The following is a 72,089-nucleotide window of genomic DNA, read 5'->3' on the forward strand; positions in this document are numbered from 1 at the left end:
TCTTTTAGTGAGGCACATTTATCGAATTTATGGATTACAATTATTAATGGAGGACACATGGAAGAGGGTTCAATTCCCAGATATACTTCGAGTCTTCTGGCTGAAAAGGGTTACAGCTCAGGCTACAGTGTTAATGTACATTTTAAGGATGGCAAATGAAACTGAGTCCTTTTTAATTTCTTGGGATGATTTCTGGGACCTCATTTGCAATCTTATAATTAGTGGATGTGATTCTACTCTAACTGTCCTGGGCATGAGTGCTGTAATTTCCTCAGTAGCCCATTATTTGGGATTTGGAATATTGGCCTTTATTGGATCAACTGAAGAAGATGACAGGTGGCTTGGCTTTGTAGCACCTGTTTTATTTTTTATTTTTGCTCTTCAGACTGGTTTAACTGGGCTAAGACCAGAAGAGAGACTTATTTGCTTAAGTAGAAACATGTGCCTTTTATTAACCACAGTCCTACATTTCATCCATGGAATGACAGACCCTGTATTCATGTCTCTCAGTGCCTCCCATGTATCATCTTTTTGTAGACATTTTCCTCTTCTGTTTGTCTCTGCTTGCCTGCTTATTCTTCCTCTTTTACTTAGTTATGTTCTTTGGCATCATTATGCTCTAAATACATGGTTGTTTGCAATTACAGCCTTTTCTGTGGAACTCTGCTTAAAAGTAATTGTTTCTCTCACTGTCTATACACTGTTCATGATTGATGGCTATTATAATGTCCTCTGGGAAAAGCTTGATGATTATGTCTACTATGTTCGTTCAACAGGCAATATTATTGAATTTATATTTGGAGTAGTAATTTTTGGAAATGGGGCTTATACTATGATGTTTGAGTCAGGAAGTAAAATTCGAGCTTGTATGATGTGCCTACATGCCTATTTTAACATCTACTTACAAGCAAAGAATGGCTGGAAGACATTTATGAATCGTAGAACTGCTGTGAAGAAAATTAATTCACTTCCTGAAATAAAAGGGAGCCGCTTGCAAGAAATAGATGATGTATGTGCAATTTGCTATCATGAGTTTACAACATTTGCTTGTATTATGCCATGTAATCATTATTTCCATGTACTTTGCCTTCGAAAATGGCTGCACACTCAAGATGCTTGTCCAATGTGCCATCAAAAAGTGTACATCAAAGATGATAGCAAGGATAATGCAAATATCTCTAACAACAATGGCTTTACTGCACCCAATGGAAATGAAAATCCAGAGGAAGCTATAAGGGAAGATGTGCTGAATCTGACAGGGAATTGAACAGACTGTGATGATGATGTTCAAAGAGAAAGAAATGGAGAGATTCAGCACACAGGCACAGCAGCTGAAGAATTTATTAACGAAGACACTGACTGATTAAAATAGCATTTACTAATCATTGAGGTATTTGTTTAAAATTCAGTTCATCCAAAATGGAGTAATATGCTTCACTTCAGTGTGTAACCAAGCACAAAAACAGTATCAATGTTGAATCTGTGAATGGTTTTCCGTTTACTGTGATGTGCTACTGTAAATATACCTCTTTAATTACTTCTGGTCTCTTTGGTGACCTATTTCAATTTGTGTACATTATTGTACATAGAATAAAATGTTTTCACGTTTTTATGAAAAAAAAGAAAAATCATTAATACATATTTTCAATGTACTGAAAAAAATTTTTTGTAAAACAAAATAATTTAGTGTCTAAAATAGGTTTTACTTATGTTCAAAAGTTATTAATATTTCTTTCAATTGGTACTATAAAAAGTCAAAAGATTGGCTAGGTCTCCTGAGAATTTTCTAAATTTATTTTGCAAGGAAGAACGCCTATTATTATGATTTATATCTAAATTCTTTGTATTTAGCAAACCTCAATACTTTATTTCATATTTGTTTTCTCAAAGTAATCATATCATGCTTAGATTCAAAAGAAAAGAGAATTTTGAAAATGCAGTTAGAGGTTTCACATGCAATACCTTGCTATGATAATATTAACCTGTGTTAAATTATATATAATTAAAAATTACATAAAGAACAGAATTCAGGATATGTTTAAAATATCAAGTGACCAGGCATAAGAGATATAAGTATTATGATGGAACTGAATTAATCTTCCTTTCTGTATAGGGGTTATTTAGGGGAAAAAAGAGAGAATTATAACAATGTGCCTGCAAATGCCTTTTAAGAATTTTATCTAAGTAAACTCTTCATCACATGGTGATATTATGATAATCAGACAATATATTCTATAATTTGATAATATACTTTTTCCAATGTAGAAGCTCTCAGCTTTTGTGTTTCTTCTAAATATAATAATGCATCTTTTTAAAATTCTATGTAGAAAAAGTAAAAACTGAAGGATGACCTCATTACCAATAATTCATGCTCAATCACGGTGTGTTGCATTTTATTAGAATATTCTTGTAGACTTATATGCTGTAATTATACCATTAGAATATGAAACTTGGAATTATTAGAATGGAATCAACAGATCATACCCAGATGTATAGTGATTTATTTCAGTGGAACTATTAGGATTGCAAAGCTGTCAAAGGCAATCACTAAAATTCTCAGTCTTTTTCTTTTCCAATGCAAAACATTTTAATAGGTTGTCAAATATACAGTTATTAGAATTATCTAAATATCACTTATAAAAATTGGTATATCACATTAAATGATTCTATAAAACAAAAACACAAATCACACATTGACAATAACCCCTGCAGTCCAAGAATAACCCCAATCAATAGTACAAATTACAAACACACTAAAAAAAAAAGAAAAAAAATAAAACTAAAGACATTACTTAGACATTTAAACCAAAGTTACTGTGACTAAGTACATTCATTCATCAAGTACAAGAAATTTAGCATTGCTGCTTATAGTCACTAATAACACAATTTTAGGTGCAATTTCACATGCTTTCATAAATCTTCCAGTACAGTTCCCATAGTAAAGTGTCTGTGTGCACTCCATTTTCATTTATATGCAGGTGTATCATACATCATACTTAAGATTATTTCACTTTATAATTACACTGTTCATATATATTTTAGGTGAACACCAGGCCAAAATTTAACCCCAATGATGACATTAAAAACAATTCTTGAAAGTTGCCAATTTGTTTAATTGCATGAGTACCTTTTCCTCTTACTAGAATCCATCAAATTAAGCAATAAGAATTTAAAACATTAACAAAAAATTATGATGACTCTAATTTTCCTGAAATATTAACAATTTTCCTGAACTATTTAAAATTTCAATAAAATCACTGAGTCAAAATGTTGATTTCATATTTAAAAATTTTTTTTGTAGTACTGGGGATTGAACTCAGGAGTGCTCTACCACTGAGCTACATATCGCCAGATGTTTTATTTTCTTTTAATTTTTTGAGATAGGGTCTCCCTATATTGCCTGGGGTGGCCTCAAATTCATAATCCACAGCCTCCAAAGTCTCTGGGATCATAGCATGAGCCACCACAAGCCCCTACTGCCAAATTTTAAATACCAGTGATTTAAGATTGAGGCCTAAAATTACTTGTACTAAACTGTAAAATACAATTTTAAAATGTGCAGTTAATGTGCTTATGAATATGTAATGGAATGTTTTCTTCACAGAAATGTTATGTTAAACACTACTCTAAATGGACAGTCTAAGTAAACGTACCTTTACCACCAAGAATATTGAAAAATTAAGGCTTTTTTACACTATCAATAGCTACTACCCAAACTCAAGAGTCAAATGAAGTTTACAAAGCTGCAAAATTATCTAAACTTTGTAATGGTTAGTTGCCTCACCTTAATTCAGTACTTATTAATCTTTACACAAACTCAAATGCTAGTTATCTTTAAATGCATTTTTCTCTATATCTCTATTTAAATTGAGTTCCTAAACCACTTGGCCTAGACAGGATGCTTAAAATAGTTAGGGCCTTGTCTGACTAGTTCAAACTGTATACTAGGGGTAGGGATTACAAATGCTTGGCACACGTTATTCATCTGATACATCCGATATTTTTGAATAAACTAAGAAGCCTGGCCTCCAAAGGAAACTGTACTTGTTTCCCAAAATATTAATGAGTAATTACTACATCTTCAGATAGTCAAACTGTCAATTTTTTAAGAAGAAATTGATGACTCCTGGGCTATTAAAGACATTATAAGATACAATAGAAAGGAAAACTGAAGCTACAAATATACCAAATCAAGGTTAAAGGCATTGGATAAGGAATAAAATTAGAAAGCACTGTAAACAATTTTTAAAGCAAATCAAGTTTAAATGTCAAACTCTAAGATAAAATGGTACTAAAAAGATGACAATGCTTTAAAATAGTGGACATGATTTCTGTAATTTTATAATAAAATTATTTCATTGTTCTAGTTTGTTTATCCTATAATATTCCAATATCCTTAAAAAATAAAATTAAAAATGTGTTTCCAGGTTCCTGAAGCAAGAAAACTACAACTCAAAGAACTATGGAAATTAATTCCTTTTCAAATATTATAATTTGGTAGAGACTTTACAGACATGATAAGAATATCTTGGAAATCATAAATACTAAATTATACTTAATCCAAAATTCATTAAAAGTTCTAATTCAGTATATCAGTTTTGAGGCCCACAGTAGCAAATTGTAGTGTAAAGAGGCATAATAAGTACAATCTTTTCAGACACATAAAACAAAGAATCATGAATACCAATTTGAAATACCACAAGCTCCACGTTAGAGCCATTTAATATACACATTTTCATAATTATTTCTTGAAGAACTCTTTAGATAAAATATGTATCATTTATCGTGGATTTTAATTTACTTGAATCTATGCAACTTCCATCCATATTAAAATATCAATTAATGTAAATACTTTATTATAAAACTATTTTACAATTTAAATTTCATTTGAGAAATGTATTCACATCCACAATTTCTTAAAAGTCGTTCATATGAGTGCATTTCATAAGAAATACACTAACATTATTATTTATGCTTCCTAGGGGAGAAAAAAATTAATAATCCTATTAATCCAAACCATATCATTAATTTTCTTATTTCTTAAACATTTACATGTTCAAACATGTTTGCTGAATAGTGATCACAGTGGCATACTTCCGCATAATCTTAAGACAGGACTAGATAATAGTCACATGTAGATTACAGAAACAGATACTTATTCTGTTACATACAAGCTTACTTATAAAGTAATAACATAAAATGGTCATTGGGTAACAGTGATAAAAAATGTAAACAAAAAGAATTAAATGTTAATCCCTTCCCTGAAAAACAAAGATAAAAGCACTTCTTGTTTTATTAAAACAAAACATGATCTATTTTATCAGAAAGGCAAGACATTGACTTTACAAAACTCTATTTCCAAATACAGATAAAGAAAATCTAGAACAGCTGATTCAGACTTTATTGAACTAAAATGTGCAAATAATCTGATAATACTTAAATTTATTAAATTTAATGTACATAGGCTGACACAATCCCATACAAAAATCCTCTGAAGATTCAACATAGTGTTCATTTATATGAGCTTAACACTATCTAAGTAACAACAACAACAAAAGTCCATATTGAAGAAAAAAAAAGTAAAATTTAAAAAGTTTCTTATTAATTAAGACTTGAATTTCATTCCCACAAAAATGTATGGCCAATACCCACTTGGGAATACAAAAAACCATTACATCCCAAGGAAAAATATTTTACACTAATTCTAAATAAAAATAACAAAATGCATATAAAGTTATGCCAGTTTAAAAGATGTGCTAAGTATAGTATTCGTAGAAATTTATCTGGTGACTTTGTTTGGACTCAGATATTTGCAAAGTACCCTCAGTGAGAGTTGGGAAGCTAAGAAAAAAATTTCTTCCATACCACATAAAAATGGCACTTGGATTTAAAAGTTTAAATTGTGATTCTGAGGTAAAAAGAGAAGGAAAAGCTCTTAAATCATAACTTCAAAATGTGTTCCAGGAATATGATAAAACTGCTCAACTACTTAGATGTATTACTAATGAAACAAAGTGCTTTGAAAACATTAACATCAAATTATTTTCAAATTTAATTTTAAAGTCTTACAAGTTTTCAATGAAAAATACCTAGTTATTTTTTAAAAGGTGGTGTGTGTAAACAAAGGTAATATTTACAAATCTGTTTTTGCCTCTTCCCCCAATAAAATTAGTTTCTCTTTTAATATGATCTAAAGCTGTTATGAATAATAGTAAAACAGAAGCACAGATTTAGATATGCGCCAAACCCTATACAATGTACTAATTTACACACAGTATTTTTAAAAACACTTATATGATCAGATGCTGTTTTTCACTGCTTAACCAAATTCTGAGAAACACTATATTTAGCAACAAATGTTTATACCACTGCTTAACTAAGTAGGACCACAAATACATGAATTTTAAAAGCAAAACACTCTAAAACATTGTTTAGAGGAAAAATAAAATTTCAATCATTCACCTTTTTGAAGCCTCTGTTTGAGAAAAAGTATTATATATATACCTACATATCATGTAATGTCTTCTCACATTGTAGTAAATATAGATTCCATTTTTGTCACAAAAGAACTTGCAATAAAAGAATTTTAAAGAAAAAATTTTGTTTCTTGCAAATAATTTCTCTCTTCTGACCCTGGTAAAAACCATCAGTGCCTTTAATTTCAGGATATTTGTTGTTGTTGTTGTTCTTGTCCATTTCCGCTGTGTATTTCACAAAGTACAATATTTTGTATTACATAGATAAATGGAAATTAAATGGAAAACCTGCTTTTGAAATGCAACAATTCTAAATCATTTCAATAAGAAGCACCTTTTGATATGCTGGTCTGAACTTTTAATATAAAACCTAAATGGTACTAATTTGTGAAGTAGAATTTTCTCCAGTTTTAATAACTTCATACAGAGCAATACTAAGGATATCAACCTGTGCTTTCTAGATTTTGAAGGTGTTCTAATTATGTCATAGGTTAGATTTGGCTCATTTTCAAGGTTGGGTGGACAAATTTCATGATACATTGGCTACAGAAAGCTAAATAAACTCTTACTGAATAATGGTTTGCATTTTGCTTGAGCCAAATAGATGTTTAGGCCATGTACCACCACATTCCCTGCTTAACATTCATGTTTCTTTATTCTTCATAGTTTTCTAATGAACAAATTAGTATTCCTGAGTAAGATTATAAAAAAGTTAACCTTTCTACCAAAAGTATAAAGACAAATAAAATGTTGACTCACAATACAATAATGTTTTTACACAGCATTACAGGTGCAGAGATACTGACTGCTGCTCTTTATGATGATTAGTCCACCCTTTAAAAAGACTGCAGCAAAAGATTCAATTGTCTAAAATACTTCGAAGTACAGTAATTAAATGCTTTAGACCATAAACATATCCCTCATCTATTGTGTTGCTAGGAAACACATGAGCAAAATCTATCATTCGCACTTCTACTTCCGCAATCTCTTGGCAACCAGTGGGAAGATGGTAGAAAACTTTTTCCAGTTGGGAAAGTACATTTCCATTTAAATGTTCCTGTGACATGATTTTCCACCCATTGTCTTGCTCCATATTTTCAACTTTCAATGAAGTGTGACTGTGATGTTTTTTTGAATACATTTTTCTGTGACGAGCATACATCTTGGATTAGCTTTTGCCTACTGAAGCCTCTATTTTTCCATTTGCTGTGGAACTTAACACATGAAAGTTATTGTTGTACTCCAGTAACTCTGTGTCTGACAATTGTACTTTGGACAAAAACTTTTCTGCCAAAGTTCTGTCATTTGATTTTGTAGTGGTTGGCTGAGATGAACCTTCATAAACAAATAGTAATGAACTTGCATAAAAGCTAAGCTGCTTCTGGCTTTCAAACCACTGCAGAATTTACTCAATCTTCTGAATACTGGCAGCAATAGCATCTTTTCTTAGACAGAACCCATTAGGAAAAAACTTGGAGACTCCATCCTTTATAGTTTCTTTTGCTAAGCTTCTTCCATAGTGCTGATTTTGTGTCTCATAGCTATCAGAATGAACCTGATAAACCCTCATGCCAAGCACCAAGAACCCAATCTCTTCCATTAATGGGTACTTACTGACCTGTTGCTGAATCTTCTCAGATGAGGCAAAAGGATCATAGCTTTTTCGCCCAATCTTTACATCCATTGTACAGGGCTTATTAAATTTATGGGTCACATCTTCCAGTTTTAGGTATAAATCATTTGGTGCAGTGGGAGGTGACCAGATGCCATAATATTTTGGCAAATATTTTCGAAGCTCTAGAAGAACACCATCACTACAATCAGAAGCATAAACCATATTATAAAATTCCAGCTCTCTCGGGCCCCTTGGAGGTGGCTGTAACTGTTTCAAAACTGTGCCATCTGGGTGTTGCAGTATACCCACTTTGTCCTTTCCGTACATGTGCCGGCCACCTGATGCGACAGGGGCACGCAGCTGTTGAGGACACGCAGCCTGCCGCCCGCTGGTTGAGGGGCGCCTTCCGGGGCGGCATCGCTCACCGGTGGGGTCCTCATCTCTGGGGCTCCGGGCGCCTCCAGCCGGAGGCGGGATGGCGGCTCTGTTGCTATAACCGTGTGCACAAGCGGTAACGGTGGCGAAAGGAGGAAAAAATAGGGAGTAGGGAGCGAGTGTCTGAGAACCCGGGGGTTGCTCAGGCTTGGCTGCTAGGAGGCCTGGGGGTTCCCGCGGCTGGTGCCTGCTGAGGCCTGGGAAGGGGCCCCATGACGCCGCGGAGGCGCGGGTGCTCCCCTACCCAACTCTGCTGGACCGTGGCTCCCAGCTCCCGTCCCTCCGCCGCCGCGGCGGCTGGTCCCGCCGCTGCCCAGGAGACGCAACCGAGCGGAGCAGCGGCGGCAGCGGCGCCTCGCGCTCCCTAAATTCTCAGTCTTGTGGTAAAAAAAAAAAATAGCTTGCCTTGAAAAGAAAAGTATTTTCAGGAGAACAAAATCATTTAATGTATTTTCTATTTAATTATTCTTTGTTGAACCACATTTACAATGTTGATGATTCTTTTCACTAGCAAGCTTTTGATAGAAGGTGCATGGAGGTTCAGGGGGAAAAATCATAATTTTGACGAAGTCCTTGTTTTTTTAACCTCTTGGCAGATTTAATCAAATTTTACCTGTATTTTAGGGCTACTGGGACATTTAATTTTATAGAACTGGCCACAGATATATTTGCAAGTTTTTTGTTGTTAAGATCTCCTATAATGTATTGATTAATTCCTCCTGTAGCTCTACAAAATTTAGTCATTACCTTTGATGTAAGATTTATAGGATTATACTAGATAAATCAGTCAAAAGAAGGACTCTTTGAATGACAATGGGTACCTATAATTTAAAATTTCTTCTTTTTCCTGTCGCAATCACATTTCTGTTTTTCTTTTCTGACACATGTTACTGCATACTTTATGGCCATATTTTTATTTTGAAAGTGAAATTTAAAGTATTATTTCACTTTTCTTTTTCCTCAAAATTCTTTGATTGAGAGCTTCTTTTATCATAGCAAAATTCTTCTTACATTAGGTTTAGACAGTTTTTCAGCATTATATGCCATTTCAAAACTTCATTAATGTAGAAATTATGGTAGAAATATCACTCTATCCCAGATGAAAGTTCCCCTAAAGGGAAACCTCGAAAATTATTAAATTATTTTATCTATTTGCTGTGGTAAAAGAAAGCAGTGCATGTACATTTTTATCACTTTTGAGTACATTTTAGTTGAGTTTTTAGTGTTCTATCAAAATATTTTGATATTATTTGAATGGAAATTGTGAAATCCCTCAGAGGGACATCATATAGTAATACTCCTCACCTCTCCTGACTCCCACAAAACTTCTTCAAGGGAAAGCATGAGCTTCCTGAGAATGGGTTGGATTAGGGTGCTAAGCATGTTGCAGCTCAGCGTTATGCTTTGGAGACAGCTTGCCTTCAGGAAATAGACATGCCATGTCCTGTTTCCAAGGCATTCTGCCATGTTGAAAGATTGTCTGCAGTTAGTTAGTTACCAGAGACAGAATCAATATTTTTTCTAATTTTAAGATTATAATTAGTAACATTTTACTTAAGAGTCACCTGTAATGCAGATGAAATGTTTATCTGTCTTATTTTATCTCTGCATTGGTTCAGAAGTCAGGTGGAGAATAGTGTGACTTTATATCTTAAGCCTTTCATATTACAATAATATTTCCCAAGCAACCACAAAATAATACATGTGCTGCTTAGTTTTCTTCAGACCTAAGTAACAGATATAAAACAGAACCATGGGGAGGAGAGATAGAAATCATAAAGAAAGTTTATTCATTAAATCATTTGCAAAATATTAATGATGAAAAACATATGTGTTTGCAACCCATAGAGTACAGCATATCATAAATGAACTTTGTGAAAATGTTTCCACTTAAGTGACATTGATTGGTGTATAGAAAATGAATAACTACAAGTTAGAGGTAGCATCAATGGAGAAGCAAATATGTGAGCCATAAGACAGAGGAAACTATAGAATCAATAAAAATCCTGGGATAAGGCTTCAAGTAAGGCATGAAAGACCTTGGGAAAATAATATTTTATGGTGCCTCAACCTATATAAGCAACTTCAATAAAAATATTAAAATGTATGCATCTCTGTGAGAGAGAGTTATTTATCAATGAAGATTAGAATAATAGGTAGAGAAGAGATATTTGTTTTACTCAGATCAATCAAAGTGCACCAACACCATTTTTTTCCTGATCCTGGGCCCAGAAAGCCATTCTTACTGTTAGTTGTAGTTGCATTCACAATTTCTAGCTAATTTCATATCTCTCGTTATAAGAAAAGATGTCAAGCATGTATGATTTCCCAATTCCTGGCTAAGTTCATCTTATTAGAATAATGATTGTAGCACTGTTATTGATCACAAACACACAGTTCTTTGAAACTAGTTTGTATTAAAACAAAGAAGACCTTCTTACCTATGTAAGTATTTTGTGCTGGTTATAGGTCATTACTTTGTCATGATACATCATGATACATTGTCACCAAAACTCCTGGCTAGCAATGACTCTCCCAAATGTCATTACTTGGATTTAGCAGTAAAGACTGCAAGGGCAAATCTTGCCTGCAATATGAAGTAAAATGTGAACAATGGTTTATTTTCTGCAATGCTAAATTAACCATTTGGAATTTTTGAAAAAAAAAAACAGAATAACACATCCTTCAATTCTTTGGGCATTCTAGAATGTGATCTATTTCAATACTGACTATATCACTTCCTTTCACATGCCACTCCTATTTCTGCAGGAAATAACTTCTCTCACCTGGCATGCTAAAGCCAAACTGAGAGAGTGTGATATTTCCCCATAGATCAGAGAAAAGAAAGAACATTAATCTTAAAGGTCTGTATGTAGTAAGAAGAAAAGACTTTATAAGCCATAAGAAGTGATAGGTATGACCTCTTTCAGAGGATTACTTGACATATGGCAGAGGATCTGAAAAATGGATAAATTAACTGTACTGCATGCCAGTGGTGGGGATTCACAAAAAAACTATATATTCATAACCCATTGTGTTATAAAATCCCAATAGACCAGCATCTAAGAACACAGAAAGGCAAGAGGCAGGAAATGTAAGTCCAAGTTAACTGATGGATTCTAAATTATATGATTGTTCTGGCCCCATGCCTAAAAATGGCTAAATGTAACCCCAAATCAGAATGTTCTCGCTAATCCAGCGGTACAATTTCAAGTCATCCTCTGAAATAAATAACATATTGAATAATGAGAAATATCTGCTTTTCAGACTGTAATCTAAAAACTCTAATCCATCAGTTTGCAGATCAGGGCTCTTTGGGTATCTGGTCAACCTCATGTTAGTGTGAATTGAAGGATGGCATTTGAAAGCACCCTAAATGAAAGAAATAATACTAGTGTCCAGATATACCACTACTTTCTCTGATATGTTCCAGGTCCCAAAGTCAGAATCCTTCAAAGAAGGTGCTTCAAAATTGCTGAAAGTAAGAGGGAGACCCAAGGTGCATATTTTTTAGCTTGAATTAAACATACATACACAAAACACTGATTTAGTTTTAATTCTAAATTTACAATTTATGAAACAAGATAACTCAAGCTGATACCTACCATTTCAATGACTTTTTAAAAATCCTTTACTATAGAAATAATAGCCACTTGGCAAAATTGGTGGCATGAAGAAATGAAAAAAATGCATTAAGTGGGTGTCTGATATCATCAACACTCATTAAAATATAATAGGGATTCAAGTTAGCTCAGACAGAAAATAATGCTGAAACAAAAATCATGTTATTTTGATGAACTCTAAAGAAAAAATTAATGAATATTACTGAAAGGAAAAGGATCTTTGAGATGGACTGAAGAACTTCACTCAAGTCTATGATGAAAAAAGCCCACTGACTAGGTAAAACATTTCTTATATATTGAAGTCCAAGAGATCTTTCAGCCTAAGACAACACAGGATACATAAACACGGAGTTACTATAATGGAATTATTTACTTTGTTGTATCTTTTAGTCCAACAAGTTATTTTCCCTGTTTTGGAAAACTATATGATTTCTTGACTCTATTTTTACAAATTTAAGGATTCACATTTTGGTCTTGGGAGAGCATACTAGTTATTTGTAGGAGATGAAATTGTGTCATTGTAAAAGAAATGCTATTTAGTTTCACCAAAATGCAAAGTAAAAGAATAAAAAAGTCACAATAGAATATCATAGTAATTGGGCAATTACATCCTTTAAGCATCTCTATTATGCCCCTGAGAGGCTAACTGCTACTACTATTATAGTGAATGAATGTAGTCATTACACATTTGAAGACTTTGTCTGCTATTTATCTTTCCTTTGTGTGTATAAAATATATGGATAATATATATGTGTGTATAACATATATGTACATATATATATGTATGCCTTTGCATATACACATATGCATCTAAGTGTGTATACATATTTGCTTCTATGTATACATGTAAAGAATTACATGGAAATAGCATTATCACATTATTTATGAACAAAAATAAAAGTGTCATTTACTTGGCCTTATTTTTCATACCCTTAGAGTCAGACAATCTAACTTAAAATGTTGTCTGAATATATTGGAAGAACAGGCTCCCATTGTGTCTTAAATTATATGAAAAAAAATGTTGGCAAATGTGTATAGCTCATTTGTTCATACAGCTAAGGGGGAACTATTTATCCATTAATTTCTCCATTTTGGTTTTGTATGGAATGCACATAAAACTGGCTATAAAATACATCAAAATGAATTAGCTCACTTTGTTATCTTTCCTGGGTGCCTACTACAGGAGGGCATCACAGACTTGATTGCTATGGATATTTAAGAATGCACAAACTATGTTTGCTTAAGGAGGCATAAACTTAGTATCCTTTATCAAAAATGCTTGTACCAAAGTATTTCAGATTTTGGAATATTTTCAGACTTTACTAGTTGAGCATTCCTAGTCTAAAAATATAAAATCCAAAATGATATAAATCCATTTTGGGTTTTAGAGCTTTGCATCAAGAATGCTCAACCTATATAACATAACACTTATATTTTTAATTTTAGAAATGCACATTTCTTTGTGTTTGAAAGTCTGGAAAGACACCTGGTTCTCTAGTATCAAGTGTCAAGTATCAAGACTACACAGACAAAAATGAAGCATACATAATTGTCTTTTGTTACTCTTCATAAAAGAATACATACTCTGGCATGGTCTGGTAATATATATTTTTGGGGGGATAAGGCCCAATGGCCAGAGAGATGACATTCTTTGTATTTCAAGTTATATTGTGAGATATCTGTGTGTATGTGTGTGTGTGTGTGTGTGTGTGTGTGTGTGTGTGTATATATATATATATATATATATATATATATATATATATATATATGTTATAGTATATACTAAACATACATACACCATACACCATATCCCATATTGGGAAGATGCTTGTGATTTAGACCAGCACTTGTCACTGAAAATATTGGCACACATTTATGTTTTAGGGATCTATGAAAGAAAAAACGCAGGAGTAGCTTGTATGGAACAAATGTTAAAACAGAAGTAAAGAGATAGGGAATGTCACTTAAACTGATATGCAGATTAAATAAGATAATTGAGAATATATTTTAAAATGCAAAAAACTATAATCTACTAAAGAAAAACAACGCAATGGATCATTTCATAGGTAAGGGAGTTGTAGTTGTGAAGGATGCCTATTTTCTCCCTAATTTATATGATTATATTGCTAATATTACAATACCATACTACATTATTCATCTACTTGACTGTCTCTTAGTGACTCCATCTTTACATTCATTTTCAATTTCTGTACATCTTATCATCTATCCATCTTATTCTTTCTTCTACCTCTCTTTATTTTACACTTATTTATCTTTCACAGCAATACAATTTATAGAGGCAGTAATTTTTAAACAGGCTCTTCTCATAGGAAGCCTAGCTTTGAAATTAGGATGATCCTAGAGATGGACACTTCAGACAGGTACAGAAACATGCCCAACAAGAAGTATTTACTGGCTCATCCCACCTATAATGTAAAGGTCATCTTATGAAAGAATAATGAATATGGAGGAAAGGTGAGCTGATAATGTGACATAAAAATTTGATCATTTTAAAAGCACAATTCATATGATGTTAATAAAAAGGAAGTCAGTTATTAAAGAATTCCTAATCCTATGTCAATTCTCATCTTCAGATTGTATTATTTCTAAAATTTTAATTCCAAATTATGACAAAATGAAAATGTTTTTATACTTGCATCTTTTCTTTTTGCTTTTGTTATTTATTGGTCTCTAAAAAATTGTGAGAAAATTTTATATTTTCCCTCAATAATTGCTTTGCATAAACAACATGATTTTCAGTGCCTCTACCTAATAAGGATAATGATCAAAAGTAAAATGCAAATGACAAGATCTGATGCAACAGTGAATCATCTAAAATGCCTGATTCCCTTGACTTAAACCTGCTGTTGCCATAAAAGCAACTATTAGCATTCTGACAGACGGTGCCAGAACCCATTGTCTCTTTCAGTCTCTCTTGCCTTCTCCTTCCTTTCCCTCCTCCCCTTCCCACTCCTTCATTTATGACAAAATTATTGTGCTTGGAAGTGCTAATTCCTTTAACAACATCAAAACTCATCACAGTTGGATATTTTATTGGCTTGGGAACAGCCAAAAAAGAATAGATGTGGTTATTGAACACTGACTATTTTTCTTTTGTTGCAATATGCAGCGTTTTCTTTTCTCACCAGTAACTGGGATTTTATCTAATATGGTAACTAAGAATAAATGTACATTTGTATTTCTTTCACAACTGTAATTTCTTAAAAATTCTCTAAAGCCTGAAGGGAAAAGTAAGGAGGGTATATACTACCCACGAAAATATCTGAATTGTTTCCCTTTACTGCAGTGTTCCCATTCCCGTTGAAGATGTTAAACTCCTTTGTTCTAAGTTTTTAGTTTAGTGGAATGGTTATCATGCATTTTGTATTTCTTTATTTACTAACACATTGTCAAAATTTTATTTTCTTCAAGTATATACTTGCATGTAATATAATGGACCATTTTATCTATTTGTGTATTAATTTTCTATAGTTGTATATGAAATAACACAAACTCTTTAAAAAGTGCACATTTATTATTTGGAAATTTAATATGGATCTTACTTGGGTAAGATCAATGTGTTCACAAGGTTGTGTTCCTTCTGGATCTCTAAGAGAGAAGCTTGCGATGGCCTGTTGAATATTTCACATATTGCGTCACTGTGAAACTTATTCTTCTATGTCCCTTTTCCATTTACTGAATCCTTGTTATTATATTTAAACCAATCAGATAATCAACATACCATGTCTATCTCAAAATATAAGAATATGCTAAAGAGAAACCTTAATTTTATTTCTAACCATATTGCCTGCTTGCCTTGTCACATAACATATTTTCAGGTTTTGGAGATTAGGTCATAGAAAAATCTTTGAGGGGTCTTTATTCTGCCTACCACTATGAATAAAAACAACCAAAAAACCCTATAGTCCATACACATATGTTCATATTGTTGCAAACATACAGATATATGATTAGATGATCTGCAATAGAAATTTCTAAATGGTATGTGCAGCTTGAAAACAAAGTCATAAATCCGTTTATCTTCATCTAGCAAAAGTAAAAATACAAATGACAAGAGAATCGTATTCTTAATATATATTACAATATTATTTTTTCACATCCTTTTTCCTTAACAATAATCTTAGAGTTGGCAGGTCAGATTTTACTATATTTTTCTGATTAGCAATCAGATATAAATTACTAAAAGTTTCCAAAATATTACTCATTTGACAATGACTACTCTCAAATTATGTTTCTCCAATTCATAGGGAAACAAATTTCCATCTTAAGGACCTGACTGGTTTTCATTAATGTATTTTTTAAGCTTATTTATCATTCTTTTCATTACACATTAATCTCATGCAGATGACTTATTTAGGTTTGACTTTGAAAAGATTATGGCCTTAAGAAGGCAAATTACATAGGCATTTTCCCCACATAGTTATTAGCCTACCATGTTAATCTCCACACAATTCATGCATTTTAGTAATACACCTGTGTTTAATAAAGACTCTATAGAATATTTTAGAAGGTAAATACAGGTACTTCACTTGCATCTTTTATTTGAAAGCTATTTATACATGATTATTGATTATTCTTCCTTTCACTTTTGAACTAGCTGATGCTAAGCATAAAGGATGGACTAAACCTTTATTTGAACCCATGAGATGTGACCTTTGGTTCTGGATTTTCAATGATGAGGTAGGTGACATGACTATTGCAGTAGGAACATGGGCAAATCAGGAAGACCTGGCAACAAGCCAAATTTGCAACTTTAAGAATAGTTGCCAAATCTCACAATGAAATTTAGTCTTCTTGAAAAATGAAGGTATAGAGTAGCTAACTTGTGTAGTCACTACAAGGATCAAGAAGATGTTTCTTACAAGAAGAATCACCCAGAACATTCTTTCCTCCACTGTGGTGACATTTTTTTTGGCCAATTAATTCTTATTTCTTGCTACTCCCTAATATGCAAAGGGTTGTGAAATCCTCAGGTTTAATTACTCTAACACCATGATGGGTATCAGGCACATGCCCATCATGTTGTGTGTTGAAACGAATAGATGTTCAAAAACATAAATCATGAAATATATTGATATTCATACATGCAACAATTTTGAGGATCAAATAAATTATGATAAGTATGATCACTAAAGAACTATAAAATAGGGTTCTTCTGAGCCAGCAACTTGTTCTGTTCATAAATGTAAATGAAGTTGGAGATCAATTAAATCCCTGTGGAGCCTATGGCTCTGTGGAAACAGTAAGAGCCCAATCCATATGACTCAAAATCTTTTCACTACTTTTATGCTCAGCTTTCTTAAGTTTTTAAAATTGATTTTATTATTTTTTAAATACTCCTAAGTTTTTAATCTAGATATTTTTGCTTCACCCTAAGGAGCCTTGGTATTTAATTGTTGACTGAAAGGAGTGTAACTTGCTTCAGATGCAGAAAGCAGAAAGTTATGGATGCAATTTTCAGGGTTCTGAGTTCCCTTGTGAGATTGGACCAAATATACCCTACATATGACTTAACACTCCACCCTCTATCATTCTCTTTTCTTCTTTCACCACCTGTTTACCCTCATATACTTTCACATGAATACCTTTCTCAGTTATTTTCCATTCTCAGGGAAATTCACCTTAGAGTAATGACTGTCTCATATACTTCTGTGTTTTCATACCACCTACAAAGGACAGCATATATGTCTCTTATTACTTCATATTTTATGCTCTAGGAGTATTGTAACTTAATGCAGTTCTCCCTCCATTCCAAGCTTTATGTCTGTCTTTATTGTGTCAGGTTCTGTTGACCATGACTCCTTGTTAACTTATTTAACACTAAAATCAATGCATTCTTCCAAACTGAAGTTCTAATTCTTTGGAAAGCCTCCTGGCCAATTCCTAAACTTCAAGCTTATACCTTCCTTCCTTAGATGCTTTTCCAGAGTATCTCCATGGTATCTGTGCATAGAATTCATTATAGTGCAATAAGCTACATGTGGCATCTTAGAAGCAATACAATATAGTATTTAAGAGAAAAAGGATCTCAAGTCAGACTATTTAAATTCCAGATCATCTACTTATTTGAAATGCATATTTGGTAAGATGCTTAATTTTTTATATCATAATGCTCCCCTTTTTTAGGAGAGAATCATATACTTCCAACATAGTAAAATTACTGTATTGATTAAATTAAATAACATATGTATCTTGTTTAAGAGAGTGATAGACATGCAATTTATATATTGGAGCATAAATTGCATTATTTGGGGAGATGTTGGGCTTAACTTTTTTTCTTAACCAAGCAAATGGTATAAATTGAGATTTTTATCATATAAGCAGGAAGGACTGTGAGAGGTAAAAATTTTGAAATGAAAATTTGGCTATATTACATGGTAAGAATGGGAGTACAGAGAAAAGTTATCAAAATTGAAAAATGGTAGTATGAAGGGGAATACAGAGGAAAGTTCTACATTAGAGACAAAATTAGAAGGTAGAGACATAGAATAAATTCTTAAAGCATTAAGTCCTACAGTGGAAGGTTGGGGAAAAAGAAGGAACCACTGAAGACGATGAAGTAAGATAAAGACCAGTTACTACAGCCATAGACAAAAGGTCCACAAGTTATTATTCAGTTTCTTAATGTCCTCTACCAGAATAGCAAGGCCTTGATCCAAATTGACAGTGTTTTCTTTCTTAAACCCCACTAATGAAAGAGGAGAAAAATCTATGTTGCATTTTTCTTCTTTTCTAATACTGTGCTCACCATAATGTATAACACAGATGAGAAATTTAAGTATAAGAATGTCATATTGTGTCTGCATAGAACACAGGTGCTGGATTTTGCTCCCATTGCTAAAGAGTCACATTTTGATTTAAAAATTAATAAGAAGTAACTCTATTATTTTGTGTATACATCTTTTGCTTTTAACTAGTTATCAAACCTATTTAATCTACAAATCTATCTCATTACCTACATTATCTACTAGCCAGGAAAGGTCAAACCAGAATATATCACTTAAAGAAGAAACTAAATGTTTTTCACTTCTTTTCAATTTAGACTCATTTCTCTTTGTGCAAAGTTTCCATCTTAAGAAAATATTTCACAGTGAATCTCTCCACAGAGGATATCTACAGGTATTGACAGCAGGGGAAATGCTAGCAAAGGTATCATAAGATCCTTCTGGCCATAAGTATTTTAAAATGCTGATGCTCCAACCATGACAGGGGTCCCATAGTTTCCTATAATAAGTACTTTATTATGAATAGTTTTACTGGCATTAATTAGATATCATGGCTGAAATGAATTTAGAGATTTTGGTTGAAATTACAGTTATAATACAACACTACTTAGGTAACCTTAGTGAGTTACTCAGATTATCTGAACTTCAACTAAGATAAAATGAAAAAAGGTAACACAATGAGCTCTGATTTGAGAGCTGGGTTTGACACCTGAGTCACCTGCTAGATCTCTGGAACACAGTGTTCTCATCTACATAACTATGTACAAATTATTTAACTTCAATTTTCTCTATTTTTCCACCTGTTAAGTAAAGACCTAATAGCAGCTACTTTAAAGGACTACTGGAATATGATCAAGGACCCAGTTCTGTATGGAAATGCTCCTACCTCCATGCTTTTCAGTCCCTAGCTCAGGCAGGATGCTTCCTTATCTGGAGATCCTGGGCCTATGGACAGTCATACCTCACCCCCTAGGAAGAATTAGGGAGCTATATTACCCAAGAGCAGAGGAAAAAAATAAGGGCAGTGTGATTCAGGGAACCACAGCAGATAGCTTAGCTCTGTTCTTGAGCTGCAGTGGCAGAACATAGGGGCCATGATAGTGTTTTAGTTGGTAGAAGTCAAGGGAGGGTGCATAGGTACTCTTGGAGATAGTGTCTCCCATACTCCATCCACTCAGCACTGGGAGACTGTCCCAGGGGCACTTTCATCTTTATTCAGTGTACTGGAGTTCTTCATGGTCCTGGGACTCCTATATCTTTTTTTCCCACAATCCTATTTTATCTGCTATCTCAACTCCTATATGGGATAGAGAGATCCATATAGGACACCAGTGTCCTCATTTCTGTTGCATAAAGCTCACATAAGACATACAGCGCACCCCCCCACACACACACACACTTATAGTATAGATGAGAGGAAAGAACAACATCATCATAGTTATATGAATGAGGATGGAGAAGATCTAAGTGCCACCCAGAAAATGAGGAGGAGGTGGCAGAGTCAAAGGTAGCAGGGAGTCTCAGACCAAAGGAATACCATTGCCAAATGTCAAAATGGACAAGATAGCTGGGTGGGGAGTGTCTCAAGCTCGTAATGAGCAGAAGGCAGGTGGGAAACTGCTGGGCTCAGGTGCTGAGCAGCCTTTGAAGTTCCTTCAGAGGAGGCGATCTCCTCTGATCAAGGCACCTCCAAGTGGATGAGATACCCACCTAGGTAGCCTGCCACCTGCAACCTCAAGTCTCCTAGGCTTATAACAGGAATGTCCAGGAAAGATCCATTGGAAACACCACCATCTGCCATATTTCCATATCTTTGGGCAGAGAAAAGACCTGTGATGATTCTTGGTGGAGGTCTTTCCTTACATTAGACACCATCATCTATTATCTGCATGGTGACACTCTTGAAATGACAACTTTCTGCAGTGCTGCAAGGATCCACAGTTGAGGAGCTGGAGACCTGAAGGTCTAAATCATGAGAAGCCAGTCCATCCAAGTAACAAAAGGCATCAGTACAGCCAGGGCACAGAGTTGGATTCTGCGCACCAGGCATTCCAACCTACCCGGAGAAGCTTTCCAGACACCACTCAGCAGCTTAACCCGCTGCTTTCCTCAGACAGAGCTGGCTTTCCAGGCTGTGCCCCAGCGGGACCCTTCCCGAGCACAGTCTGTTCGCCCAGTCTGCCAGATGTCAGTGGGCTAAAGGAAGACCCTGGCGGTCAGAGTCCCTGCTCCAGACCGCAAGGCCTCAGAGCGTTCCTGGCCACGGAGCCTTTCCCGGATTGCCTAGGCTACGCCCTCAGCGGAGCCTCTTTTCCTCGCCCCTTGCGCCCTATACGCTGACCGGCCATTTCTCTGGCGGCTAGCACCACCTCTCCTAGAAAACCCCGACTTCCTTCGCCTGGTCATGGGCGCGCTCCCGCCTCCCTACCTGGGCCTCCGCCCTCAATCCCCAGCAGCTTATGCCTGGGCTCCCGCCCCTCACTCACTGTCCTGCTGCTGGGTGTCGCTGCCACTGGTGAGTCCAGGCAACTCCAGCAGGCTCCTGTCCGCCTCGCCCACGCTTTTGTCCGCCTGTGCTGCGACCACGTCCCTGGCTTCCTCCAGGTCTAGCAGGTGACTAATGGAGAAGTTCTTTTTCGCCTGCAGGGTGTCAAGGTTGCCCGGGCTGTCCAAGCGGCCGCCCAGCGCGGGTTGCCGCTCCAGAACGTGCTGGTAGCTGGAGGTCATGGTCTCCCCCTCCAATCCCAACCACCCCCCTCTTCCCGCTGGAATCAACACCAAATGCTGTGGGCGAGAGGGGGGGAGAGGAGCCAACTGGGGAAGAAAGAGGAGGGAGTGGAGAGAGAGAGAGAGAGAGAGAGAGAGACAGAGAGAGAGAGAAGAGGAGGGGAGGGGAGGGGAGGGGAGGGGAGGGGAGGGGAGGAGAGGAGAGGAGAGGAGAGGAGAGGAGAGGAGAGGAGAGGAGAGGAAGGCCAAAAGAAAAAAAAAAGGAAAAGAGGGCAGGGGACCCCTTGCAGCAGAGCAGAGCACTCTGCACCCACACCCTCCAGCAGCCTTAGTTGCTTTCTGGAAGCATTCTTTCTATACGCATGGCCAAATGTTTTCCACCCCTGCCCAACTCCATCCAATAGCCATATCACATTATTTTGGATTTTTTTCAATACTGAAAGCAAACAGGAATAATAACATTTCCAAGGAGTGAGTGATAGTTCTATCACAGTATGGAAAGCCCAGCTAATTCAATTGGAACCTAATGCAGTTTCAGTGTACCCATCTGCTCTCTAACCACTGGACACTGGCTTTGCAAACACTATTGTGACAGCTTTAGCTAAAGGCCCCAGTGGCTGCATATTGGCAATGTAGTAAGCATTCCTAAGGCATTATTCCACTAAATACCTCCCCTGTAATAGACAGGGTCGAGCACTCTCTTTTCAAAATTCTCCTCCTATACCTTATGCCCTTGTTTCTTGGACCACTGCCTTTTGGCCGGCCTAGAGTAGATTTTCCATCTTCTCCCCACTCTCCTCCTCATTCTTAGTAGAAAACCAAGGATTTATCCCAAATTTCTCTCTCTTAACACCACCTCCAGCTTATCCAGCTAATCACTGAGGTCTACCTATTTTGTCTAGCTATCACCCTGCCCCTGCAAATGATCGACAAGTGCTTATGAAATTGGAACTGAAGATTAAGTAATATTGGAGCAGGAGAATGAACCATACTACACGTGAGTATAGAGGTATGACATTAGGTATGCTTATGTTATATAAGCACACATCAATTAGTGGTAAAAGGATGTTGCCAAATGCCCTCAGAAGAGGTTTGAGGGTAGGTACCATACCTTCTTTGCCCAGAGGAAAAAGCCTTACTCACCAGGTTAATTAAAATGTACCACAAATGGCTGTTGGGAGGATTAAAAAGGAAAGCAAAGGAAAGTGCTTCATCATAGTCAGTACTCAGCAGCTGTTAGTTCCCTTCCTCTGTTCTTTCCCTCATACTCAGGTGGGCCAGGTTATAGGTTCTTTTGGACTAGAAGAATATGTGGCTCAATTCTTAATAGTTCTGGAAAGGATTTTAGGAAAATCCTTTAAGGATGGGCATATGCAGGTAACTAAGAGGCTTAAAACTGGGAATGGTTCTAGGCAAGCAGCAGCACATAAAGCCACAGGGAAACAATTTCTGATCCCTCAATCTCCTGCAGGAAGAGAGTTTATTCCTGGTGGAATTTTTGTGTCTTACTCTGAGAATTAAAGAATCTGCATGCTGTCTAGATTCTTGGCCCTATAGAAGATATCTTAGTAGAGATCCCAGGCTGGCATGTTAGAGATAAAGAAGGATATTTAGTAAGGACAGTAAAATCAATGTTATAGGGAGATATATTTTAACTTTGTATGTATCTATTAATGAGACTTCCAAAAATAAACCTCAAGATCCCCAAGTTTTGGATCCTGGATCTCTGTTTATAGGCTTGGCAGAAGTAAGACAGAATCTTACAAGACAATTATAAAATGCTTTAGGCATGAGTAGGTTTGGCTAGTTTGAACACTGTGCGGTCTTGGGCTGGCTTTACTGCTTATTTATGACATATCCAGTGGGTGAGCCACTCTGGATAACCTTCCTTGGCTTATTGCTCCCATAAATCTGGAGCCCAACACAGGCTACTTCTCTACCTGCTTTCCTCCCCCAAATCCTGCCACAAATTTTTAATTTTCAAAGCAGACCCCTCCCTTCCTCTCCCTGTTCTCCACTTGTCCTAAAATGCTAGCTCATGAGTAAATAGCCAGGCTGGTTGTAGTTGCTTTTCTAATTAACCTGTTAGGTTAAGTACATATTTTTACCCTCCTTTTTTCCTATTTTTCTTGTTAAAAATACTTCCATCTGTCTTTTATCAAGTGTTTCCACACAATAAATAATGGTAACAAAATTTTGGAGACTTTTTTTTTTTGTCTGCCTCAAAGGGAGGCACTGAGATAGTGCGTATGTAACTAAGTGTAAAAGGCAAGGTTGCCTTCAAGACCCTTTGTACTCTCATTACCTCCAATTATCTTTTCCTACTATTTTTATCTTGCTATTTATCACCTCAAACAAGGATTTAAATAGTAGAGTTGAGAAACTTGATTTAAAAAAAATGAAATAATATATTATTTTAAATACTCTGTAGATCACAAACCTACTACTTCTATGCTCTAAGTCACTATATACCTCTCTTGTGTGACATGTGCCTTTGTATTTTAGGAATCCACTGCCCACTCTGCAGGAAAGCACAGGAACTGCCTCCCCCAGCACACACAAACTCACTGTAAATGAACTCACTGCAAATGAACTCACTGCCCACTTTATAAAAGTAAAATCTGATTATGTACAGTACATGTACTTAATAATTGTTACTATCATACTGGTTTTCATATCTAACATGTCATGTGCTTTTCATTGTTTCTTGGAGTATACACCTACTTATAAACAATATAAAAGCTTACTGTAAGATGGTATGCTGTGCTCAACACACTGCCTCACATAGCTCATCTTGATTCCATCACGAGCCCACATCAAATGATCTACCCATGCCATCTAGATTTGTGTAAGTACGTGCATGGATGTTTGCACAATGATGAATCACCTAATGTTGCACTTCTCAGAAGACACCCCTGTGTTTAAGCAACACAGTACTATATATTAATAATTTTATTAAAAACAAATAGTCTGACTATACCAATACAAAGGCCTTAAGTGCTCTGCCACTGTAGGCTGCTAGGAGAGTCAAAGAGAAGTGAAGAGCAAATAAATGAAAAGAACACTTCATGCAAGCAGTAGCGAAAAGATATTAGCATCCCATAACATAGGCTTAAAAATAAGAAGTATGTTAGAGATGAAGAAGAATATTTAGTAAGGACAGTAAAATCAATGTTATAGGAAAATATATTTTAACTTTATATGTATCTATTAATGAGGCTTCCAAAAATAAACCTCAGAAATTGGATAAACCAAAAGGAAAAATATACAATCATAAAGGATATTTAATATACCTATCTCCATATGAGGCAAGAAAAGAAAAACAGAAATTTGTTAAAAAGATGGATATCTTGGGGCTGGGGTTGTGGCTCAGTGGTAGAGCACTTGCCTAGCATCTATGAGGCACTGGGTTTGATTCTCAGCACCACATACAAATAAATAAAATAAAAGACCATTGACAAATTAAAAAAATTAAAAAAAAATAGATACCTGGAAAACACTTGACCCAACTGACAAACGCAGAACACTGAAGTCAATAGTGGCAGATTGTACGTTCTTCAAAACTCATAGGTGAACTTACCCACAATGTTAATGAGACCATAGGCTGAGTCATAAACAAGTTTCTAAAGTATTGACACTAGTCAATTAAGTCATTAAGCTAGAATTCAAATGGAATTAAGCTAAGCTTCAATAAAAAAAATGAATGCTTGGAAATTAAGCTGTTCAGTTCCATTAACCATTGGTCAAGGAAGAAATTAAGATGTAAATTAGAAACATTGTGAACTACATGACAGTGAAAATTCCTTATATCCAACTTACAGAATGCAGTTAAGTGAGTACTTAATGAGGATTTTATAGTCTTGAGATATAGTAGGAGAAAAGGACTAAAAAACTGTGATCCAAATATCCATTTCAAAAATCTCAAAATTCTGCAGATTGAACACTAAGAAAATGGAAGAAAGAAAACAATAAAGGGAAGAGTTGAAAATTAATATTGTAGGGGAAAAAGATATAATGGAGAACATTTGTGAAGTTAAAAGTAGGTACTTCAATTAGACCAAGAGAAGCAATAAATTCTTAGAGAGTCTGAGAAAGAATAAGAGAAGAATAAATCACTAATATTGGGCAATAAGGGAACATTGATATCAACCTGTAGATTTATCCATATCTCTTTCCTCCTTGCTCACTTCCTCCCTCCCTCCCTCCCTCCTTCCCCTTCTGGCAGGATAAGGAGAACACAGGGCCTTTCTCCTCAAAGGCAAGCACTCTCTCATTGCCCCAGTCCTCAAATAAATCCTTAGAGAGTATCATCAATGATTTTATTCTAATAAATTTGAAAATTCAGAAGAAATGTGCACATAAAAATTATCAAAATTGACACAAATAATTAAAACATATAAGTAATTTTTATATCTTTTCAAGAAATTGAATGTGTAATTTTCCCCACAAAAGACCCTCAAGTTCAGATGGCAGTAAGGGTCAATAATTACAATGATTTAAAAAATAATAGTAACATTATAAAAAATCTGAGGAAGAATAAAGAAAGAAGAAATGCTTCTCAACTTATTTTATGAGACCAATATAATCTTTACAACAGTTTCAAAAGGAGACATTACAAAAAAATGAAATCACACAAAAATTGCAGGCTAATTTTTACAAATAAACACATGAAACTTCTAAACAAAATACTAGCAAATCTAATAAAATTATATACAAAGTCTAATACTTAACACTGTAGTTGAGTTTATTTTAGGAATGCAAGTTCAATTAAATATTCAAAAATCAACCAATGTGATTCACCACTTTGGAATGAAAGGGAAAAATTACATGTTAATCTCAAATAATGAAATAAAAGCATGATAAAATTCTGCATTTATAAATGTATTGGAATTGGTGAGTGCATCATCCTTCACATTGTCTAACATCTCTTTGTTGTATTTTGAATGACTTTCTCAGATCTATTTTCCAATTTATTTGCAATTTCTTTAGCAGGATCTGGTCTGCTGTTCCACCCTTCTATGTAATCATTTTATTTTAATGACTATCAACATTAAATGACTTGTTCATACTCTTCTGTTTTTCCCTAATGTCTTCTATTATTTCTTTTATTTTTAATACTTTGAATATATTTACTCTCTTTAAGATTAATTTATTATCATTTTGAATGTAAAAAAATTTCCATTTGTGTATTCAATGACTTTTTCTTCAAGGTAGCTTATTCATTTGTGATGTTTGTAATTTTTTATAAGGAATTATAAAAACAGTTGCTAAAATGGCTTATTTAAAAATCAAATTTGACCAAAATCTAGACAAAATAACATGGAAAATAAAAGCATGGAGTGAAATAATTCTAAGGCCTTTGTGATGAAGATAAAGAAAATGGTTAATTTTAGACTTTCTTAAATTTGGTTAAATTAAGTTTTAGTTACAAATTTGAGGGTAACCACCAAAAGAATATAAATAGAATATAATTTCAAATCCACCAAGGGAAAATAAAAAATTTAGAAAATACAATAAAATCAATAGAAAGAAGAAAATAAGAAAATGTGAGGGTACATAGTTAATATAAAACATTAAGCTAAGCATATCAGCACCCACAGTAGTACATACAGATAAAGTTCATTATCCATAGTTAGTCAGAAAAGATTTAAAGGAAAAAAATCCAGCATTGTAATACCAATGAATGAGATATTTAAACCAAAATCATAACTAAAGGCAGAAAAACAGGGCAAAAGAACTATTAATAAGTATACAATTAAAATAACTGTCTTAGTCATAAGATAGAATACTATACAGCAGCTAAAAGTAAATGATTGCTGTATGTCAATATGTGTACATCTCTACACTCATTGATCTATAGGTCTATTAGCAGAGTTTTTAAAAATAGCATTGAATAAAATGTGCATGAGTATATATCAGTATGGTAACATTTGTATGGTGGTTTAAAAAACACAAGGCAATACTAAATATTGTTCCTGGGTTTGTGGACTTGTAAAAGTTTAAAAATACAGAATTGCCAGATTAACACCAAATTCATGATAGTGTTTGCCTTTATAGAAGGAAAGAGGAAAGTAACAGGACGGGACAGAAAACAGAACAAAAAACAAAAATATTTCAACTTCAAAATGTTTTGTGTTTGCCAAAAAAGATAAGAGTGAAGAATATAATAATAAATACTTAACAAAGTAGTAATAATAAACAGTACCAAATATACCTATATTGTGCAAGCAAACACGCACACTATCCCACCTTCAAATGTAACCAAAGCTGTTCCCAGACAAATCTGATGCTTTAAATATGGTTTTAAATGCCTTACCAATGAACCAGGAAAAATGACAAATCAACTCTCTATGAGTAGCTGGAAACCAAAGCTGTCTTAGTCAGCTGTTTTCACTGCTCTGACTGAAAGACCTGCTCAGAACAACTGTCAAGAAGGAAGAGTTTATTTAGGGGCTCATGATTTCAGAGATCTGAGTCCATACACAGCTGGCTCCATTCCTTGGGGCTCCAGGTGGGGCTGAACATCATGGTGGAAGACTATGGTACAGGGCAGCAGCTCCCATAAGGATCAGGAAGCAGAGACTCCTCTAACCAGATACAAAATATACACTCCAAAGGCACGCGCCCCAATGCCCACTCCTCCAATCACATCTTCAGGCCTCCAGTTACCACCCAGTTAATCCCGTTGGGATTAGTTCACAGTTTGGGTCAAGCTGTCATAACCCAATCAGTTTTCCTCTGAACCTTCTTGCATTGTCTCACACATGAGCTTTGGGGACACCTCACATACAAACCATCACAAAAGCTAAGGAACACAAAGGAGCAGATGTATAAAAATAGAATTTACAGAATTTAATACTACTACTACTAATAATTTAATAATTTGCAAAGGAGAGAATAAATAACTCTAAGAGTTAGCAACGGTTAAAATTCATTGACTTCTCTTACCTCAGCCAAATGCCATACTGTACTACAGTTGTATGACCCTTTGGAGGGATTTAAATTTTACATGATTTGTAATCTCCAAAATTTTGGTTTGTTTCATTTTTTTAAAAGCCACTGACCTAATCTCTGCTCTCCACCTCTAAGCTGGAGGCACTCTTGGTCTTGATGGGACCAAGCCTTGGAAAACTGGCCTGACTCAGTGGAATTGCAGAACCTTTCTCTGGGATTTGGGAAAGCATCATGCTTTCTTTCTCCACAGCATCACACTCACAGAGTCATGCAAGGACAACCTCTGACACACAGATGAGCACAGAAGAGCCATCACTGCAGGTGCAAGATGCTTTCTTTCTTTTACAGAATAATTTATTGTAGTTGGGCACAATAGCTTTATTTATTTATTTTTATGTGGTGCTGAGGATGGAACCCAGGGCCTCACAGGTTCAAGGCAAGTGCTCTACCACTGAGCCACAGCCCCAGTCCACAAGATGCTTTCTTAATGAACTATTGCCTCTTTGCTGGGAACCCAGAGACCTGCTGTGTTTGCCACTTTTTAGTTGTTAGGCAATGTCTGAGGGCACCCGGGGATTCTATTCCATACTTACCCATCTCTGGAGCAGAAAGCAAGTGCTTTAACAGGTGTGTGTGTGTGTGTGTGTGTGTGTGTGTGTGTGTGTGTGTTTTCTTTGGGGACAGACAGAAGCCAAAGAAACCCCCAAAATTCTAAGTCACAGCTCTTCCTTCACTTATGTAAGGATTACAGAAGCAGGTGCACCGTGTTTGTTTCTTCTGGGTGTGAAATAAGGGCCTCCAAATTTTCATATTAACAATTCATTTATATTTCATTCATAAAACTGCATTGACCAAATCTCTGCTCACCACCCCTGTTTGGAAATGTCCTTCTTTGGCCTTGATGTCAGCCCAGTTAAACTGGGCAAATTAGAACACTTATATAGATTGGGGGCAGTGCGCATATTAGGGAAAATAGTATAGAGGCTCCTGAAAAAATTAAAAGTATAACTATCATGTAACTCCCTCCCAGGTATATATTCCAGTTGTGTGAGATCAGTATATCAAAGAGTTATCTGCATTCTCCTGCTATTTATAGCATTATTCACAATAGCTACAACATGGAATCAAACTAAGTGTCTATCGTTGATGGGTGGATAAAAACATATGGTATATACCTAGTGAAGGGTAACTACTGGAGACTAGGGCAGTGAAAATATCTGGAATTTGTTGGTTGAAGGACACAAGATTTCAGTGAATTAAGTTCATGGTAGCTATCACCATGGTGACTCTAAGAAAAATATAATGGAGATTTGAAAATTGCTGAGAATAGATTTTAAGTTCACACTACTAAAAAAAAAAAGGATGTGAAGTAATTCACATAATTTAACTTACCTTGATTTAGTCATTCCACTTTGTGTGTACACGTGTATGTGTGTGTATATACACATATACTCACATATGTATAACATCTTGCATACCATAAATATATATTCTTTCTTGTCAGTTAAAAATAAATAAAATGAAACTGATAAAATTCACAAGCAATCTCTCATCGTCTTGTGGACAGAATGAAAGCTGTTGTCTTGGCTATGCTATAAAATTACTCTCCAAGGCACCCGTGATGAACGTCTATGCCTGGCTATTTGATTCATATTAGCATGTGGATCTACTAAGTGAAGGGTCACAGCTGCATGGTATAGTTGAAGTCTATGGCAAACTGAAATCCTTGTTGGAAACATTCTGAATTCCTAGGAGTCAAAAAGGTCCAACAGGAGGTGGCGGCCGAGATCGGCAGGCGCAGAGGAGGGGCCCGAGGTTGGGGCGGCCTGCGGCAGCTGCCTTGGTGACAACTGCCGGCAGCGCGGCGCCCCGAGACCGAGCTGCGGGCCTCGCTGTCGCCGCCTCTCCGCTGTCTTCCTTTTCCTCCTCTCGCAGCCCTCGGGACTTCAGGAATGGGGCCCAACTGCCTTGGGCCCCGCATCCCGCGCCATTCGTAGGCCCAGTTGCCGGAGGTCGGCCGGCCGGCTTCTCACTCTCCCTGGCCCCAGTCTAGCTGTTCCCACCCCAGATCCCCGGGAAGGAAGATGAGGGAGACGGGCCCCGCGTTCAGCCAGAGCAGCAGCAGCAGCCGCGGTCGGGGGGAGGGTGTTTCGCGGTTTCCTCTCAGCCGCCAGGACAAGATGGCAGCAGCCGCGGAGAGGGGCTGAGCCCGGGCTGGGTGGTGCCGCTTGCTGAAGCGCCTGGCTCCCTGTTCCCGGCACGCCCCCGCGACCCACCCCGGACATGCTCAGGGCTGCGGCCGCCCAAAGAGGGGAGAGCGCGGGCCTCTAGGAAGGTATGGCCTCACAAGTCTTGGTCTACCCACCATATGTTTATCAAACTCAGTCAAGTGCCTTTTGTAGTGTGAAGAAACTCAAGGTAGAGCCAAGCAGTTGTGTTTCCAGGAAAGAAGCTATCCACGGACCTATGTGAATGGTAGGAACTTTGGAAATTCTCATCCTCCCACAAAGGGTAGTGCTTTTCAGTCAAAGATACCATTTAATAGACCCCGAGGACAGAACTTTTCATTGCAGACTAGTGTTGTTTTAAAAAATACTGCAGGTGCTACAAAGGATATAGCAGCTCAAGCTCAGCAAGCTGGAGCAGAGGCACCTCAGATTGGGGCGTGGCGAAACAGGTTACATTTCCTAGAAGGCCCCCAGCGATGTGGATTGAAGCGCAAGAGTGAGGAGTTGGATAATCACAGCAGCGCAATGCAGATTGTCGATGAATTGTCCATACTTCCTGCAATGTTGCAAACCAACATGGGAAATCCGGTGACAGTTGTGACAACGACCACAGGATCAAAACAAAATTGTACCACTGGAGAAGGTGACTATCAATTAGTACAGCATGAAGTCTTATGCTCCATGAAAAATACGTATGAAGTCCTTGATTTTCTTGGCCGAGGCACTTTTGGCCAGGTAGTTAAATACTGGAAAAGAGGGACAAATGAAATTGTAGCAATTAAAATTTTGAAGAATCACCCTTCTTATGCACGTCAAGGTCAAATAGAAGTGAGCATATTAGCAAGGCTCAGTACTGAAAATGCTGATGAATATAACTTTGTAAGAGCTTATGAATGCTTTCAGCACCGTAACCATACTTGCTTAGTCCTTGAGATGCTGGAACAAAATTTGTATGACTTTCTGAAACAAAATAAATTCAGTCCTCTGCCACTAAAAGTGATTCGGCCCATTCTTCAACAAGTGGCCACTGCACTGAAAAAATTGAAAAGTCTTGGTTTAATTCATGCTGACCTCAAACCAAAGAATATTATGTTGGTGGATCCTGTTCGGCAGCCATACAAGGTTAAAGTAATAGACTTTGGGTCAGCCAGTCATGTTTCAAAGACTGTTTGTTCAACGTATCTACAATCTCAGTACTACAGAGCTCCAGAGATAATATTGGGGTTGCCATTTTGTGAAGCCATAGACATGTGGTCATTGGGATGTGTGATTGCAGAATTATTCCTTGGATGGCCGCTCTATCTGGGAGCCTTGGAGTATGATCAGATTCGATATATTTCTCAGACTCAAGGTTTACCAGGAGAACAGTTATTAAATGTGGATACGAAGTCCACAAGATTTTTTTGCAGAGAAACAGATATGTCTCATTCTGGTTGGAGATTAAAGACACTGGAAGAACATGAAGCTGAGACAGGAATGAAGTCTAAAGAAGCCAGAAAGTACATATTCAACAGTCTAGATGACATAGTGTATGTGAACACAGTGATGGATTTGGAAGGAAGTCATCTTTTGGCTGAGAAAGCGGATAGAAGAGAATTTGTTAGCCTATTGAAGAAAATGTTGCTGATTGATGCAGATTTAAGAATTACTCCAGTTGAGACGCTGAACCATCCTTTTGTTAATATGAAACATCTTTTAGATTTTCCTCATAGCAACCATGTGAAGTCTTGTTTTCATATTATGGATATTTGTAAGTCCCACCCAAATTCATGTGACCCAAATCATCACAACAAAACTTCACTTTTAAGACCAGTTGCTTCAAGTGGCACGGCTACTCTGACAGCAAATTTTACTAAAATTGGAACATTAAGAAGTCAGGCATTAACCACGTCTGCTCACTCTGTTGTACACCACGGGATACCCCTGCAGGCGGGAACTGCACAGTTTGGTCGTGGTGATGCTTTTCAGCAGACACTGATTATCTGTCCCCCAGCTATTCAAGGTATTCCTGCAGCACATGGTAAACCCACCAGTTATTCAATAAGGGTGGACAATACAGTTCCACTTGTAACTCAGGCCCCAGCTGTGCAGCCTCTACAGATCCGACCAGGAGTTCTCTCTCAGACATGGTCTGGTAGAACACAGCAGATGCTGGTACCTGCCTGGCAGCAGGTAACACCCATGGCTCCTGCTACTGCTACACTAACTTCTGAGGGTGTGGCTGCTTCACAAAGGCTTGGAGACTGGGGGAAAATGATTTCACACAGCAATCATTACAACTCAGTGATGCCACAGCCTCTTCTAACAAATCAGATAACTTTATCAGCCCCTCAGCCAATTAGTGTGGGCATTGCACATGTTGTCTGGCCTCAGCCTGCCACTACCAAGAAAAATAAACTGTGTCAGAACAGGAGTAATTCATTGCAGAATACCAGTATCCCACATTCAGCATTTATTTCTCCAAAGATAATAAATGGAAAAGATGTTGAGGAAGTAAGTTGTGTAGAAACACAGGACAATCATAACTCAGAAGTAGAGGCAAGAGATTGCTGTGAAGCTTCTGTCAGACAGGACTCTGATTCATCAGTTTCAGAAAAGCAGCGGCAAACCATCATCATCGCCGATTCCCCGAGTCCTGCAGTGAGTGTGATCACTATCAGCAGTGACACTGATGAGGAAGAGACTTCACCAAGACATTCGCTCAGAGAATGTAAAGGTAATCTAGATTGTGAAGCTTGTCAGAGCACTTTGAATATTGATCGGATGTGTTCATTAAGTAGTCTTGATAGTACTCTGAGCACCAGCTCTTCAGGGCAGTCCAGCCCATCCCCTTGCAAGAGACCAAACAGTATGTCAGATGAAGAACAAGAAAGTGGTTGTGATACTGTTGATGGCTCTCCAACATCAGACTCTTCAGGGCATGACAGTCCATTTGCAGAGAGCAGTTTTGTGGAGGACACTCATCAAAACACAGACATGGCAACTTCTGCTGACATAGAAACCAAGCCAGCTGATTGTACTGTTGTGGTGCCACCAATGGCAATAGAAAATGGATTAAATGCCGATGAGCATATGGCAAACACAGATTCTACATGCCAGCCATTAATAAAAGGACGATCTGCCCCTGGAAGATTAAACCAGCCTTCCACAGTGGGTAATCGTCACCAAAAATTGACATCAGCATTCCAGCAGCAGCATTTGAACTTCAGCCAAGTTCAACACTTTGGATCTGGGCATCAAGAGTGGAATGGAAATTTTGGGCATCGAAGACAGCAAGCTTATATCCCTACTAGTGTTACCAGTAATCCATTCACTCTTTCTCATGGAAGTCCTAACCATACAGCAGTACATGCCCACCTGGCTGGAAATACGCACCTTGGAGGACAGCCTACTCTGCTTCCATACCCATCATCAGCTACCCTCAGTAGTGCTGCACCAGTGGCTCACCTCTTAGCCTCTCCATGTACCTCAATACCTATGTTACAGCATCCAACTTATAATATCTCCCATCCCAGTGGCATAGTTCACCAAGTCCCAGTGGGCATAAATCCCCGTCTGTTACCATCCCCAACCATTCATCAGACTCAATACAAACCAATCTTCCCACCACATTCTTACATTGCAGCATCACCTGCATATACTGGATTTCCATTGAGTCCAACAAAACTCAGTCAGTATCCATATATGTGAAAAAAAAGTATATTGAGTAAGCTCAATGATACAAACATATGATTAAAAATAAAAACATGGTATTTAATAAAAATTAGCCATGGCACAAGAAAATTATTTTTGAATCATGTAGACTTGGGTGCAATTTAAACAACTTTGAGCTTTAAAAAATCTCACTTTTAATGTGTTTTGCACATTTGGTATAACTTTGGTCATGTTATCTTCTTATGTAGTAACTCTAGACAGGTGACTTATGGGAGAAGAAGTCCAGTTTTGCTCCTGCTATTTTTTATAAAATTGCCTTCTAACTAGTGCAAGACACGTCCACATTTGGGAAGCCATTCTGTGTACAGACTTAGAGCAACAGATGCACATATGTCAGAATTACAGCATACAAGTGAATTGTATTATCTGTGTCTTAGTGTATAAATGTTGGGTCACTTAACCTGAGAAATTGAGCTATTGTTCTTTACATTTGCATGTGTCTTTTGCATGGGCAAAACATTGCCTAGACTTTGCTCTTAATGTTGTTCTAATAATCTCAGCTGCATTGTAAACCGTTCCCACACATAGTGCCTTAAATATTTGAGGTTGTTAATGTTATTACCTATCTATAAATGTTGAGGACTGCAGCACTTAAAATTCAGACCTACTCTTTAGTTTTCTTTTGATAGAGTAGTGTTCATTTTTGGTTTTGTGTGGTATGATTTCAGATAGTAGCTGTTTTTTTCCTTATTAAGGGGGCAGCATGTTTTCTATAGCTGAATTCTGCTGTCTGATTTTTCAGAATGATCTAGCTTCAAGAAAAGCAAGCAGTTAGTAGTGCTTAAGAAAAATTGATACAGTATCTAATGGATAGTTGATAACTGTCACAGCACAGCATTTTATATACTGTTAAGTGAAACTGCAATACAATCTAAGTTTATTTTGGATGTGTTTGCTGTATAATTGGACTTAATAAAATGTTTAGAGGTGCAGTAGGCATGACATTGAGTAGATAATGAAAGAAAATGCAAAATGCTCATTGATTCATGATGTGGTTTCATCTTAGCTTGGGCAAACCATGCAGTACTTAATAAATAGTAGCAGAATATTTACTATTGAAGCTTGAAAAGATGTGAGTTCTTTGTGTGCAATTTTCATTTATGCATGTGAGAGGGTTTTTGTTTTTTTTGGTTACTTTTTTATAGTATTTTTACATTGTAGTACTTGTTTTGCTTGTTGGTGGTGTTGCTTATTTAATACATTCCATCAGGGACAGAAATTACATGCTTTTTTTCCTAGGAAGTGTGTCTTGGGTCCCCTCCCCCCCTTTTCCCCCTTGGTGGTGATGGTGGTGATGTTTAAATGAAGTTGCTTTTACAGCACCAAAGACTTAATCATCCATTTCCTATATAAAAGGTAGCTACTTTTTGCATAGACCTCAAGTATATTGTAGTGTAGAGGTGGAATTTAAGGAAAGGTATTAAACTGAGGCTGTGTTTTAGCTTACAGACAAGTAATAAATTGTATCATTTATCTTGAATGTATCATAGATAAGCTGCTATATAATGATTGCCACTTCAGATAGCTGTGAAATTAGGTGATTAACTAGTTGTTATTTAGCCTTCTAATTTCTGTATAAGTCTAATTACATGAAATAGAAGTTGGGGTTTTGATTTTTTTACTTTGGTTTTCTGTTTGAAGTGTCATTGTAACTACTGTATTGTAAATGATGGAAAATAATTGCATATGTTATTTTGGGGTGTGTTATTTGCATCAGTATTTTATCTCTATTAATGTTTGTGTTCATCACTGCATATAAAAAACTTGGATGTATCAATGTAACTTAATTTTTTATTTTCATACTGGCATTGTAGACACTTGAGAAAGCTGTATCTTGCAGGCTTGACTTAACTTTTTTTCCTTAAAAATCTGCAATATAATCTTATAACATTTACTGGAATAAACAGTACAAAGCATTTGAGTGTAAAACTCTCCAAATGTTTTGGATTTACAGCGTTTGTTTAATAAATGAATTGCATACCATTAGGACAGCTCTAGGACAGCATTGATGATAAGCTAATAATGGATAAACTTTTCTTTACTCCATTAATACAAGCAGTGTTTTATTTAATAATCATCAATGAAATAAATGTGCCTGAAATTGATTTTAAAAATTACAGTATTAGATCATAAAATAAAAACCAGCAGTACATTTTTAGTCACACTGAAAATGAAGGACTTAATTTTCCCCACAAGTTTCAGTGTTTTTACTAATCAATTCTATGCATTTTATATATATATAATACACTTAAAAAGGAGTAGACTAAGATTAATTTAAAAGATTATTTACAGATGACATGTTTATGGAGTCACTATTTAAGTAAATTTGCTGCCCTCCACAGCCTTCTAATTTTATTTATATGGTCCAGCAGATTACTGGTATCTGCTCACTTCTTAGAAAAGAATCAATGCTGGCAACGGATGTTTCAGAAACACCAAGTGCAAAAGATTGATCATATCTCACAGGTACAAAACCAGTGCAGTTTTCTTTTTGTTCAGGGCTGTGTTTGCTACCCTGAAATGGTGTATATTCTGTTATTTAAGTTCCAAGGCCGAGGTAGTCTTGTTAACAATTGACTAAATGGTAAAGGTCGACATTTTCATACTACAGTAATAATATTGTTAAAGGCATATCGCATTTAACTCACACTACTCTTAATGCAATCATGGGCTTTTTAAAGTGTTTAAACTTTTCAAAATCCTGCTAAAGTCTAAATTTAGCATATTGACATGGAATCTGGATTTATACCCTATTTAAAACCATTTTTAACAGTTTTCTTTGGTTTAATGCTTTCTTAAATAAAACACTGCATGATTTCCAGGTTGCATATTTGCATACTATTTTAATTTGCAAATTATTTTTTTTATCAAATATCCTGATATTTAGTGTTTTTTTCTTTCAGGGTGTTTAATTAAACATTACTATGTTAGCAAAAACTTTTCATTTTTTAAATCTCTACTACTAATTTTAAACTTGGTTTGTGTTAAGTGAAAGTTAAATCATACACTGCAAGGTGTAGGAAGATTTGTTTTAATGAACCCAATGATATAGATTTGATTACCAAGTTTGAACTGTTAACTGTTTAACAATTTTAGACTTGTGGCTTTCTTTCTTTGATTTGTTTGTTTTTGCTTTGACTTCTATGCTACACTAGTTTGCCATGTAGCAATTGCACTGTGCAATATTACAATAAGGACTGGGAAAATTTTTATGGATGTAATGTCTATTACAGTTTGCGATAGTATTTCTCTCTAGTTCTCAGTGATTTAAATGTGACCAAGCCTTCTGTACTTTGTCACAAAAAGCGGGTTTTCCAGGTGACTATTTTGGTGAGTGTCAAAAATAAGAATTTATGATGTATTACTGTTGATTCACTTTGAATTAAAATATATATATTGCAAAAAAAACAAAAGGTCCAACAGAAGGACTTAGGTGTCTTAGGGGTCATAGTATTCCTCTGAGCTCCTTATTTGTCATTATTTTCCTTGTTTCTGTGGGTTTCTGCAGTTTTATATTCAGTTCATTAGATGGGGGTCTAATCTACAGTAGGTTTTCCAGCAAAAAAAGAATAAAATGCTGAAGATTTCCATGTTCTATGACTATTAATTTTCTGAAGATTACAATTTCTGTTAAAAGAGACTTAGATAAACATTCTCTCAAATCATTTGAATGATAGGTTTGTTTTATATTTGGTTTTAAAGAAGAGCATAAGGATCCAATAAAAGTGAAAATATATATAAATTTCCTATAAAAGAAATGTTGTAAACCCCATAGGCACCACCAAATCAATTTAGTTTTAAACCTCTGGCTCACAAGAAGAAAACCATAGGCATCAGTTTTTCTGAACTTCTCCATCCTGGGTTATACTACAGTTCTTAGCTCTTCTATAGGGTGAAGGTTGGGGGATGGGCATCTTGACTTTGCTCTTTCTGCCACATTCCTGTCCATTAGAATGTCTGCTGTGCACAAGGCCTTTTCAATACCAACAGGTTCCTCCTGTTCCTGTCATGTGCATAGCATAGAATCCTTTCTTGCTGAGGCTGCCTGCTGAAGACTGCTCAGCCATTTCCTCTTGCAGGTTTCAGAACATTCTTGTGGCCCCTGAGAACCAGGATGTAGGTCTCTTCCGTTCTAAGAGTTCACAGATCTCTGACTTCTCTTTCCATTGCCCTAGCTCAAGGGGACAGCAATATAATGGAAATCATTTCCATTGTGTCCATATTATCAAATGTTCTTTCTACCTTCTCAGCAAACTCCATAACCAATGAATTCTCCTAAATTTGGGCTTTTAAGAAACACTAGGCAGAACATTGGTCTATTTTTGCTAATTTCCCTATCCTAATACAGGATAAGTTAATATAAAAAAATAGAATTCCAGGCACATGATTGAGGTTCAAGTGGTCTCAAACCAGTTAGACCTTCATGCATTGACTGACAGTCAACACCAGAGTTCATACCATCCACAAACACACATCCAATCAAAAATTCTTCCTTATCCTGCTGGGTAGAAAAACTCAGTACAATCTGAGTTCATTAAAATGATGAACAGCTATTGTTGTTTTATGATAATATTATGAGTAAAATCACACTTCATTTCAGACTCTGGCACCTCAGGGATTTCCCAGTACCTCACTGCGACACTGCTTTCTAGAATTTGTATGCAGTTTGTATATTGGTGATGTCCTTGTTGGAGCATTAGCAAAGACTAACACAATAGAAAACACTATTCTATTCAAACATCCAGATTTGTGGTAAAAAATATATATATATTGAAAAATTGAACTGTATGACATGGTCTATGTTGTAGTTGACTCATGAAAGTTGTATTTATCAAAAATATTTTTTTAAGGAAGGACTCCAGCTTTTTTGGGATTACTTTCTTCCAAAAGGCAGGCATTCCTGAGCTGCCCTATCATTTACCAGGAAAAAAGTCATCCTGTGGAATTTAGCTTACCAGAATAAGAATTCTTTTAGGCTATTAAGCAGCTACTGATTTCAGAATTTCTGTTCTCACATCATGATGAATATAAGTAAGGCTGCTAAAAGACAATACTTATCTGACACAGTGTTACCAACACTCAACACAGATTATAGATGACATTGGGATGTTATTTACCCATCTCTCAGCAACCATGTCATTTAGGCACAGTTGGACAAATAAATGGTCACTATTATCTTAGAGAACAAACTATTAGCAACTACATGAGCATGGTTTATAAGTTTTGATATCACAAACTAGATTTCTAGTTTCTAGCTCAGCATGTAGGGAACTTGGAAAATGTCAATTTTATCCTGAAAATAAGGGAAAAAATATGAACAAAATGAAAATAAGCAATTCTTCTTGTATCCATCAGAAAATTGGGGTCATGTGGCAAACCCCTGCCCCAAATTGGACAGGCAGGGATGACAGAGAATCACAAGTTAGAAGAGCCAAAGTGCAGGAATCAAAGCTTCTAAAGAACTGGTACCAACACAGGAAGTTTTACCCTATGACTGACAGATTGCTGAGGATCTCTGTGGACAAGTTTGGGAGTTAAAAACTCCAGAGGAGCCCAGTCTTAGGGGAGCACCTATGCTTTAGTAAGTTTACCTCCAAGAGCCCTAACAGGGTAGGGGAAAAATCTGATAAAACACTTATGTTTCCAGCAGGAAAGGATAAAATTTGCCATTTAAATTCACCCAGAGCATCAACAAGGCCTGCTCTCAGAGAAATCATTTTACCTGAGTCTAAACAGCTGGGGTTTTACCAAAACCTAACTGACCTGGGAGAAGGGAAATATCTGACTCCAGTCCCCTCTAGCATTTCTCACTCACCTAAGGGGAAAAGGCTTGAAAAGAACTTGGGAAAATTACAGCTCAAGAACATGCTCATTAAAAACCACAGACCTAATAACAGGACACCATAGGAAAGTACCTTTCTCCCCACACCTTACCATTGCATCAATACAATCCATGGAAGACAACTAGGGAATACAACCCACAGAATTACAGGTCTTAGACTCCATCTAAGAAGAAACCTCTAGGGAAACAAAAAGAAAACAGAGAACAGATACAAGAATACCAAAGGAAATTTTGACCCATAATACCTACAAGTACATCAAAATGAAGCACAGCCTAACTCCAAGTCTGAGGAACATAAAAATTTCACAAGATACTTATTTACCCATGTTTCATTATTCAGTATATTATGTTTTGATCTCAACAAAAAGTTGTAAAGTATACTAAAGGTCAGAAAACATAGTTTGAAGAAACAGAGCAAGCATCAAAACCAGACACTCATCAGGGAGGTTGAACTTATTAGACTGAAAATTTAAAACAACTATGACTAATATGCAAGAATCTGTAATCAAGAAAGATTTTTAATGCATTTTCAGTGGATAACATGCAAGGACAGATAGGTGATTTAGGTGTAGTTGTGTATATTAAGAATCAAAAGGAGATCTAGAAATCAAAAACACTAGCAAGAGTAGAGAATTCCTATGATTGGCTCTTCAAAAAAAAAATGAGCACAACTGAAGAAATAATCTGTGAATTTGAAGAAATGTCAGTAGAACTTCTAAAATACACAGAGAAAAAGGAATGGAAAAGACAACAGAATATCCAAAAACCATGGACAAACTACAACATGTATAGCAAGTACATAATGGGAATCGTAGAAAGAGAGTAGAAGAAGGGACAGAATAAATATTTGAGGCAATCATGACTGAGGATTTCTCACTCACCTAAGGGGGAAAAGCTTGAAAAGTACTTGGGAAACTCACAGCTCAAGAATATGCTCATTAAAAATATGCTCAAGAATATGCTCATTAATTAATGACAGATACCAAACCAAAGATCAAGAAAATGCAGAGAATATCAAGAAAGATCAAAACCAAAATGTAGACCAGCACATATAGTATTCAAACTGGAGAAAAATCAAAGATACAGAAGAAATCTTGAAAGAAACTAGAGGGGAAAAATTCTACCTAAAGAATAGCAAAAGTAAGAATTACATTGGACTTCCCAGAAACCATTACTAAGAGAAGAGTGAAGTGTATTTAATGGTTGGGGGAAAAAAACCCATTTTAGAATTCTTTTTTTAGTTTATGTTTTATTGGTACATTGCAGTTTTACATAGTTATAGGGCTCATTTTTTCATACTCATAAATGCATACAACATCATTGGCTCCATTTCAATCCTCAGTATGTCCCCTTAACCTCCTCCTCCCTCCCCGATTGCCTTCCTCTACTTTCTTGACATTCCTCCTATTAATCTAGTTTTTAAAAATGGTATGAGATTATCTTTCAAAAGTAAAAGGAAATAAAAATTTTCTCACACAAAAATTGGGGAAATTTGCAGTCAGTAGATCTGGTTTGCAAAAAAAAATGTTAGAAGAAATTCTTCAGAAATAAGAAAAGTGATCTGTCAGAAATTTGAATCCTTCCTGTATTCCTATTATAGATACAATATATGAAGGTAAACTATATAACAAAACATAGAGACTATTGGCAGTCAGCAGAGTCATGAATAGTGATGGCAAGGTTTTCCTTTGTTCAAAATATTATTCACCTATCAATAATAAAGGTCATTCCTAATGATTTAATGACAGCATGACTTATTTATTCAACAAATAATTATTAGGCATAACATACTATATGTCAGAAAAGAGAATAACTACTACTTCTAAAATGAGTATACAATTTCATTAATATAGAGAAATGCTACCTTAACAATTAATAATACAGGAAGATTATACCACTTGAAGCAGTTGCTGTAAGTGGCATAGGCACAAAGTTAAGGGACATTTTCAGGGAAGAACCTGGCATTACCTAGAGGTGTCAGGAAAGGTTCAGCAGTGAACACAGTGTTACAGCTGAGATCTAAACGATAAGAGGAGTTTGCAAAGAGATGACAACAGTGTATGTGACTGTACGAAGAAGGATGGCAGGTACAGAGAATGCAAAGGGATTCAGCATCACTAGAATTCAGAAGGAGAAGAATAGGAAATGACTCTGGACCAGTGAGCCATCAGATGGGAAAGGCCTTGCATGCTGGCAACTGGACTCTTCTGTGTGGACTTGCTTCTGTTTACCTATGGGAAAAGTGGATTCACTGAAGAATAGTGGGTTCTGAAAACAAAAGCACTGAGTGATAATAACGGTCACTGTCACCAAGCCTCTATTCTAAACCATTTACCTAGGACAATGCATTGAAGTGCCACAACTCACAGCAAGGCCAGTGTGATTAGTCTTAGGTCCTGCAGCTAGCTGGCAGTGCTGGGTAGGATGTGATATAGACAGCTCGTGTTTACCCCTCTGATAGCTATGTGCAAGACAAAGGAGGTGGTGATAAACTAGGGCAATGGTCATGGCAATGAAGAAAAGGGACAGACAGTCCAAAAGTAGAACAGAAAGACTGATGAACAATTGAGTGTGTTGGGGCTCATGGAAGGTCTAAGAGGTCACTGAGGGTCCTGACTTGGGGAAATGGAGATGACAACTGCATTCCAAAACCACGGGGAGTGCTGCTGGGAGGGAGATGGTTTTGAAATTACTTTAACCACTCATCTATTCATTCACTTATCTCTTCAGTCAATAGTGACTGCCTCCCTACATTAGGCAATCTATTAAGTGTGGATAGACAATGTTGAATAAATCAGAAAAAAGTTCTCATATATCTTACTGTCTAAAATTAAATTCAATTTTCAGAAATGCTAGAACATCCATAGGCCATCAAGTTACACATGTCTACCCATAGAGAAGAATATAAAGCTAGATAGTTGGCAGAAATCACAGATTCCCAAGGAGAAGAGAGTTTCAAAGAGAACAACTACTAGAACAAAATGCCTCTAAGAGATATTTATAGCATGGGCCAATAGTGTCCCACTGGTGTTAGAGGAGGACTTAGGGACAAGCATGGATATGTCCTGGATATTGGTTCATTTGTACTGACTCTTCATCATTTCTTTATTAAGAATCTTCACCAGGTATTCTGATGTTGATCAACAGTAGGTCCTTGCATTTTAATGAGGTCTTGGGTCTTCATTATAGAAGCTCCCAGATGCTATTGGGCCAAAGGGTCTTGTTATGTTGGGCAACTTGATGAAGTGTACTTCCACAGTAATTTCTTCAAATAGGAAATCTTCAAAACATATTTGCTAGAGTCTTCTATTTAAAAATGTTTCTTCCTATTTCTCCTAACATGTGATAATAGCCAAAAAATATTGAAAGCAATATTTTTTCTTTGGATAGTTCACATATTGGGTTGAATTTTCATTCATAGTTAATCCCAACAATCATAAACTTGGTTATAATTCTTAATTAAAGATATGGTTGATTCAATTTGTCCACTATAAATAGTAGAATTTTGGCCTCCGGCATCAGTATGACATGCCCCTTGTCCAAGTACATTTTCACTTTCAGCAAAGCACAGAAAATATGGCCTGTTTCTGCTCTGCTGCATATGTGGCCTCAGCTGAAGACACTTAAATGGCTGGGTATGACTTGACAGCTGAAGGTCATAATCATTTGAGACTCTTTACATGTCTGGCAATTGGTCTAAGATAAATCAAAAGCAGGACTCAGCTGGGGCTGTCACCTAGAGCTCCTACATGTGACCATGTGACCTCCACATATGGCTTGAGTTTCCTCACACCATGGTGGCCTCAGGATAGCTGAACTTCTTACATGATGGTTCAGACACCATGAACAAGTGTTCCAACTAACAAGGTAGAAACTGAAGTGCCTAACCTCAGGGCCAGGGAGCATCACAAACTCACTTGAATCAAAAGGGGATATAGAATCAACATATTTATGGAAGCTCAACAAAGAATGTGTTTAGTAAACTTATCAGGGTTTTATGAGAATGAAATAAGAACAAAAATGATTAAGATTGACTCACTGTGTATTATGGTACAAGGATGGGATTGAACTTCAACTGGAAAGACTTGTGCTAGAGTCAGATTACCAAAGATCAGATGTTATGCAAAAAGCATATTATCTGGATTTGTTCATTCATTCAAAAAATATCAAGAATACCATGGTGGAAAAAAAAAAGATTTCTTGTTCTTATGAAGCTTAAACTCTTTTAGGCTGATGGAGAGTAAGGAAACAGATGCTAAAGAAGCAATAGAACACATGAGCATGATGGTTTAAGACACAGATGTACAACCAAAGGAAAATCAGGGAGGAACCCTGAGCATTTGATAGGAAGCTCCATGCTAGACCACGGGACCTGGTTTACCACAGTTACAGAGCATGGGAAGCGAGCTACTTAAGACCTCAAAAATCTCAGAGATGACACAGATTGAGTGCTTGACAAAATTTTTAAGAAGACAGAATGTAAATATATATATATAATTTAAGTTCAAATGTCAAACAAAACATCATATGTGAAGCTAAAGAAAGGAAATGGAGCCATGGGTCAGAAGCAATGTGTGTCAGCACAAACTGGAATAGGGTTGATGGGAAAGGTCAAGTGAAGGTGCTGTACTGCTTTTTTTGATCTTCACCTATTTATGGAGAATAGGGCTGATTCAAGAAATAGAGCTGGGCCTTACCATTAAATACAGCAGTCCAGAAATTAAGACACAGATGAGCTAAAAAGAAGTTATTTGCAAGGCAAATAATTGTCAAAGAATTGGTATCTAGAATATGTAAAAAAAAAAAAACTCCTTCAAATTAATTTCATGAAGTCAAACAACCTAGAGGAAAAATGGGCAAAGAACATGATCAGGAATATCACAGAAAAGAAAATCAATCTCACTATAATCAAGAAAATTCAAAATAAAACAGTAAAATAAAATGTACAACAAAGACTAAAAATAATAGTTGTGCACCATTTTTAAAGGTATTACCTGCCTCCAAACACACATACAAGATAATTTCAGTGTTTACAGTGATTAAACTAGATACATATTACCCACCTTGGCTAACTGTTGGAAACTGCGCAAGGCTAAAAACAAATTTAAAAAAATGTAAAAATGAACCATTTAGGCAGAGTTTTAAAATGAACAAACAATTACTACATAATGATTTGGATACTTTCACATATAATAAAACATGAATATAATGTGGTGGTGCCCACCTATAATCCCAGTGATTTGGGGTTAGAGGCCAGCCTCAGCAACTTAATGAGACCTATCTCAAAATAAAACATAAAAAGAGCTGGAGAATATGGCTTAGGGGTAAAGCACCCCTGGGTTCAGTCCCCAGTACCAACAACAAACAATCAAACAAACCCACATCATTTCAGGTTATACTGTGCAGAAAGGGGAGGAAATTCAATTGTGGGGAAGGAGAATTTCCTTTGCAGGCTTTCCATTTTCCTGCTCTGTCTTCTTTCTGACAAAGAATTAGGTCTAACACAAGGTGCTGAAATACAACTGGTGATCCTATAAAACTTTTTATATGCTTGGAATATTTTGCAATAAATTCTTTTATATAATAGAAACAAACATAAAAACTACACAGAACATTAACATTTAATCCTCCTTCATGGGGAACTGGGGAAGACACTTGTACAGATCTGGCCAGGGGAGATGTGTCTATCCTATATACTTTGGGTTGTGTTTTTCCTTTGGTACACTTTTCCTGACCCTAGTGAAGTTCTTGTTCTGTACCTTATGTTTAAATGTGTATATCCATGTGCCTCAGAACTGTACTACTACAGAAAGTACTTGGTTTCTCTGTTTTAAATATTTCAAAGTTCATACAGTAAATGCAGGATTTTTTTTTCCGGATTTTCTTGTTTTTATTTTTATGCAACTACACTCATAAGGAAATTCTGGAGGATACTGATTCTACAGCTTTTTTGTTTCATCTGAGTTTTCAGTCTTAACTCTCTTCTGTATTGTGGGTGGAGATGGGTTTGTATTCTTTAATTCTGGTAGGAAAAAATACCTCTAAATTTGGGTAAGATCTGGAAATGTCTCATTCATTGTGCAGAAATTATGGATTTCATATTTTATTTCCAAAATTATTTGAATATTTAACTCCTGCTGCTAAGCAGTATGCTAGGTTCTAAGTATGGGCTTACCACACAGCCATGTGGACCACAAGAGAAGCCTGAGAAGTAAGTCCCTGGAGGATATCCTGAAAGAGCACCCACCCTTACCTGACTCAACACTTTTGCAAAGGATTGGTTGTTGGCTAGGGGTCAGTTTTGTATCTGTTCAATGCTAAACCAGGACTGAAGGGCAGTTCATCCTTCCCCATCCCATTCCTATCTTCATATTAGTAACAGTAATTTGTAAATGTCTTCCATTAAGTTTGCTCATGTTGTTACCACCCACGTTCAACTTCCTCTTGGTGACACCATGATCATGCCCCACACCCATGCCTAGAGGAAGTGCAAGCAGTGACTGGGGCAGTCTTAGCCTGGCTTCCTGACAGGCACACTGGAGTGCACAGCTCACAACCACATCCAGATCGTCAGTTCCCTGGCTGCCTAGGACACCACGTTGCCACATGACCTTTGCCAAGTCATTTCTTTCTGTTCTGCATAACATAAGGTTTAATTATGATTATCTCCCTCTTCAACATGTGATGAGAAGCTATTCACAACAAAACCTGTAAAATCCACACACATGATGAGAGAAGCAGATATTAAATATATTTTTTAAAATGTTCTAAATTGAATATTCACTTTCTCCCTGACTCCACATGTCCTTAAAATTTATCTGTAAAGACCACAGTAGCAGGACCGCCTTATGAGGCCCTTCTGCTAAGGCTACCCACTAAACATCTTTTTCTAACTCCAAATATGGCCCAATTTTCAGCTGAATGATCTTTGTGTGGAGAGGGGTTATCTTTTCATTATTCTCTCATTAAACACATGGCTGTTCTTTTTACTTCCCCCAAGAAAACTGAGGTCACCTGGTTGATTTTCAGTTGGCAATTCATTCTTGTTCAGTGCCAGACACATGGCGTGGTCTAGTAGCCAACTCCACTTGGGTCTGGGATCGTATTCCCTCCAGTCACCAGTATATGTCCAAACACTTGTGAGTGCACTGGAGGGCAGAAGGCTCAAAGAGGTGAGATCAGTCCAGGCTGGCACACACTCTGTGGGACTCAGGGACAGAGTCATACTTCAAAGGGGTGTGATAGAATGATTGACAACGCACCAGGACAGCTCGTGGTAGGTGGAAGGAGAAGGGGAGAAAAATAAGCTGCCTTGGTACGCTTTTTCAAGTTTCTTTTTTTCTTCCATCTGCATACTCTTTCAGTGGCCTTCATATTTGTATGTGGACATTGAAGGATTGCTGAACAATGCCAGAGTCACAGAAATTGCCTGCTGTGCTTTTGATCTTCCCATATGACTGAATTTCCTGAATCATCGTGTTGCTGTGTGTGCACATATGTGCACACGTGAATCTTCTGGCAAATCTCCCAGAAGTGAGAGCGCTAGAACAAAGGATCCATTGGTGCTTGCAGAATGTCACAGTGATCACTTTGGCCTCCTTGGTGCAGAGCCAGACCCTCCATCTCTCACTGCACAGCGTGGCTTCCAAGTCCACGGAATTTTCTCCTTGTGACAGTCCTTGGTGCTGCCTCCTTAAGAGCAGAGTGATTTTTCAGAAGCCTTGAAAAATGTTGCTTTTTTAAAAATGAAACTTCACGTTTTACCAACTATGGGCAGGAATTTGGCTCTTGTCCTTTAACCCTTGCCCTCTGTGGTGCCTTCTAGATCTAGTTACAGGATGCTTCCGGAATTCAGTGGAATGGGAAAGCCAGTGACACAGAATAATTCACTGTTGCCCTCTAGGTTTGTGTACAGCTTTCTGTCTAGTATCAATTTTAGTCAATTTCATGATTTATGCTTCAAACTTAGTGATGCTCAAAGGGCAAATTTCAGGAGAGGAAGAAATCTCTTAAGTTCTCAAACTGTACTTTGCATGTACACTGTTATCAAAATTGTTAAAATAAGTGATTCACAGAAGACCTATTGCCAGTGCTTCACTTTAAAGTGACTCAGATCATCAACTTACTCTAGAACACAGTATAACAGCATGATTATCTTCAGGCAGACATCTTTCAAATCAAGGACAAAACCACAAACTGCAGCCCTTTGTGTCTGCACTACCCAAAGGAGGGAACATCAGAATCTTTTCCCTTTTTTCAATACTGTGTCTAGGGTTTGACACAAGCAGAAGGTGAGACAGGCTTCCTTCAATTCCTACCTGGTCTTACTCCACTTCTCACCTCACGTCCTTTTGCACACATAAAATGTGTGGGCTGCTCTTCCTCAGAAGGTGTTTGGCCACCAAACACCTGAGTGGAAAATTAGTTCATGTACAACCTCATGACTGGGGCTCAGTGACCCCAGCATCTGTGAGCAGAACATATGGGAACAGACCTCCTGGTGGTGCTGTGGCTTTGAGTCCAACAGTGGGGTCTGCTCCTTGCTACTAAGGTGTGCTGTGCCTCGTTAGGAGTTGAATCAGCTGTTTTAATTACCCTCTGTTTTATTTGGCTTCTGAGAGATGCCCAGAGCAGGTCTCTAATTCAGGCCCAGATGAAATTTAATCTGAATTCCAAACATTCCAGTTGTAATGGGAAAAGCACATGCTTTGGAGTCAGTGGGACCTGGTGAGCCTCCTTCAGCTGTCACTTAACAGGTGTGTTGGGAAGCAACTTAACCTCTTCAGATCCTCAGTTGCTCATCTATGGGGTAAGGACAATATTGCTCAGCTCAAGGACTGTTGTGAGGCCAAGTGAGGCAATGGGTATTATAGTCCCACACAGTGTGTGCAGCTGAGGCCTCAACAAAGCAGACTCCCTCATCATGTGTCCTTGAATGTCAGCAGTCCCAGCCAGTCCCATGGAGCTCACTTCTTATTAACAACTTATGCAATCTGAAAACTCAGCTGTGATATTTTTAAGAGACTGTATTCCATGGCTATGATACCACCAGTGTAAAATTTAAACTTGTGATGATGGCACAGCTGTGCCCTCCTTGGGTGTTACATTCTTTGGAAGCAGGGCACTGTGACAGTGCTGGAGAAACTGCCATCTGTGGTATTCTTGGGGCACACAAGAGCCTGGAATTTCCAGGCAGAAATGATCATGTCTCATTCGTTTATTCTGAACAGCACCTCACTCTGTGAGTGACAAGCCATGTTGGCTGTGGTATTGCACACACTGTGATCCTATCCTGCAAAAGTGCTCCCCATACTCTTAGTGTTAATAGTATGTTTTGAAGTTCATGTTTTTGAACTCTGAGAAACTTAATGAACAAAAACTTTTGAGATGAGGGGTAAATATGAGGCTGGGGATGTAGCTCAGTAGTAGAGCACCTGCCTAGCATGTAAAATGCCCTGAGTTCCATCCCTAGTACCACACACACACACACTCAAAAAAAAAGAGAGAGAGGGAGAGGGAGGGAGAAGGGAGAATGACATGGTTTGAATGATACACACAAGATAGTTGCTGACTCAATAGAATGACACTTTATTGTTGTTTTCAGAATAATAATATAAAAAAGAAGCCTTGGAGTCCAGATGTTAATATTTGGACCCAGAAAATTGTTCTCTCTGTATACTCTTGAGAGGATATGGTGTTCATAGTTGTTACATGGTGTGCCTACTGCTGTCTACTTAATCCCATGTATCTTTATACCATCTAGGAAAACTAAAAGCAGGGCATACTTAGGAATAGGGCTCCAGTAACAGACGACAGCAGGGTGAACAGACTGTCAGAGACAAATCAAGGATTAAGTAGATTTGTAATTCAAAACTTATTTCCCCCCTTTCTGCCTTATTTTGAAATCCTATAAATCATCTCAATTATTTCTTCAGTATTATAATATAGTGCATGCTTTATAAAATATAGAACAATTATTTCATTGTTTTCTTTTCTTAAAGAAGCATAGAAATAGAGAAAAATAAAATCTACCGTTTTGAGCTCATTCTCAGACTCTGCCTTAGTAGACAAGGCTTTGCATTTAGATGAATGTCACACTATGCATACTTCCGATGAACAGGTTGGGACAAAACTTCCTCTCTTCCTCATTAATCGGGATCCATGGTCCAACTAATTATTTTGGTGGAAAATTTGGATAGCTGAAATGTTGAAAATATTCTGATCTTACAGAGAGCACCTAAGTGTACATTTAATTTACCTCCATTAAAATCAACTTCAGGGAATTTTATTTTAGTGTCCTCATGCTTCATCCTTCCTAATTTTCAATTGTCCCACTTGTGGGAGGCCAGAGGGCAGAGGAGGGCCAACAGCTTGTCTCTTTTAGCCTGGGGCTCCACTTGTGGTTGGCACAAACTTATTCCTTGCTGAAACTGCACACACTCTAGTCAGACCGAAGAGAGGTCAATGATCTCTGCACACCTGGCCGACTGTGAGGCTGTTCATGTGCTTAAGGAAGCTAGAAAAGGGCTGGTGAAAAGTACAGCCTGAGAAAGACTTGGAAGTGGATGAATGTGCTCTCTTACCTGCAGATTCACTTATGGAGGTCAGGAGACTATGTCTTGAGATGCTTGAGCATTTCTTCTGGCTAACTGTTGGCTGGGGCTACACAGTGCAGGGGAAGTCACTAGGAGTTGTGGTTAGACATGAGGTGTCCCCCAAAAGCTCATGTGTGAGACAATGTGAGAATCTTCAAAGGAAAAATGATTAGATTATAAGAGGTATAACCTAATCAGAGGATTAATCCCTCAGATATGGATTAACTGGGCAGTAATTGTGGACAGGTAAAGTGTGGCTGAAGAAGAAGTAACTGGGGATGTGCCTTTGGGATTTATATTTGTCCTTGATACATGGAGCATTCTCTCTGCTCTCCAACTGTCATGTCCTGAGCTGCCTTCCTTTGCCACAAGCTCTGATGAGGAGGTCCAGCCTCACCTTGGGCCCAGAGCTAAGGAGTAGTCCAACCACAGACTGAATCTCTGAAATTCTGAACAAAATAAACTTTTCCTTCTCTATATTGTTCTTGTCAGGTCTTTTGGTCACAGCAATGAAAAGGCTGACTAAAACAAGATGCAAATAGGAACTAAAACCAACAAACAAAAACTGAACTGGCTAGAGACATCTATGACTACATTCCAAAGAGGAGTCAGATTTCACCATGTAGCTCAAGTGATAGATAAAAGAAAGAAAGAAAAAGAGAGGCAACAATTTTTAGAATGGAAAATAACAGAATGCACAATTGTTTCGATTATAAGATGTGCAAAGATCTAAAAGTGTTTCCTCTAAGGGTAGGTACAGGACAAGGAAGGATGTCCACTTTCATCACTCTTATTTAATATAGTACTGGAAATCTTAGCAAGAGCAATGAGATAAGAAAAAGAAAGAAATTGGAAAGGAAAATTAAAATTATCCATGTTTACAGATGACATGATTTCATCTATCGAAAATCCTAAATACTCCATTGAAAAGCCATTAGAACTGACAAATGAATTCAGTACAGTTTCAGAATACAAAATCAACATACAAAAAGAGTTCACTATATACTATTAATTAAATTGTTAAAAGTAAATTGAGCAAGCAATTCCACTCACAATTGCTAAAAAATAGAATATTTAGAAATAAATTTATCTAAGGAAGTAAAAGAGCTCTACAATGAAAATTATATAAATCACTGATTAAAGAGATTGTAGAGGACACACACACACACACACACACACACACACACACACACAAAAGACATATCCCATGTTCTCAAATCAGAAGAATCAATATTGTTTAAATGACCATAGTACCCAAATTGATCTACAGCTAAAATGCAATTCCTATCAAAATACCAAAAAACAATCTTAAAATTTATATAGAACCACAAAAGACTGAGAATATCCAGAATGCCTCAGGAGAGAAAAAGCTAGAAAATATTAAAGAAAGAAGAGAGAAAACCTGGAAGACACCCCATATTCATGAATATGCATAAACATTATTGTGACCAGTAGATTCAATGCCATGCCCATTAAAATACCAATGACATTCTTCCGGAAGTAGGAAAGAATTCATGTATGACCACAAATACCCTAAAGATGTTAAAAAACAATAGTAATTAAAACAGCATGGTATGGGCATAAACAAGCAGACACAGGACAAAGAGAACAGAATGGAGATTCAAGAAGTAAGCACAAGTCTCTGTAGCCAGCTGATCTCCAATAAGGTTGCCACACACTCACGCTGCAGAACGGGCAGTCTCTTCAGAGAGCAGAGGCATGAAACTAGACCCATAGCTGTCATTAGTTACAAAATTCAACCCAGCATAAATCCAAGACCCAATGTGAGACCTAAAACAGTGAAGGTACTCGAAGAAAACAAGTGGGACACTTTGAGACACTGAAACAGGCAAGGATATTTTGGACAAGACCCCAAAATGACAGGCAACACAAATAAAAAGAGAAGAATGAGATTCCTTCAAACTAAAAAGCTCCTGGACAGTGAAAGAAGCAAATGACAAAGTTAAGAAACACACTTACAGAATGGCAGGAAATATTGGCACACCATACCTCTGACAAAGGTTGATATCCAGAATCTATAAGAAATCAAACAGCAAAATAACAGTAATAATCCAATTTTTGAAATTGGTAATAGACCTAAAGAGATGTTTCTCTAAAACAAGCTATAAATAGACAACAAGTGTGTGAAAAATCGCTCTACATCACTAATCATCAGGACAATGCAGGTCAAAACCAGGCTGAAGTGGACTCCCCTCAGCCAGCATTCACTGTGTCCAACTCTGGCTCAGGGATCAAAACTGGCCCTACTTATTTATTTTCATACTTTGTGAGTGGGAATGGAATTTAAAACACTTCTTACTTTCAAATGTTAAACTGGACTTCGCACACACACACACACACACACACACACACACACAGTCTTAGAGTCTTAGTTTCAGGGAGAGCCCAGGGCTTGGTACTCTTGGGTTACAAATAGCACCATGCTCCTTTTCAAGGCTGACTTCTCTGGCCATTCTGACAAGTGTTACCACTTCTTCCCTGCCCCTGCAATCTGTCCATGGAAGGTGGTGAATGTTACAGATTTGTTTCCCTTCAGCACCCAGCAGCTCATGAAAACAAACCGCTAAGTTGAAGCTAACTGTAAATTGTTTTCTGAATCATGTAAAAAAAAATTATATGTATTTTTATCCAAATGTAGTAAATACAGAAATTTGGTAAGGCTTCCAGCAACCTCTCTGCTTCCAAGATCCGAGTAAATGTCTTCCTGGGGATCATCTTACACTAACCTGAGTTAGTGATGCCTCACCTTCTCCTTGTGTTTTCCATCACTATAACAAAATATCTGAGATGATCAACTTACAAATAGAAAAGTTTTGTTGTGACTTGCAATTTTTGACATTCCAGGCCATAGTTGCTTGGGTCCTGGGGTGAGACAGGACCTCTTAGGACAGGAGCATGAAGCAAAGCAAAGCTGCTCACCTCATGACCAGGAAGCAAGAGAGAGTGTAAGGAGGGGGCCCAGGTCCTATAATCCCCTTCCAAGGGTATGGACCTAAAGACCTGCACTAGGCCCTAATTCTTAATAGTGCCACTCTGGTGACCAAGCCTTTAACACCTTTGGGAGAATCAAGAGTCACACTGTAGTATCTTATATTACCTTGCAAGCTATTTCAGTGTTGCAACATATGATTTAGGGTTTTGTTTCTTGTTTTACCTGTGTTTCTACTCTTGGTGTCCCCCCCACACACAGTATTAAATCAGCTTACTCTGGACACTTGCAGGTGTCTGCTGTCTTTCCAAACCATTCTGTCTCACCCGCCGGAGGCTCTCTGGTTCTGGCCAGGACTGCCTTCCAGCCTTCTCTGTCTTTCCCTGGTTTACTTGGGGTGGCTTCTCTGTCTGAGGGGGGATTGACTGTGGGTCTATCCACAGAAGAGTCAGGAGTTTGGATAAGTCAGCTGTTTAAGCAGATTTTATGACCAGCCATGCAATAAAATGCATTCAGGGGTCACCTGAGAAACTTTAATCAGAACCAGGGGTCACTGGATAGCACTTATAGACGGGATAGAAAGAAATGAGGAACAGAGATTCAAAGGGGAGGAAGAAGAGTTGGGGGAAGGGGAAAGGATCGAAGGTTCTCAAGTTATCAGGAATAACTTTTAAAAAATCAATGTTTTGAAATCAGAAATGGTAAAAAGAGCCATAATTGCCCAGTGGAAACTAGCGATCTGTGGCAAATTTTGACAAGAATGTTACCCGAAGACTTAATTTTTCCCTCCTGTGCAGTTTTGCATGCAAGTTTGGCCTGATGACTGGTCTCAGGATGGATATTGGATATCTCACCCTGAAGGGAGAAACATTTGCACTAAATCCTTCTCAGCTGAAAGAAAGACAGAAAAAAATCTGCATCCAAAACTCAGAGCTTGGGCAGACAAATTGGCACCACCATCTTCACTCTCCAGCCTCTTTTTTTATTTTCTGTGAGAAATAAGACTGCAGACTCAGTCACATTGGCAAATACTTGGTAGTATTATGTTGCAAGCAACTGGGAGTGGAGGGAACCAGGAGAAGGTAATTCTTAAAAGCTTTCCCTCCACTCATGCAAACAAACTTTATGCTTCTCAATAAATCTCCTGTTTTGTAAGTGGCCATTAAAATAACAGATCATTTGATTAAAATTCTGTTTTCTTTTCACAACAGTCATTTGGAGTTTTGGGGACCTCCAAATGTGATCTCGGCCATGATGTTATTAGCATTTTATTAATGCATTCAAAAGGTTAAAAGCTCTTACATTTTATAGGGCTTTTAAAAGCAAACATTTGATTGTCTCTTGCATAAACTGAGTCTGAACCCATTAAAATGTAACAACAACTTCAGAACTGACCCTGTTTAAGGGTAAAAAAATTGACCAAGGATTTGCCACATTTTTAATTGCTTTTGAAACTGAACTGAGTCCAATATTTGGGAATGGAAAGGATTAAATCGAGTCCAACACCTTTCTTTTTTTTAACATTTCAATAAAAATTTATTGAAATTTCAGTGATGTTTTAAAGAGGAAAAAAATACAGAAAACCAAAGAACTCACCAACTATAACACAAAATATACCTTCATGAATTTTTGTCTTTAAACCATCCCTTAGCACCTGACTTTTGAACTGAGACTCTCTCTATAGGCACCAATTCAAAACGCCATCAAGATTGACAACAGTAGTTAAAATTCCAATTTATTTGGAGGAAATCAGAGACTAGCAGATACAAATATGAAAGGAAAGTTGGGAAGTCAAACCACAGTCTCTGCACTTCCCCCAGCCCACACCAATCCCAGGACCACTCTCAGGGGGTTATATTTTCAGGAATTTCAAGTGGAGCTGGGAAGTGCTAACTCCTCCCAAAATTTGGCTAAAATAGGAAACAACCCCCCCCCATCCCATCTCTTGACATTAAAAAAGAAAAATAAATTTTGCAGACAACTCTTTTGAAAGTGTGTAGATGTAGGTGCAGAAAGTCTGTTTTCTAAGTGTGAACAGCAATTCTGTGACCTGGAAATAAAATCGACTAAAAGAAAACAAGAACAAAAACCTGACAATTGCAATCATATTTACACAGAGCTATGTACAATGTCAATAAATTAAAGTTTAATTTTCCAAGCATTTTCATATTCCACCTATTTACATGAGTTATCAAATAATTACATAAATACTTTGTCTAATAGTCTCGCTTCTTCTTTATTTTTTTTAAAACCTTGTTATTGCGTATACAGGAAAGAACAAACTGACGAAGAGGGACATCAATCCAGCTACAGAGCTCAGATAAAATAAATTCAGTTTTTATTTCCCCCACCCCTCTTCTGTGTCCCCCCCACCCCCCACTTCCTTGGGGTTGCAGACTTGAGAGCACAGGTTGAGAGGGGATGGGGTTGTGTTGTTTTCTCTAAAAGCAAGCGTTCAAAATAAAAACCACAACTATACTACTGTGGAACATGCAAGAAGAGACCTATAGCGGCTCTTAAAACATCACAAGAATATTAAAAAGACACAGATTTCCTTAATATAGACTAAACAAGAATGGCAGGGACCTCCCTCCCCAAACAAGGCTGCTCAGTAATTTATTGAGAACCAATATGCAAGTCACTATGAAGTTTTTCACTCTTCACAAACAATCATGTTTAATGTATGCATTTGCCCCCGATTTTTAAAAAAAATTTATTTGTTTCCACTTGACATAGATCATATAAATCCACATTAAGGGAAATGCCTCTCAACACCTCTCCCCCCTGGAGGGCTCAGCTACCTCTTCCTGGGCCACAGCTTCCAGACCAGCCTGGATGGCAGTCTCAGGACACAAATGCTTCCACCGGGTGGCTCGATGCAACAGTGGTTTCTGAGCCCCCCGAATCTGAGCCAGATCCGAGATCTATAAACCTTGCCAAGACGACAGGGTCTGTCTCTGGGACATTCTCTCAAGGGAGCCCGGTGCCCCTTCCCAGACACCACTGCAAAAGGAAGGGAGTAACCCCACTGCCCGTGGTTTCGTTTACATCCAACAAAGTGCGCTGCAGATTTGACCGAACTGGAATGAAGAGACTTTTCTGGAGGGGGTCTAGGGGGACGCGCTGCGGGACCTGTCGGGCTTGGCTTCCAAGCCACTGACCAATCACTGGATACTCTGAAGTTCGCTGGTGGCCGCCTCCTTCTCGGAGCAGAGTTTGGGCGACAAGGACACAGAGCTGGAAGAGAGCGTGGAGGAACCGCTGTTCAGTTCTGAGCCCAAGTCCACGGCCACCGAGGCGGGGCTGGAGGCCAGGGCTGCGGCCTTGCCGTCCAGGGGCCCCGCGGCCGGCGCCATGGAAGGCAGCGCCTTGGCCAGCAGGCTGCTGCTGTCAGGGACCGACACCGGGATGGAGTAGGGGCTGTAGCGCGGCCGCGGGCGCATGCTGTTCAGGCTGAGGAATGGGTGGCGGTGCACGGAGCTGGAGGCCGCAGCCGAGGAGGCGGCAGCTGCTGCGGCCATGTACGTGTAGGGGTAAGGGAAGAGGCTTCCAAAAGGCGACATGGCCAGGCCCTGAGAGGCCAGGACGTGCTGCTGGAGGTGGAAGGGCAGGGTGGCCGCGGATGCCCCAGACAGTCCCTGCGCAGCGGCATCAGAGGCCATGGCCGAGGAATCCAGGCCCGAGACGCCAGTAGAAGCCCCGGACACGGTGGCCATCAGGGGCCCCATGCCCGCGGCCATGCTGGAGAAGGCGCCCCCCATGGCGAACTGGCCGGGATGCAGGAACAGTGGGTGCCCGTTGAAGAACTGCTGGCTGGCCAGGCCAGGCGCCAAGCCCAGGCCGGGCAGGGGGCCCTGGGCCAGGTGCGCGGCCGCGTCGGTCTGCACCGTGAGTGGTGCGAATACCTCCTGCCTCCTTGCCTGGCACCGCGCGCGCCTCCTCGACCTTGGCCGTGGCCGCGCCCTCGCGGCCCGGGCTCCGGCGCTCGTCGGCGCCCAGACCGCGGGTGCTGGAGGAAATGGTGGCCGGACTGTGACGCGAGTCCGGCGACGCCTTGTCCAGTCGCCCGCTGTCCCGGGGACGGCCGCCTGGCTCCGCCGCAAAGAGGTGAGCCTTGATGGCCGGGCTGCCCTTGTCGCGACACGGCTCCTCCGACGTGGTGGTGGTGATCTTGGCGGAGTCGCAGGCCTCAGGGCCGTGCTCTTCCTTGCTCTCGGCCTCCGCGTCGCTCTCAGCCTCGCTGGGACACAGATCTAGTCCAACACCTTTCAATATAATTATGATATTTTTAAAATTAGGTATTTTTTTACTCCTTTTTGCAGTTGAATGATTCTTTATGGCACAAAAAGAGTTTATAGTTTGAAAGGTTTATTTCTCCCTTTCTGCTCCAGTCACAGTGCAGTTTGTCATTAAAAATAAAATGAAAAAAAATTCTTAAAAATATGTTTCAAGTGTCCTGCCCAGAACAAATTTAAAAAGCCTGCTCAGAGTAGGCAACTGCAACCCTTAGTTTGCCTTTGTTGTTTATTTGGAAGGAGAAGCATGAGGGTCTGTCTGTGCAGCCTTGGGGTGTTGTTTTCAAATTTTTAGAACCAAAAAAAAAAAAATTAACTGAGGCATTTTTGAATTGCATAACAAATCCACATTAAATAACAGACCCCATGCATGGGGTGTACACAGTCACATGTTGTTTTGTTCTGTTTGCTTCCCTCACAGTTGAGGTCAGACACACCATTCCACTGAATGATCATTTCACACCCAAGAGAAAAACCCTGCCGCCCACCACCCCAAATTGATTCTCAGTGAAGCTGTGTTGCTCTACTCTAATTGTTCCCTATTTTTACATCACAGATTAAGAAGGGCTCCTACTCACCTTTACTGTTTGATTCATTCATTTCTCATTCTATTACATTCTGTTTCTTCAGGATATTTTAGCTCTTTTATTTTTTTATCCCTCATATGGACCCCATGAATTAGTTTCCTCCTTGTCCACCATCTTTATTTACTTGACAAAGTGTTAGGTTCTTCAGGGAAATGGTAAGTCATTTAAAGAGAGAGATTTTGCAATGACATACATCATTATAATGAGATCATATTTTCTGGCTTCTAAATGGCTTTAATGGAGACTCATCCCAACCTGTGTTTATTTTTCACACTGAGATGATTGCCCTATCTATCCACACTCTTCCCACAGGCAAAATGCAGCCACTGTATCCCAAGGTTCTTCCAAATCTTATTTCAGTATGCTTCAGATCAAAGTCAAATTTCCAAAATAAGTAATTTGTGGGCTTTATCATGTAACCACAATGATGATAATGACAATTCCCAGCATGCATATTTACTCTATGCAATCCCTTTTCAAGTTCAGCACTCATTATATATTTGTTTTAGTTGTTGAAACAACACTTAGGTTTTGAAACTTTAAAGACTAACAATACTGTAGCTGCTGTTAGTAATCAAACTATTTCTACTAAAAGCAAGAACCATATTGTCATGCATTTCTTTCTTTCTTTCTTTCTTTTTGTTTAAATCTTGAAAACCTGAGACTCTCTGAAAAGAAAGTTAAACTTGCCAGATTAAAGGAGTTAGTAATAATATAGCCCAGTGATTTTTCTAACTATTGCAGATGGTGGGAAAGAGAGGCAGGAAGGGCAAGGGCCCAGATCCAGAGTCCTGCTTCATTAGCATAGATCTATCCAATTCTTCCCACATACAAAATCCATCCACTAAATCCTAAGATTCTCCCAAGCCTCATTTCATTTGCTTCATCTAAAGTTCATCACGTAAGTCAAACTGGATCAAATTAGATTTATGAGTATATTTATTGAAGTATAACTCCTGAACAAAACTGATTTCTAAGCAAGAGAGACAAGTCATCAAACAAAGTGCTGTTCAATGGCAGGGCAAGCATTGAACTTGAGGTATTATGTTCCAGTTGAAGAAGTGGGAAATGGGAGGGAAAAACAGGGAGTCCCTGTTTAATAACAGTCCAGAAATCTAGCTGGGTAAATGTTGGACATTCTTTATTAGATTTCAAGGTTTACATAAATTCTCCACAACTTTCCACTCTGCCATCTTGTGTCTTGGTTTCATTCTGTCAGTCATCCTTTCTCAGTTAAGGTAGCTTCTGATTGTTTCTGAGTAGTCTATGATCATTCTGTCTCTTTTGGTGTAAGCTGGCAATATGTCTAATAAAATCATTTTCTCAAGAAATTTTTGGATCTGCTAGGGATTTCAGTGGGGTGTAATTCATTAGTAAAAATAATAAAAATGCAGTCATAAAAATTTTGATGTAATTCCCTTTCATCTTCTGCTCAGAGGGTTTAAATCCAAGCCCCTCCATCTTGGGATTGATTTAGAGGACCTGCCAGAAACCTTATTAATCTCTGTAAGGACCCTTAGTGTAACTGAATACACTGACCTTTTGATATTTCTGAAGTTCTGGTGAAATACTTTTTTATATATACACCCTTAGGTTTTACTATGCAATGATTTTAGAAGACATTTCTGAATTGTAATTCTTTTGCCACCTGAGAGGCAAAATACTTTGAAAACCATCAAGACCTGTACTTTTTCTGCTTTTCTTTCTATTAATTCAAGTTATCTTTTTATTTTTCACATTTTGCTGTATTGAGAAAAAAATCAAATACACCTTCCATATTTTGCTTAGAAATACACTACTTTTCCATATAACTGCAGGAGGCAATTTTACTAAGCTTTCTGTCACTGTATAAAAAGTGTACCTCACATGATTTTTGAGACCTCAACCCACCATACACTTATTAATGGTTCATTCAAGTAAATTTAGTATTTCTACATAATGATCCTCAGACATTTTCTAGACTTTGCTCATAGCCCAATTCCAAAGCCACTTCTACATTTTAAGGTATATGTTTTGTCAACTCACCATTCAGGTGATAAGATGTATATTAGCTTACAATTGCTGTGTAACAAATTATCACAAATGTAGTACTGTAAGATAGTCATATTTCATAGCATCTCATACCATGCTTTCTATGAGTGAGGAATCTAGGCCTGCCTTACTTTAGTCCCTTGACCAGTATTTCACAAAATGGCAAGCAAGATGTAAGCCACAGCTGGGTTCTTTCCCAAAGACTTCACTGAAAAACCATCTGCTTCTCACTTATGTGGCTATTACCACCATTGCCTTCTATGGCACTATAGGATTCATGGTAGAAATATTGCTAATTTCATCTCTTCATTAACATCTCTGATCAAATGTTGCCTCATTGGAAAATCTTTCTTAAACTACCTCAGAAACAATATTTTTTGATAATTCTTAATTGTTTATTCTACCTTATTTGTATTCATAGTACTAATCAACCCTGAATGCCATATCATATATTAACTTATCTTGTTGTTCATCATATATATTTATCAGAATCTAAATTATGATGGGGAAGTGTTAACTGTTGCTCTGGCAGTGTTTGTTTATTGTTTTTGTTTGTTTGTTTGTTTTAATCTCTTTTTAATTTCACCATCTAGGAAAATTACTTTCATAAACTGTATACACTAAAATATTTTTTAAATGCATGAATAAAAAGCAGTCTCCTGATGTCCTTTAGCAGATTAACTGAAATGGTTACCAACTTGTCTGCAAAGACAAAAGACCCATGCTCACAACAAGTTACATGAAGTAGATTTAGTGCTTACAGCTACATTGTAAGCAACAACAAAAGCCTAAAATTCATCCTAAACTGGTTCCTGAGGTTAAGGAAAGCTGCCTCATACAGGAAGAGCCTCATCTATAGATGGCCCACTTGTACCACAGCAGAGAGACCTCATTAAGTTGTTTGCCTGGATTTTATGCCCTTAGACAACATAAAATGCTGAGACAAAGTGTTGAAGTCTGTGCACTTTTTAGGAATGAGATTACTGTAACAGAACCCAGTGTGCTGTCCCCAGCCTCCTCATCAGAGGATATTGCATTTCCAACAACTCTACTATCAATTTGAGAACTGCAAGTAAGAAGGGGGGGAGGACTGGGTAGGTTCCTCATCACCTAGAGAACAGTCCTGTGAATATCTAACAAAATGAATGATTAGACCAAAATTATAAATTCATAAAATGTGGCCAGTTGTATCTGGATGTAAATTAATATAAACAAATCCATTATTTTAAATGTAAAACATTATAAACACTTTATCAAATTGTTTAAATGTAGAACAGACATAAGTAACTATGAAACTCCCTTTAAAATAGTAGAAAAAGTATATTTATCCTCCAGAAAGTATTTCAAGTCTTAAAAAGTACACATATCCTCCTTGAACAAAGAAATCAACTGTCATGCATTGAGATTTTACTATATCATCCTCTGTTAACATATAACACACAGAGACATATACAGGAATACACATAGATGATAAATATGCTGTGAGAATAATCAGCAAAATATTTATAGTGTTATCAGTGGTGGATGGATAATAAACTAACTTAAACTTTTTTATGGATCCCTATATTTCATACCTTTTCATTAAATTGTGGTACATCAAAGACTATTTTTCATGAAAAGCATCTCTTTTTCCTTCATGTTGCACTTAATTTCTGTATGACTAATGTGTCCTTTAAACAATGAGTCTGCTTGTGTGTATGTGTATGTGTGTGTGTATCACTATTTTAAAAATCTTGAGATATGGTGGAAGATATGAAAATGATGGTGTATTTAATGAGGTAGTAAGCTAAATTTGGAGTATCTTGAAAGAATAAAACTGTCCCTCAATTAAAAATATTTGAGATTCATTTACTGAGATATTTGAGTGTAAAATTTTAATATTAAAAATAACTGCAGAAAATATTATGAATCTATGGGCCAATATAATCTTTAACCTGACAATAATTTTTTTATGATTAGTGTTTTTCTGTTATTAGGTCATCAATGTTAATGATTTCCAGTGTTTTTAAAAAGTAGTAAATAAAATATTGCTATACATAGTATCCAAATACTGTTCTAGTTTCTGGACTAGAGAATTGTTTAACATTTTACTATACATTAAATATTTTTAATGACAAACTAGGCAGTAGATTTATTTACATCCAGTTTAAGTTGTTCACTGCCTTGTTGAATAAACTTCAGACAACTTACAATGTTTTTTAAAGTTCTTTTCCTTTAAATAAAGGCATTAAGACAGATACAGTCTGTATTATTTTCCTACTCCATCATGTATTCATTTATAAATTTTTTGAACCAAGTCCTCTTTGTAAATAATTCTTAAGGATTCATGGTGTTCATTTCAAAATCAATTTTTGCAGGAAAAATATAATCTAGATCAGAACTACACTAGTTTAAAATTATATTTCCACATAAAATTAGGTCACTGGTTTTTGTAAGGCATTTCAACATTTTTGGATATTTCATCACCCTAGATTAGTAGCAAATTAAAATTGTCTAAGAAGAATATTTTTAATATCTGAGGATATCAAAACCATATTAACTACAAAGTATGTGTGAACAGTTTTAAAGAAGTAACATTTTATTTGAAGTTGAGTCCCCAGAAAGAACACAACATAATTAGTAACTTTTTAAAATGTTGATAAAGTTCACAGTAGAATTATTTTAGAAAAGAGCTATGACAACCACTGATGAGACAGATAAGATATTTTGCTTCCTGATTAACAACATATATTTTCAGCATAAGTTTTTCAAGAAACTCCCAATTTCTGAACTTATGCTATGTAGGAAATTATAAGCTGCACTGTTTATATTTTAAAAATTGAATAGAAACTTTAAGGGATGTAATTTTAGACAGTGAATTTCCATGTATAAGTTTATGTTTTTGATAATTAAAAATGGTATACAGTAGTATTAATGATATCTTAAAAATTAAATCAACTAAAAACCAAACATATTGATGCCTGCTGTAATACTAGCGGCTCTGGAGGCTAAACAGGAGGATAATGAGTTCAAAGTGGGCCTCAACAATGGAGAGGTACTAAGTAACTCAGTGAGACCCTCTCTCTAAATGAAATACAAAATATGGCTGCAGATATGTCTCAGTGGTCGAGTGCCCCTGAGTTCAAATACCAGTAAGGATAAATAAATAAATAAATAAGATCAATTTTAATTTATTTGCTACACATTTAACATATTTTGATGTTATCAAGTCAGAACCTGAAATCAAAGATTAAAAATTTAAGGCTGATCACCTATTTGGATATACTGAGGAATTTATTGATGCTTTGTTTTTTTAATAAGATCTTACCTAATACTAATTATATGTCAGCCCCTCTTCTGAGTTTTCTACAATATTAGCTTACTTAATCTGTTGAACAATCCTATTAGGGAGATGCTGTTGTAGTTGTCTGAATTTAAGAGGTCTGATGGTGAGGTCCAGAGGCAATAGGTGCCTTACACCAGGGCTCAAAACTAATAGCACCACTGGAGCCCAACCCAGGTCCCCTCTTTTCTTACTCTGTGCTCTTAAAACCTAGGCTAGACACTTCTTCATCAAAAGGAATGAAGCTCACACAGGCAGTCTGATGGACTTGCAGACTCATAGTTGTTTATTGAAAAACTCAACATGCACAAGTTTCTCTGAAATCACTTCAATATGTAATGAGTAGAGGAAAAACACAGTACAATTATCAAGCATTTCCTGATGTAAAATATTTCCTGTTTTATGTTCCCATCCTACTGCAATCTCCTAGAGGCTAAAAATAAACATTTCTTTTAAATTCCCTTAGCTGTATTACATAGTATTGGCTCAATGATACAATGTGTTTTGTAAATACAGTGTTCCTCATTAAACTGAATTGAAAAAAGTAGGGGAAGTGTCGTGGGTTGAGACACAGTGAAGCATTCTGAAGAACAAACATGTTGTTGTGGTTTGGATATGAGATGTTCCCCACATGCTCATGTGTGAGACAATGCAAGAATTTTTGGAGGTGAAACTATTAAATTCTGAATATGTGACTTAATCAGTGGATTAATACACTGAGGGATTAATTTGGCAGTTATGAAGGCAGGTAGGGTGTGGCTGGAGGAAGCAGGTCACTGATGGTGTGACTTTGTGGTTAATATTTTGTCCTGGGTGAGTGAAGCTCTCTCTCTCTGTCTCTTCTTGTCCTAGCACTCATGTCCTAAGCTGCTTTCCTCTGCCATGCCCTTATGCTATAATATTTTCTCTCTCACCTCAGGCCCAAGTTATGAAGTCAGCCATCATGGTCTGAATTTCTGAAGCCATATGACAAAATAAACTTTTCCTCCTCTATGTTTTTTTTTTGTAGGGTATGTTGCTCAGTGTTGCAAAGCTGACTAAAATGCGTGGTACTTTCACTTGATAATCATAGGAACAGATAAAGGGCACAGATTCTAGAAGAGTCCCTCTGCTTGTCATGGTTCTAGTATAGCTTCTCAGCTAGCAATGACACAATTCTTCTTCACTTAAATATTCTGCATTTTGTGTTTTTACACAATATGGATATTAAAGTTTAAGTAAAGCAAACACAAATTGTCCCATGAGGCAGGATACAGTATATTATAAATGCTATCACGCAAGCATCATATTAGGAAATGCAGTAGGGCTGTAGCAAACTGCCTATATGTCCTCTGTTAAAATGGGGTCAGTCTCTGGCTACCTAAATCTAGCCAACTTTTGCCAGGCAGGAGTGTGGGTCAGGTGCAAGATGTCTGCTTTATACTTTTATGCAAGTAATCGAATATTAAAATGTCAGGCCCTTTTTTGTGTGTCAAAAAAACCAAACACATCCAGAGACAAGTTCCAGGCCAGATTTGCAAGCAATTTTCAACCTCTGCCGTGAATAATCTCAGAGGCTTGATTTTGAATTTATGGGGGGAAAGTGACCAAATGATTCTGTGAAAATTTATTTGAAACTATCGCAATTTATTCCTTGATGAAATGACTTAGAGGAAAACAAAAAAGAGCATTCAATGCATGACAGCTTTCAGTATTTTTTTATAGTAAGAAAGTAGACATGTATATATATCTTCTACATGTTCAAAAAATAGATTGTCTGTTCTTGCTTGATGTAATTACACTATTGTGCACTCACATTAAACTGAATTAATATTTAATGTGGAACCAATTGAAAGTGAAATTGAATTAAAATATCATATTGCATTGTGTGCTGGTGGTTTGTAATTGATCGCATATGCAAATGTAAATTCATAAATATAATAAGCTATCCATACAAAGTGGATAAAACATAAAATGGTTAAGACAATATGGCATGCCCTTAGAATGTAAGATGGTAAAAAGATCGAGCTTGACTGCTCAATAAGTAATACAATAAAATGTAATAGCTTTTAGAGGGTATTTGAGGAATGAAATTGGGAATATAAAAAAAGAACAATTCAAATAAACATGTCTTATACATCTGAACACTCAAAAGCTTCATGACTCCTGTATAAGTTAGTACCTTAATAAATAATAGAATGAATGTCTGTAAATGGCATTGGATGATTTACCTGAAAACAACCAATCTTCCTAGTTAGGTGTTATTATCTGTCTGCCATGTAACTTTGTACTTTTTAAATATTTCTGAACTCAATCCCTATAGTGTTGTGATAAGTCTCAAAAACATTTTTCTTGGAGTAGAAACCTCAAGTATACTCTTTGAACTTAGAGGACTATTATACTACTTCTGGATGCTTAATTTAACTCCCTCCTTATATTTTACCATCCTGCTACCCAAAAATTCAAGTTATACAAGAAGATATCTTAATGATGGGCCAGGGGAGATGAGATTTAAGAATCATGACTGAAATCCAGCTGGCCTATTGGTGAAGTAGAATAAAAATTATTGTGCAAAGTGTGAGGCTGAGTTCAAAGTCTGTCTATTATGTCAGGTACTACACTGCTCGATGTCAGCATGTTTAACCATTACAATGGCTTATCTTCAGACAAAACCACACAGATATTGAATGAGAATCAGTATCTAGATATAGCAAGATGATAATTTTTTTAGTTATTCTAAGAATTCCACAACATATAAAGTTTACTATAGCATATGATATTCACTATATGCCTGCAATGTTTCCAATTTCTCATAGCCAATACAACAAAGATAGAAGGAAAAAATGAGGGATATCTGCTAAGAAGGCTGATGGGACAACTTTATTTATTTATTTATTTATTATTATTATTATTTTGGTACTGGGAATTGTACCCATGTGTGCTTTACCACTGAGCTATATTTCAGGCCTTTTTCAATTTTTATATGAAGCAGAGTCTCAGTAAATTGCCCAGGAGAACCTGGAACTTTCAAAGCTCCTGCCTCAGACTCCCTAGTTCCTGAGGTGAGAGACATGAGCCACCACTCCCTGTCTGGGACAATCTTCTAGCAAAGAAGACATGTAAATAGGGAATAAGATTACATTTATTTTATATTTGGAGGGTAGCCAAACATAAGATCAAATTTAATTCTTCATCAGACATTTTAAGCCTGTGAAGTAAATGAAGATTATTGTATCTTCTCCTCCCATACTGTTTTATAATTCCTGATCATACAATTGGTAGATGCAAAGATCACCTTTCTATTAAGGCTAAAGCAATTTTATATTGTTTCATAGCTCCTATTTTCAAAAGACTTCACATGTTCACAATAAGGAAGTAGGCAGGTAGAATTATGTCATTATTCCTTACACCTATTTGATGCTTTAATATATATTTTTTTAATTTATCTATAGGGAATGTGGGGCATCAGTAAATTCAGTGTTTCAAAACTGACCAAACATATCTTTGAAATTCATTTCTCTTCTCTTTTCTACAATTCTTTTCTATTCTAATGATTTATTTTGAGAAAAATAGGCCAACATATTTGAGCAGGGAATCACTACTATTCATTTTGGCATGAGTTTTTAAAGGAATTACCTGTGCACAGATGAGAATGCCTTCACTCTTTGGCAGAACACTTGGCCAATTTGGCTATGGCTGATTGGAAAGAGCCTCCAGATGAGACTCTTTTAAAGAAAATAATTCCAGCCAGAGGGGTCCAATAGGTTTTGGGTTTTGCAAAAAGCAGAAAGCAATGACGGTAAGTCAAGTTCTCTTGGAATTTTAGCATTTTTCACAATTTCTGACTAACCTTCCTAGGAATTTTAAAAAATGTGAAAATACTGTTGAAATGATGTGTGGTTCTCCTGAATTCATCACCTTCTGTAGGAGGCTATAGTATTACACATTGCATTGTGGTGACTTTACATACCATAGGATTCTTAGAACCACCAGTTTGGTAAGTGAATAGGAACAAGATAGAGGTGTCCCCATGCACAATAAACAGTAAGATACATACATGTTCTTTGCTTTATGGAACTTGTGGGAGGAAAATATAACAAACACAAACTTGAGAAAGATTACATGTGGAATTGTTTGATAGTTTGAAGGAAGGAGAAAACATAAAAGTGAGGGGATTTCAAGGCTTTGAGGAAGACAAATGTTTGAATTGCTCGGAGCTAAGAATCTCCATTCTGTGAGAAAAAAAAAAGAAGCTAATGGAGGTTGACTCAGACAGAAAAAAATGGGGGTTCAGAAGTCTGAGGGACACTCCTGACCTTTATTTTTTTCTTTGCAGGTAAAGTAAAATGACAGCAGTGACAGGACTGTCTACTGTGGGTTTAAGCTGTTAAATGGCAAGTTCAGGGTATGTTATTACACTCGGGAGGGATGTCGAAAAGTGTGTCACAGGAAGCAGCCTAAGGTCAGTGGCTGCTGTGCTTTTCGGAAAACTTTATATGACAATTAAGCTAGATATAGTTCTGTTCTTGCCAAAAGCTGTAACCCCTTGAGGTATTATTAAAGAAAGCTACCTGACTAACCAACCAACCTAATATCACGGCCAAGATTTTAGTGCCTCAAGTGGGTTGAACCAAGTAATCAGTGAATTACATAATGGGATCTGTGTGAGGCCTCATTTGGCCAGCAGGGTTCTCAAGTTGCAATTCTATCAAACAAAACGAATGCAGATGTAGGTTGGTTTCTTGCTTGCCTTCTTGCTTCTGTAGCAGTATACATTCATTTTGTCTTTTTGTTTGTTGTTTGTGTTTATGTTTTCTTTTTCTTGTCAAAAGTATTTCTATAGGGACTCTGAAAATAAATGCTTATTTATTCATTTAACTTATTTTCTGGATTGCTTCATAATAGTCTACCATTTTTTAAACCATCTTATTCAATTTCTAGCCCCAAACCTGAACAGCTCTAGATTTCCATGAGCAATATTTCTGAGATAGAAAACAAGAGTGGAAAGTAGATGCTAGAATTGGAAAATGAGTGGCAATAAAAAAAAATCTATCCACTCATGTGATGAAGGACTGAGTCCAATAATGGGGTGAGGACACAGAGCAAGCCTGGATGCCTTATCAGATTCCCCTGTAGGCTTCACATTTGCCCTTGACCTCAGGTATCTACAGTGTGACTGAAAGCCTGTTACAGTCAGCCCATTATTTTTTAACTTCTATCATATTTCAGAAATTATATATGGTATGTAGATGAATAATGTATGAACTGTCCTCTCAAGTTGCTTATAGTGTAATTTCAATCAGGCAGATTAACCGATCCAGACAATGTTGAACAAGTACATCCATAGAGTTGTGTTAAGGCATTTGTGTAGTCCTAAGGAAAGGGCGGGAGGGAGGGACATTCCAGAAGAGGACCCCATAACCAGGCTGAGATAAAAGCAGTGGTCCACATAGATTTAATTCAGTTGAGGTTAATTGTATCAAGATAGCTTTCATCCAATAATGTGTGTTTGTGTGTATGTGTGTGTGTGTGTGTGTGTGTGTGCATGTATGCACATGGATTTGGGTATATGTGTGTGTTTAATGTAAATTCTCTCTCTCTCTCTCTCTCTCTCTCACACACACACACACACACACACACACACACACATACACACACACTTTATATTATTGTTAGAATTGAACTGGAATGTTGATTTTATGTAATAATGGCATAGACTAGTATAACCTAGATTTTGTTTTCCATTATTATGCTTGTGCATTATTGTGGCAAGGGCAAGTCATAGGAGAATAATGTTAATGCTTACCCAAGAATACAAGTCTTTTAAGAGCTATATTCCACTTAATGTCATAGTCGAATGGAACCCAAAGGCTGATTTGTGAAGTGCTGTCAGATAGTATACAATTCAGGCACACTGGATAGGTGTTTGAAAGGTTGTGTTGCCCTGTGGCCACCACCAGAGGGCTCAGCAGGAATTATTCAAGAAAAACATTTCAATGTAGTTACTAAAACAGCAAAATTAAAGTGCTTTTTCCACAGAAATGTCTAGAGAGAAGATAAGAGACAGGGGAGATTTTAAAAATATGTCACCAAAAAAAGAAACTCAGAAGTCTCTACTGAAGGAAGAGATTCTGAACTTTAGAAAGTCCCTGTGTCAACAATTGCTATAGCCCACCTGCTTCTCCAGAATTTCTGCAAGTTCAGAGATGTTGCTGTTGGAGCCATTGGAGAGATGACCATACAGAGAGTAGAGCTGACCATTAGTTTCATCATCCTAATACACATCTTTGAAAACAAATGGGAAGTCTGAAATGTAGATTTGTGTGTGTGTGTGTGTGTGTGTGTGTGTGTGTGTGTGTTCCTAATTTCCCAGTAGGAAAGACTGGAATCAGGAGATTTTTCGAGTGAAAAGATGAGATTGTAGATGAAATAGAGAGAGTCAGTCATTTGTTAGATTTGTGCCTACATTAGCTCATATGTAAAATGAGGAGAAAAAGTTCTATTTCATTTTATTCTTTTAAGTATGTAATTGGAGTAATACATCTTAAAGACTGGTAGATAAATTAATGGCATCACCCAGATGCTCACATTGTAATCCCTATAATGGATGACTATATCCCATGAAAAAGGGAATTTGCAGATGTGCTTAAGTTAAGGATCTTGAGATCAGGAGGAAAAAAATGTGAGTGGGTCAAGATAGAGAAAAGAAAATGTGACTACAAAGGCAAAGATCAGAGCTATATTTTTTCAAGATGGAAGAAAGGACATGAACTCAAGAAATGTAGAGAGCACCTGAAAGCAGAAATGGCTAAGAAAGAGCTTCTACTTCTGCCCCCAGAAAGAATTTGGCTCTGCCTACATCTTGCCTTAATCACTATAAAATTCATTTTGGAATTCTTACCATTGAAGGTTTAAGATAAACATGCTATGGTGATTTTTCTTTACAATGGTAATAGGAAACTAATACAGGTCACTGTAATACTTATCATACAAGCATTTCTAAAGATGGATATTATATTATTAATAATTATGCTATGTTTTATAATGTAGATTCTTTTCAAAATAATTACTTAGGAATCAATATCACCTTAAGTTTTATTTCTTTATTTATTTTTATTTGCTCTGAGACCACAAATGCTCTTTATAGTTTTCTGATATACAAGTATAATATAATATATAGATACACACATATAAAATTATCACCATTATAATCAAGATTATCAATATTTTTCACATTTCTAATTGGCAATTATGTCACATCTTGCACAATGCTCTTTTCAGGACTATACAAAATGGTCAATGAGGGGAATGTGTTTTTTGTGAGTTAATGCCTTCATCTTTGAGAAATTCTTTTGTAGAAACAAACTTGAAATTTGAAAAAAAAATTCCGTTTAGTTTTAGGAAATGAACAGATGCAAAAGTAGAGAAAAATACAGGATTTGGTGGTTTAGCCTGTCTCTGTGGAGAAAGCATGACCATACCATGAGCGAACTCTGCATGTGTATTATATAGGGTTAAACATGAGAGGCATTTATTGTGAGAAAGCTTCTTCAAGATGAATAAAAAAGAAGCTGAGGGTAAAAGAAGTCCAATTAGCTTTTATCACCTTACAACTGTAATTTTACTCTACCTCACGGGCCACAGATGTTTGAGCCCAACATTAGAACTAATAAAATTCCTTTGCCAGCAAGGAATTTCCCTTTGAACAAGGTGGTACCATACAATCGGGCAATTTTTGACTGGGGCCTTTGCACAAAGAAATTCCAAAGGAAAATGGCACCTTTGTTTGGGGGGAAGTTAAAACACTCATAATTCATTTGCTGCTCCTAAAAATCTGGGCAAATTCATATATAAGACATTAACAGGGCTGGAGATGTGGTTCAAGCAGTAATGCACTCACCTGGCTTGCATGGGGCACTGGGTTTGATCCTCAGCACCATATAAAAATAAAATAAAGATGTTGTGTCCAC

At 37.1% G+C, this 72,089-nt stretch overlaps 4 pseudogenes; 2 read left to right on the top strand and 2 right to left on the bottom strand.

The window, feature by feature from the left end:
* Positions 1 to 1,363, top strand: part of LOC143410418 (E3 ubiquitin-protein ligase RNF139 pseudogene) — a 1,989-nt pseudogene extending 626 nt beyond the window's left edge.
* A 5,972-nt stretch (positions 1,364 to 7,335) lies between these two features.
* On the bottom strand, positions 7,336 to 20,696 carry LOC143410605 (inositol polyphosphate multikinase-like; annotated as a pseudogene).
* Positions 20,697 to 30,866: 10,170 nt separating this feature from the next.
* Positions 30,867 to 34,494, top strand: LOC143409479 (homeodomain-interacting protein kinase 3 pseudogene; annotated as a pseudogene).
* A 22,521-nt stretch (positions 34,495 to 57,015) lies between these two features.
* On the bottom strand, positions 57,016 to 58,800 carry LOC143410607 (T-box transcription factor TBX3 pseudogene; annotated as a pseudogene).
* Positions 58,801 to 72,089: the final 13,289 nt, after the last annotated feature.

Source organism: Callospermophilus lateralis, chromosome 11 (genome assembly GCF_048772815.1).
Source record: "Callospermophilus lateralis isolate mCalLat2 chromosome 11, mCalLat2.hap1, whole genome shotgun sequence".
In the NCBI taxonomy this organism is placed as follows: domain Eukaryota; kingdom Metazoa; phylum Chordata; class Mammalia; order Rodentia; family Sciuridae; genus Callospermophilus; species Callospermophilus lateralis.